Source organism: Neovison vison, chromosome 3, assembly GCF_020171115.1.
Source record: "Neovison vison isolate M4711 chromosome 3, ASM_NN_V1, whole genome shotgun sequence".
Classification (NCBI taxonomy): domain Eukaryota; kingdom Metazoa; phylum Chordata; class Mammalia; order Carnivora; family Mustelidae; genus Neogale; species Neogale vison.
Window position 1 is genome coordinate 147478704 of NC_058093.1, and position 72089 is coordinate 147550792.

General features: G+C 44.1%; 1 protein-coding gene across 2 annotated transcripts; it reads right to left on the reverse strand.

The window, feature by feature from the left end:
- Positions 1-42300: 42300 nt before the first annotated feature.
- On the reverse strand, positions 42301-57724 carry SKA1 (spindle and kinetochore associated complex subunit 1). Of its 2 annotated transcripts, none has more exons than XM_044242965.1 (7): positions 57649-57724; positions 56037-56135; positions 52327-52451; positions 50687-50784; positions 47455-47592; positions 43657-43826; positions 42301-42857 (listed from the first exon to the last, which is right to left on the reverse strand). In XM_044242965.1, the coding sequence occupies exons 2-7, from the start codon at positions 56122-56124 to the stop codon at positions 42709-42711; spliced, it is 768 nt and encodes a 255-aa protein (XP_044098900.1). In that variant the 5' UTR covers positions 56125-56135; positions 57649-57724; the 3' UTR covers positions 42301-42708. The 2 variants fall into 2 exon arrangements, with proteins under 2 accessions (XP_044098900.1, XP_044098899.1); XM_044242964.1 differs by lacking the exon at positions 57649-57724 and adding an exon at positions 56773-56930.
- Positions 57725-72089: the final 14365 nt, after the last annotated feature.

Here is a 72089-nt window from a genome sequence, read left to right on the forward strand (position 1 = left end):
TCATTACGGGCTTGACATTATGGTTGCAGGGCAACCCAGAGCTGATCATTCTTCCTTTTCTAAATTTTCTGATTAAAAGGGGATGAAAGAGTTGAATTTTTCTCAATCTTCTTTCCTTTCTCTTCTCTGTGTCTAACAGCATGTGTTCTCCCACCGGCTGGGATTGTCGGTGACTATGACAGGTACATTACAAGCACAGGAAGAGGAAGCATTGCCCTGGCAGTGAAAATTACACGTGACCAAGATCTGGAGACCTGCACGGGGATCCCAGCCTCATTTACATACTGTGTGACGTTGGGGAAGGCAACACATCGTCCCCGAGGATTTCAGGATGTGGAATCCTAGACCAGAGATGGCCAAAGTACATCCCACCCCAGGTTTTATAAATGAGTTTTACTGAGACATGGCCACACCCATTCATTTACATATTATTTCGTGCTACCGTGACAGAGTTGAATAGTTGCTACAGGGACTCTGTGGCCTGAAAAACAAGAAATATTGACTAGCTGGCCTGTTAAAGTTGTATCCAAAAAAGGTGTACCCTGTTCTAGACTCCAGCATGGACTCCTGTTAGCCTTGGAATTCCAGCGCCCCCGCAACCCGTTATACAGTTTTCTTATCAGCAGAGCCTAGGGTGCTACAGAGAATAACGACCGAATCATCAAATGCTTTTGAAATAGAACGCTGCAGAAGAACACCATCTCACCATGGAGAGCTAAGAGCTCCCTTCCACAGGAACCCTGTGCCCTGTCGCCCCGCAGAGCAGAGAGTGGGTACCTCCCTGCAGTGCTGAACGGGTTAGGGCTCTCGTTGGCACCCGAGGCTTCAGCAGCTTCGAGGACGGAGCCACACAAAGCAGCCGCAGCCAGCACTGACGCAGTCTCTTCTGCCGTCCTGCGTCTCTTCCTGTTTGACTTCTCTGGATTTGAAGAAATCAGCCGAGGTGATACTGTGGCAGCGGGGTGGGAAGCGTGCAACGCTCCCTCTTGGATTTATGGGAATTAGTTTGTCTCCAGGGCCCTAAATGGTTGGAAAAGACTTCTTCACTGGCTCATGCTGTGTTACTAAGGGGAGGGACATCTCCACGTTCAGTCTTCTCACCGCAGGGATGAGGAACTGTAGCCCAGGGAAACTGAGGGACCGGCTCAGGGTCACACATTTGGCTAAGAGCAGAGCCAGTTAGAGTCCAGAGGCCCCGCTCTCTGGGTTCATGCTCCTTCCACTCACTCACTCGCATTGTCAGCAACGGTTTGTGACCCGTCTGCCACGGACCAGGAATGGCGATGGCTACTGATTGTAGGGTCATGATTAGACAGATACACACCCTAAGAGCAGGGGACTTTCGGTTGCAGATCTGCCAGATCTTAGAGGAATAATACATCTATAATACTACATAGCACTAAAAATTGGGATAAGTGCTATGAGGAGAGTGAATAAGGCACAGTGATAGAGAATAACAGGGAAAATCTACTTGCCATATTCGTGGATTTCAGACACACATTTAAAAAAAAGATTTACAAACTTATTTTAGAGAGAGAGAGAGCACAAGTGGGAGGGGCAAAGGGAGAAGGAGAGAGAATCCCAAACAGACTCCACACTGACCTCAGAGCCCGACCAGGGTCTTGATCTCACGACCCTGAGATCACGACCCAAGTGGAAACCAAGAGTCAGGTCGCTCAACCGACTGTGCCACCCAGGTGCCACAGACATGCATTTTTTTTTTAATATTTCTGAAACCAAGATGCAATTTATCATAGATGAGGCCTTGGGTTATAAGGAGTGGCATTTTAACTTTCTGAGTGGTACAGAAAATAATGGTATGTCTTACAGTTGATGATATCTTGGGTTCGATGATATAGAGTGAATAAGGAAGTCAAAGAAGACCTTTGTTCATTTAAGCCAAGTCCTGAAGGCTGAGGAAGGGCTAGCTCTGTCGAGAATAATGGAAATAACATTCCAGACAATGGGATTAGCATGTGCAAAATCCCAAAGGCAGAAAGAAGTGGGAGGGGGGCTTGAGGAACTGAACAAAGGCCAGGGTGGCAGGAGTGAGGATGTTCCAGGAAGGCCTGGAAGGGCGCACCAGGCCATTCAGAGGTTTGAGGGTTGTGCTCAGGTGCGTTTCAACAGGAGAGTGTCACACACACAGTTCTGTATTTCTAATAGCTTTGCCTTTCCAGGAGGGAAAGGTAAAATCCAGACTATTTGTTTATGGGGCAAGCTTGAATCAGGAGCCTGGGGTAGGAGGCAGGCAAGAGAAGGCCACGGCCTCCATCAAGATGGGCCAAGAGAGGTGGAGAAGGGGTTGGTTTGCAGGATGTTTGGAAGGTGCCCCAGTCAGGGTCCCTCTCCTCGTTGGCCACAGGCTGTGAAGGTGAGTGCAATGGGGGAGGGAAGAGGGTGGAGAGCACAGGCCTTTCGTTCGGCTTGCTCCCATAGGTGAGCCTGGCTTTCTTGCCTTTCTGTAGTTACCCATCAGAACCCTCTGTACTCTCCTTGAGTCTTTCCCAAGCCCAGCACCCTGGAGCTGTCTTGGGTGGAGGAGAGGTAGGGGTGCCTCTTTCCACTTCTCAGCATGCCCTCCTCAGCCCATCTCTCCTTCTGCCCATATTTGCCCAATTAACCGCTAGATCGAAATGCTGTGGGTACATAGTGTAAGGTTTCGCAGGCGAGGTAAACACAACACAACACCAGGCAAGGTAGGCACAAGGCAAGATTTATTAAAGGCACTTTCCGGTGAAGTTTCAGGGCTCAGGAGAAGGGGAGCCAGGAAAGTTGCTCCGGGAGGAGGTGGGCACCCTCTGGCGAGGTTCCTCAACTCCGGAAAGGGGAGTGGGGGAAGTCGCACTGGGAGGGAGGTGTGTGGGGGTGTCTTTTATCGGCCAAGGCAGGGCATGGGCTCGCATCCATATATGGTAGGGTATTTGGTGATCTGAGGGTATGGGGTGGGGGGTCCTGATACTTCTGTTTCCTGCATAGGTATTGGGTTACCTATGGAGCCGTGACCTGGGCATACATCCTTTTGGCGGGAGAGTCAGGGGTTAAGGAAAGGTGGCGGGGAGGAGGCTGGAAGACGGCAGGACCCTGCGGTTATTTCTGTTGTTCCTCCTGCACTCTCGGAGCCCACTGACCCAACATACAGAACGGTTCACACTGTGACCCACCACAGGTTCTTTGCAGGGATCTCTTTCCCCACAAAATGGTCCTACCCAGACTAGTCAGTGGCAAATCCTTAGGGATCCTGGAGTTCTCGAATAGTCAGGGCTACTCCATCTTGAAACCCCACTGAGAGAGAGAGAGAGAGAAGAGAGAGAGAGAGAGAGAGAGCGAGCACAAGTGGGAGGAGCAGTTGTCAGGAAGGATAAGGCGAGGCTGTGTCTTTGCTCGGAAACCCAAGCCCCAGGCCACGGTAGGATGCTGGGCTCCCTGCTCCTGCTGCCACAGCCCCTCCCTGGCCTCCACTTCTCCAAGCCCACATGCCTCAGCTGCCTTGAAGCCATCCAGAAACCTCATAGAACACGCACCAGTCTCCCCCACCCAGAAGTGGCTCCTCTGTCTGCTACCTCCCTAGGGATCTAGGGGCTCTGTGGGTGTCGAGGAGTTTAAGTTCAGATAATGACAGGGAACTGCTTGATTGTTCTCGGTGACTGTCGCTCCTGCCGCTCGCCCACTCCTGCCTGCCTCCTGCAGCCTCAGCCACTACCAGGAGGCAACACCGAAGCCCTGTGGGCCCAGCCGGCCGGCAGGGCACCTCCTCCTCCCGCCTGCTCATTCCGCAGCACCTGGCTTTGCCTCCCCATCATCTGGCACTGGTGGGACCAGTGCCAGGGACTCGGTACTGAATCGGAGGTGGAACCCTGTTTGCTGTTTCCCAGAATATCTGCTCCTGTGTTTTGAATTCCTCTGGCATTTGGTATCCTCTTCTTGCTCATTTAGCATTTAGCTTCTGATGCCTGGAGTGTTCAGTTCATTTCACAGCACCGTGTCCTAGCTCTCCGACTGGATGATGAGCTCCTGGGGAAGCAAGCCTTTCTCTCCCAGGTCATTCTTCCCCCACAGGGCGCTGTATCCAGTGCTGTGAGGAGAGCAGCATGAGCAGGACGTGAGAGGAACACTTATTGGCTGACCAGAGTCTTGGCTGGGTCTCCAAAATGTCACATTCCTAGAAGACCAACGAGCGTCCCATTTCATAGCTTGGAATTGTTGCATATTGGGTGGGCTTGGTCTCAAGAGACCCCCAAATTGAAAAGAGAAGAGAGAAGCAAGGAGTAGACCAGATGAGGCTCCAGGCATGCCAGCAGGGCAAACTGGAAGACCAGGGGGTAAATGGAAACCCTCCTGGGGCGTATGGATATCCAGGGGGCAGAGCCCTCTAGGAAACGGTGACAGATGGCTTTCATCTTGACAGCCAGTGCTAATCCTTAAGGGTGGCTGCCTGGAGTCCTCTGTCAGAAAAGATTCTGAGGCCGTAGCCATGACCAGTGGGAAAGAGGGCCAGGCTCACTGGCACTGAGTTGCATGGGCCCAGGAGAGGGGAGAGAGAGCGTGCGTTAGCCATTGTCCTCTGGGCAGTGCTAGGACTTTGAATTGGGTGGATGGCAGAGTCCGTGGGTCCGGGAACTCTTTCTGTGAGGAGCAGAAACATGTCCAGAAATGAAGATGAGGAAGGATGATCTGGCCTTCGTGCCAGAGTGAGCCGGCCTGGTCTGGCAGCTGGTCACTCGGACAGCTCAGGACAGGTGTCCTTTGGGGCACCCGGAGCAAATAACATGAAATAGACACAGAGGAGCACACAATCATGGGTGCAAGATGTGCCCAGGAAAAGGCTCCAGCTCTCCGGGTTCATCTCACATGTCCCAGATACTGACCTCCTGGCAACCAGACCATTTCTAGATCCCACTTGTTAGCAGAGCTAAACATTTTAATATAATGGCAGCCAGGTCAGATTTGCACGTGAGGCTGGGCCTCAGTTGGGGAGCAGTGCTGCCAGGGACAGGAATTAACAAGCATTGGGACCCCATTTGCATCTTTAACCTAGATAAGTACAATGGTCTCCCAGACCCCAGGTTTATTCCACTCCAATTCATCATTACTAAGGATGCCAGAATGTTCTGTCGAAAGCACACATCTCTTCCTCATAGCCCTTGTTAAGACTCTTCAGTGAATCTTCACCACCTAAGAATAAAATTGAAGCACCCTAGAGCGGCTTGGTGGGACATCCATTATACACACCCTCTACCTCTCCAGTCACATAAGAGTGTCCCTGTTTACCTGGGGCCCCAGGGCCATGTTGGGTAGTCTTTGCAAACAATGTGATGTATGGCGGTGGGGCTTTAGTTTGCACACCATTCAGTTCGTCCTCTGGGGGAGCTGGAGACTAAAGTCAGCCATGCAGGTAGCCAGCCATGTCTATGGGACTAAGCCCCAATAAAGAAACTCTGGCTCCCAAGTTTCAGGTAAACTTTGCTGGTTGGCAATGCTTCATGCGTATTGTCACATATTGTTGCGGAGAGAAATTGGTGCTGTCTGCTGTGCCCTGAGGAGTCAGGGGAAACATCTGGAAACTGTATTTGGTGTCTCCTAGACCCTGCCCTGTGTGCCTCTCCCCTTGGCCGATTTTAATCTGCTGTGACAAATATAACTGTGACAAATAATCTGCTGTGACAAATATAACTGTGAGAATAATGACTTTGCTGAGCTCTGTGAGTCCTAGAAAATGCTTGAAACTAAAGGTGGTCTTGGGGCACCCTGAACCAGCAGTTGGTATCAGAATAGTGTGTGCACTTGGTGGCACTTGAATTTGCAATATTGCACTCTAATATTAAACATTGTAACAAGGAACATCCTTATTCATACATGTTTAGACCACAGTGTGTTTCTTTAGGGCAAATTCCTAAAGGTTAGTTGTCAAGTCAGTGTTGTTGAACATTTTCAATTATAATAGATACCCAATCAACACTTCCTCCTCTAGGTTGAGAAAGTCTGTTTTCTCATATTATTGATATTTTCCTCCCAATCTAACAGGGTTTTTTTTTCTTTTGGTTTTGTTTGTTTGCTTGCTTGCTTTTTAAAAGGTAATCCACAAAACAAAAGCTAGGGTTTTTATTTTTGTTTTAATGTTGTGGGTGAAGTTAAATATTTTTTCATTGATTGTTGATTCTTCCTTTCTCTGTTTTTCTACTGCATTTTCACTTTTAGCTTATAAAACTCTATGTATAGCAAGGAGCTTAACCTTTCTTCTTTGACCTGAAATGTTTAAAATCAGAAATCATACTTTCCTTTGGAGCATTTTTCCTTCCAGATGTCAAAGGTGTGTTTCTGCATGTGGGAAAATTACTAACACATTTCCTCAAAGGTAAAACTGCATTTCTCTTAAGTCTTGGAGCTCAAATCTACATTGCCTAATTGAATTTAAACATACTGACAAGAAAAGTCAACCGTTCAGTTTAGGGATGCATGATTTCATGCCAAATGATAACTTAAAAGCTGAATCATTACAACAAAAATGAGGTCAAATCAAAGAGCTCAGTTTAAAGCGTTACTGTGGCCCCATCTGAATTCATCATCCTGAACTCACAGGAAGTTGTCTTTAATAAAGGGACACTTCAAATCCTGTTATCAGTCATAGGGTTATGCAATTCCCAATGTTCCTTGTGGCCAGTACCACCCTTAGACCTGGGCAGGCAGTGCCCCAGCCCCAGGCCTGTGCTTACAAGGGCCCACAAGTCATACACACGGTCAAAACTGTGTACATCAGGATGCCTTCAGCTCAGATCATGATCTCAGGGTCCTGGGATGAAGCCCCACATCTGGCTCTCTGCTCAGCAGGAAGGCTGCTTCTCCCTCTCCCTCTGCCTGCTGCTCCCCCTGCTTGTGCCCTTTCTTTGTGTGACAAAAAAAAAATGAATAAAATCTTAAAATAAAAAGCCCCAAAACCTCTATGCCTCAGTCCCTCAACCTATAGTCTTTTAAAGGACATAGCTTTATGCATGTGGGGGACTTTCTGACAACAAATGTGTGTGCTGTTTTCCAACATCAACAACCGATCTTCCAATTCTCCAAGATCAACCAGGCATCCAACAATTCCGCTCAACTCTGACACTAACTATCCCGAGTTAATACAGACCCCACAGGTGAGGGCCTCCGTTCCACAAGACACCTCTACTTCCAACTCCAGCTACAAGTCCCAGAGGTCACCTTTATTGCTGGTTGACAGACTATTAATTCAGGGGTTCTCATAACCCCTTCCTCAGTTTCTATAATTAAGTAGAATGACTCATAGAACTCAGGAAAAAAAACACTTTCCCAAGTATTACGGGTTTATTTTAATTGATACAACTCAGAAACTGCCAAATGGGAGAGACACGCAGTGCGAAGGATGGAGGGTCGGTGTGTGCCCAGCTTCCATACCCCCCAGCTCCAGGCACAGTCCCCTTTCAGCATCTTCATGTGTTCCCCAGCCCAGAAGCTACTTGAACTTGTTACTCAGGGATTTTTATGGAAGTTTCATTACATAGATACAGTTGATTTTATCACTGAGCACTGGTGATTGAACTCAATGTCCAGCTCCCTTCCCTTCCCTGGAAATTGGTGGTTGGGGGGGTTGGAGTTGAAAGTTTCAGTCCTCTAACCTTGGTTTGGTCTTTCTGATGACCGGTCCCCATCTGGGAGCTCTCTAGCCCCTTCCCTACCTCTATTTCAAAAGCCATCTCATCAGCATACGAAGACAGTAATGTCCAAAAGTTTAAGGAGTTTGTGCCAGGAACTGGAGACAAAGAACAAGTATTTATTCTTTATTATACCACACACATATTAATCAGTTTCAGGGTGATCTGTCACGCAGAAACAGAATACATTTCGTTTTAATTGACAACGTATTAGCTGGATTTATAACTTTAAAATATTTAGGCATTTGGTCACAGGGACATGAAACCCTGTTGTTTCAGGCCTGCCTGAGGCCCTGGGTCTCAGCTCTTTGGCCATGTTAAGGGGAGGGAGAGTCTGTGTCTGTGGGTTTTTCCCATGTCTTCCAAGGATGGGGCTTGAACCTCTAAAATAGAAGTCCGAGGAGAAGGCAGTGACAGAGGGCACGTCGCTTCAGATTCAGACCACCTGACTTCTGTCCTAGCTTTGCCACTTGCATGCTGTGTGAGCTTGGGCAGTTATTCCACCTCTCTGAGTTTCAAGTACCTTACCTGTAAAATGCGGATAATATCCACTTCACTGGGTTATTACAAGAGTTAAGGGGCACCTGGGTGGCTCAGTCGGTTGAGCATTTGTCTCTTGATTTGGGCTCAGGTCATGATCTCAGGGTTGTAGGGTCAAACCCTGCATTGGGCTCCTGGCTCAGCCACAGAGTCTGCTTAAGATTCTCGCTCTCTGCCGCTCCCCCACCCATCACATGCTCTCTCTCTCCTTTCTCAAGAAAAAAAAAATTTCAAATAAGAATGACCATGTTGTGCTTAATACAATTCAAAGCACTTAGAAAGCACTTGATGCAAGACTTCTGTGGTATTGGTATTACTACTACGACTCACTCTGCTCTAACCAGCCCGCACCGCTTAGAGGGTCTTTGGGAGTGCTGGACACAAGGGGAAATAATCCCTCCAGTTCCAGCTGAACACAATCCTTGAAACCTACCACCACAGACCCATTCAGAAAGGTGGACTCCTGGAGTCCGTGCTCTACTCTCAGACCCTGGGGACTCTCCTCTCCACGCTGGAGAGTGATTTCGTGCCAGCTGGCTGGGAACAGGAAAATAGAGAATTCTGTGTGGATCTAGAGACCCTACCGCAGAATTCCCAGGAAGGGAGGCTAGCGTCTGGTGCAGGAGATGACAGGATTCTGAGAACGCAGAAGATGTTCTCAATCTCCGGTCTGACCTCACTGAGTATACACCGTTGTGCCCACTCTAGATGGTCAGGAAACCTTGGGGAGAGTAGTTAGAAGGTAACTAACTCCTTTGTAGGTTTCTTTCTTTCTTTCTGGGTTGTTTTTTTTTTTTTTTTTTTTGGCCAACAATCCATCTCATTGCCAGAAGTAGTTTGCCCTGCTACCACTCTGGCCTCAAACTCAAGAATAGCTTAAAAGCCCCGTGATGTCACCATCTTCTACTATGGTCTGAGTATTTGTCGCCCCTCTTAAATTTATATGCTGAACCTAAAGCCCACTGTGATAGTACTACGAGGTGGGGCCTTTTGAGGTGCTTAGATCACAAAGGTGGAACCCTCCAGAATGGGATTAGTATCTTATAAAAGAGACTCCACGATCTCCCTAGCCACCACCCCCGCCCCCGCCATGAGAGGATGCAATGGGTCCCCAAACAGGGGCTCCACCCTGATCTCAGACTTCCAGCCTCCAGGACCATAAGAAGTAAATTTCTGCTGTTTATAAGCTACCCAGACTGCAGTATTGTGCAACTAGAGCCCAAACAGACCAAGATACTATCCATGACTAGGAGGTGCAGAGATGGACCCTACATGATGATGATGAGGAGGAGGATGAGGATATTAATAATAATGCAGCTTGAAATTTGAAAAATGTTTGGAGGAAATTCAAACCATTACTACCATCCTCAATAATGTTACAATTATAGCATAATATATTACAATGTATTGTAATTTTCTGTCTTGAAGATGGAGCTTAATGTTGGGGATACAAAAGAATCTGGACCCTTTTGTCCAGCAAAGCTTCCTGACCATGCTCTTTCTTCTAACCTCAGTACATGAGTGTTATTTATGTTTTCTATTGCTGCACAGTAAGAAATAGTAGGCAACTGGTTGTTTGCGATCTATCTGTTTTAAGTTGTTCTCACTCTCATCTTCCTGGAAGAGTGAACTTGTCTCTTACTGAGTCCATATAGTTTCTTTCCAGCTTCATTTCTGACATATTTAACAGGCATAGAATAATCTCCACCAATAAAGTAATCAGCCTTCAGGGGAAAGATGACTGTGAGTCTTGTATAATTTATTAATGGGGGGAAAAGCCATCAGTTCCACATTTCATTCAGCTATACAATTATTTGACACCAGTTAGGTCAGTTTATAAGAGCAGAACCTGCCTTCTAGAAAAGTGAATGTGGGATGAGAGTTGTAAGACTGGCATGGACCTTGGCCTTCCAGCCTGCCCAACTCTGTCTTTAAAAGGGGGAAACTGAGGCCCAGAGGCATGACGTGAACTGCCCGGCAGATCAGAGCCAGTCTGATGCCATGACCTCCAGGCCAGTGTGTCCTCCAGGCCAGTGTGGCCCTGGCGGAGGGAGGAAGGGCACTCACAGACCAGAGATCCTGGCTTGGAGGCCCCAGCAGTTCTGACAGAACATGGAAACCTGGGGCGCCTGGGTGGCTCAGTGTGTTAAGCCGCTGCCTTCGGCTCAGGTCATGATCTCAGGGTCCTGGGATCGAGTCCCGCATCGGGCTCTCTGCTCGGCAGGGAGCCTGCTTCCCTTCCTCTCTCTCTGCCTACTTGTGATCTCTGTCAAATAAATAAATAAAAGCTTTAAAAAAAAAAAAAAGAACATGGAAACCTGAGGCGTCCTCAATGATGAGAACATCTACCTTCCTAAGTCAACATCTATCAAGAATGCCGCATAGAGAAGACTCTGGGAGAAAAAGAAAGGGTCATTATTTCCTATGATAGAAGATCATTTTATTATACAGGAATGTTCAAAGCACAAAAAAGCTCCGGAAATATAACAAGCATATCAAACATTCTCTGTATTTGAAAAACCTCTCCTTTTAAGACTGGAAATAGAAAGAAACAGAGATGGGAGGAAGCAATGGTGATTTAAACAAGGTTTCTTAAAATCGTGTAAGTGAGGGGAGGGCCGGGGTGGAGGCCGGCAGGGCTGAACTGTGTCACTAGCTCACTGTGTAGGATGTGGGCAAGTCATATCACCTCCCTAGACTTCAGTTTCTTTTCTTGTAAAATAATGGTTTTAAACGAAATCATGTCTAAGGACTCCTACAAGCGTGGAAAGTTCCATGCAAAGTTATTCCGACCACCTGCAAATCCTCAGCAGCTTCTCCAACCTTATGATTGCCTTGTTGATAATGATCACTTGAGATTGTGCGGTGAGTGTTTTTCCATTTTAATTAAAATCCTAGCCTGCCTGAAAATTATTTCCACCAAGCCAAGGACCCAGAGGCCCATGCAAATGAGCATGGGTTGGCACTGTCTCCATTCTCCATCAAATTATATTTTATTTTTCATCTTGGAGGCAAATATTTTTCAGTGTGTTATTTCTGAGTTGTTTTTTAAAGCTTGACGTACCTCTGGGTGCACATAATGGGCGGCTTACTCTTTTTCCAGACCATGTTAGTTAAAAACAGGTGGGCCAAAGAGTAACTCTTCCGGGACTCAGCCGGATGCCACCAGCCAAACCACCAAATGGTCTTTTGCCCTGAGTGTGGCCTTTTAGGCGGAGACATTCTGTTTGGCATGAACAGATTCTGGATGTCACATCTCAGTGTACTGACACTTGTATTTTCCTGACTGCTTTCCTGTTTTAATTAGAAACTATAATTTATATCTTTAATCTACATCCCAGGAAACCCGCCCGATCACAGGACAGTAGGCTTAACTCGGGAAGGTAGTGCTGTTGTTGGTGACAATGACAGCATTTACTGAGGGCTTATGACATACCAGGTACTATACTAAGGATCACTGTGGTGTATTAAGAAATATGTCTGGGCTTTATCATCAGTTCCTGGTATAGAGCTCCTAAAATTCTAGAATTTTCCAAGGGATATCAGTGTCTTTTATCATTTGTAATGAACCCCTTGCACTGCACCTAAGCTTATGCTGAGGAGGTTAACTTAGGGTGGGGGCCCCTAGGTAGCCTCCAGATGAGACTGGTCACCAGAAAGACTCAGTGACTGGAGAGTGGGAGCTTTCAGCCCCCCACGTTGCCCTGAGAAGTAGAGGCTGTCTGCGGGGAGGGGGTGGTTGGAGAGTGAGATACATACAAACTATTGAACGAGAAGACCCGGAGAGCTTCCAGTTTGGTGAACACATCAAGATGTTGGAAGGATGGTGCATCCCGAGAGAGCAAGGGAGCTCCACATCCCTTCCCCACAGCTGGCCCTATGCGCTCTTCCATTTGGCTGCTCATGGTTTGTATTCTTTTTTTTTTTTTTTTTAAGATTTTATTTATTTATGTGACAGAGAGGACAAGCAGGGGGAGTGGCAGGCGGGGGTGGGGGCAGAAGCAGGCTTGCTGTTGAGCAGAGAGCCCAATGCAGGGCTTGAACCTAGGATCCTAGGGTCATGAGCTGAGCAAAAGGCAGATATTTAACTGATTGAGCCACCCAGGTGCCCCATGTTGTGTCCTTTATAATAAACCAATAAACATAAGTAATTCGTTTGAAAGCAAGTGATTTAACTTGAGGTTGGAGTTGTGGGGTCCCCTGATTCATAGTTGTTTGGTCAGAAGGACAGGTGGCCTGGAACTTACAACTGGTGTGTGAAGCGAATGCCGTCTCCTAGGACCGAACCCCTACATCTGTGGTGGTTAGTGTCAGAAATGAATTAAATTGTTGTGTACCCATTTGATGATCCGGATAATCAGTTGTGTTGGAAATCATGTACTATCACACAGTGAATCCTCACAACCACCTCATGAGGTGAATATTAGTAGGAAGTTCATTGTACGGGTGTGGACCATGATGCTCAAAGAGGGTAAGTCCCTTCTTCAAGGTCACACTGGAAGGGGGGTGGGCAGGACTCCAACTCTAGCCATCTGAGCTCAGATTTATCTGTTACCCTAAAGAATGGAAAGAGAATGAAACGACCCCATGCCTGGGACTGACTCGGCATAACAGCAGCCCGGGAACAGACACTGCGTTGTCAGTCGGCCTGCACTCGCTTATCCAACAAGCTTTTATGAAAAATCTGCCGTGTGCTTCACGGGGTGAGCCACCGTGAGAGCCTTCGGGGACTAACAGAGTCCTTACACTCGAGGGGCTTGGATCATAGCAAGAGCAGCAAAATGCACATAAATTATCATGAAGGAGCAACAGAACGTGATTCAAGCTGTGGCAGGGGAGGGGCAGGACCAGCCAAGCATTTCAAGCAGGAGTGATCAACAAAAAATTGTAGGCTCGGGCACCTGGGCGGCTCAGTTGGTTAAGCGACTGCCTTCAGCTCAGGTCATGATCCTGGAGTCCCAGCACTGAGTCCCACATCAGGCTCCCAGCTCCGTGGGGAGTCTGCTTCTCCCTCTGACCTTCTCCCCTCTCATGCTCTCTCTCTCTCTCAAATAAATAAATAAAATCTTTTTTTAAAAAATTGTAGGCTCTGTAACTTTTCTTCTCCAGTTCATTTTAAAAACTGACATCATCCTGCCTCCACGTATCATTTCTGTTCTTGTCTCTTTGTGTTTTAATGAAAATGCACTTAAAAACTCAATTTTCTATTGTCTATTGGGAGTGAACCAGCTGGTTTACGCATTGTCCATTAGGACAGACACTTAGCAAGTTCTACCCCAAAGAGGCGTAGAAGGCTCTGCCTCTGGGGCACGTAGCCACCCTAGTACCCAGTCCAGATGACCTGAAGGGACAGCATCTCCTCCACCCGGTGAGGAAGGAGGCTCGCCATCACTAGCCCTGCTTACCAGGGCTCACCTCCACAGGTCAGACTCCTGAGGATGGACACCAGTTCAGTTTCAGGCCGACCTGGGAGGCTCCTTCCAGGGTAGTCCTGGTGTGGAGTATCATCCTGTTGTCCTATGGGTGCTCTCCCCCTTGTCTGACTTAGTCCTCATTTTGATTTTATGAAAAGGGGTCACTGGTCACTGGTCAACTTAATGAAGGATACTCTGGAGGAGGAGTCAGGAATCCGGGGGTTCTGGACCCAGCTCCAGGACTAACCTGGATAATCTTGGGCAAAAGCCTTCATATCATAGAGCCTCAGCTTTCTCATCTGTAAAATGTGGTGACTGGTCTAAATTCATGTTTTCCAAAGGGAATACTACTGACTTTTCAGTTGGGATGATTCTTCTTAGGTTGAAATACTCACGTCTGGCAGGATGTTTATTGCTCCTAAGTTCCCGAGATCTAACTGTCAATTAGAGCACCCCCCACCCCTAGTCATTATGAAAACCCAAACCACCTCCAAATATTTCCAAATTCCCCGTGGTTAGGGGGAGGAGGACAGGGCGGGGAGAAGGGAGCCTTGGGGACGATACCACTCCTGGTTGAGGGTCACTGAACTAAGTGATCTCTAAAAGGGCCATTCAGCCATATGATTCTAATTGATAAATATTAAGATAAAGGGATATCTCCGGGCTACTTCCTGCAAATATTAGAGGTATGCTGTCTCCACAAGGGATTGCAAGAGTCTTATCAATAAACACCTACCTTGGGCGCCTGGGTGGCTCAATCTGTTAAGCATCGGCCTTCGGCTCAGGTCACGATCCCAGGGTCCTGTGATCGAGCCCCACATAGGGCTCCCTGCTCAGCTGGAAGCTTGCTTCTCCCTCTCCCACTCCCCCTGCTTGTGTTCCCTCTCTCGCTGTGTCTCTCTCTGTCAAATAAATACAATCTTGAGAAATAAAATAAAATAAACTCCTGCCTTGTTGTCAGGTGTGCTGGAATTGTCTAGGTTTTAATGCGGGTGTGTTGTTCCATCTGAATCCTATGGCTGCTTGGAGCATTACACTGAAGCCATTTAGGCCCCAGTAAAAGGATATTGTTGACAGCCAGCTCTTGATGTTCCTCAGACAGGACAGCCACTGAGATAATAAACTTGCTACCTCTTCACCTTCCTTAACAGGTTTGCTATTTCCAATAGGTAGCTCTTCTTAGCTATCAAAGTAAAGGCCAGATACTAAGACTTTCTGGTTCATTACTAGGGCGCCTGGGTGGCTGAGTCGGTTGAGCTCCCGACTCTTGGTTTCAGCTCAGGTCATGATCTCAGGATCAAGAGATCAAGCCCCACCGGGCTACCTGCTCGGTGGGGAGTCTACTTGAAGATTTTCTCCCTCTGCTCCTCCTCCCACTTGTTTTTTCTCTCTCTCTCAAATAAATAAGAAAATCTAAAAAAAGAAGAGTTTCATTTATTACTAGAAGTTAAGAAGAACCCAGAAATGGTCAAAGTATCTTCCCCATGGCCCAGGAGGGCAGTGTTCCCCTCTATTCAAATCGGTCACTACGGCGGCGGCGGGCTGGACGGCTAGCTGCCCCCTGCAGGTGCTCCCTCTACCACCAGCAGCTGGCAGAATTCGGGCTGCAAATGGCACCTCTTTGCTGTTAATTGAAGTGAAGTGGCGTACTGTGTTTAAGGGACTTGAATGCCTGTGTGTGTTTATGAAGCATGAATAAGTTATGACTTTCTGTCTAAGAATCTCCTTTGAAAGCAGCTGCAACGTGCTCCCGGCCTGGCCCTCGCCTTTGCAGCTGCTCCTGGGCCCGCGGCTTGGCTCAGTCCACACCTGCGACGGGCCCGTAACTGTCTTGTCGTTGGAAATCTCTTCTTCCAGCGCAGCCTTCGGAAAGCAAGCTGTACAACGAAATGCTTGCCACATGGGGCTTTGCGGCCCTCCTTCCTGTGGCTGGAATTAACCTGTGTCCACGGGGACCTTGGCCAGTGTGAAGGGAGCGTGGGTGACCTCTGCTCAGGCCGGCGGCCCCCCGGGGGCTCCTCTCCCTCAACGGTACATGAGATGAGCCAACTCAGCAGGGAACACCTGGAACAGGAGCTGGGACCTCAAATGCTGTCCAGGCTGAAGGTGAAAGACTCCGCATATAGACACCCCCCCCAGCCATTGATTAACTAACTGCTTCTTGGCTTTTCTGTAATCGCTCGCCCTTCCCCTGTTAGACCCTTCCCCCAGTTAATTGTTTAACCACTCCCTTGCCTTTCTGTAACCACTTGGCTTTTAGGGGGTGATACTGGTCTCCTGTTTCAACAGGATACCTTATGTGCATAGTCACATAGGCAAGGGGGTCGCCTAGGTACGTGGGCCTAGTCACGTAGGCAGGATGTTTCTCTGCTGAGTAATAAGGTCCAACTCCCCCTCCTCACTCCCCCTCCCCACCTTTCTCTTCGCGCGCCGGGGTCCTTCAAAGCCAATCTACAAACACCGAGTATGCCTTACATTCAAACCAGCCAATAAGAACCTTGTAACTATGTTTCTGCTTCTGTACGTATGCTTTCGCTTCCCCAAACCCCATAAAAAGGCCCTGAACAAAGGGCTGGCGCGCGAGTCTTCCTAAGACTTGATCGCCCGCAGGTACCTGTGTCAACTCAATAAACCTCGTGCTGTTTGCATCTGATCAGTGGACTCGGCTTGGTTTTTGGGTCCGGGGGTCTCCTCCTGAGAAGGGGTCCATTCCGGGGTGCTTGGAGCCCCGGGGGATCTTTCAAAGGAGCCAGGCACCAAAGTGCTAACTGAGCGGGGGCCAGAGCTCCCCTTCATCAGGGCGGGCAGAAAAGCAGTGCAGCTTGTTTACGGCTCTGGATGGTATCACTGCTAAGTGGAAATGTGACATACTCCGCCTCTGGAGCATCCGTCTTACAACACGCCTCCCCTGAGAACGCCCACTGTGCCCAAATCGGTCACGGTTTTCGTGTCTTGTGACCTTGCAATGCCATTACGTTCTGCTCTTATTTTCTTCAGAAAGTTTCTTGTCTCACCTTTCTTTCCCCATTTCTTGCCAGCGCTTCCAAGGAGATCCTCGCTGTTGCACCCATCTGTTACTGGCCTAAGTTCTGGGATAGAAACGCAATCAAGAGGGCAGGAAGTGTTCCTCTTCCCGTAGATCAAAAATCTTACAAATGGGGTGCCTGGGTGGCTCAGTTGCTTAACTCTGCTTTCAGCTCGGGTGATGATCCCGGGGTCTTGGGATCGAGTCTTGCATCAAGCTCCGTGCTCAGCAGGGAGCCTGCTTCTCCCTCTCCCTCTGCTGCTCCCCCTGCTTGTGCTCTCTCTCTCTGTCAAATAAATAAATAAAATCTTAAAAAGAAAAACAAAAAACTTACAAGCTCTCCTAGAGCATTTAATTTGCCGATAATTGCTATAGATCAGGTGGAAAGTTCTCGTTGGAAAGTTCTTGTTGTCTGGGATTAGCTGAACAGCGTCTGGGGAAAAGACAGAGGAGGGATCCCCATTCCTAACCCCCCCCCCCACCGTCCTCTACTGGCAATAAATGCTCCTTGCTGGAAAGTATCTGTCAGCATCCTGACTTAGGGGATTGGGGAGGAAGCAGCAGAAGGAATCAGAGAAAAATACACCCTCATCTCCAGGAATCTGAGGCAGGCAATGCATCCAGTAAGCCTCCCCCTAGTTAGGCAGCCTCTGCAAATACCCTGGGGAGTGTGGTCATAGCCCTTTATATGCAAACCATTCTTAGTACTCAGAAATCAACTCCCCTGAAGCTGATCCAGAGGCTGCCCTTGAAGGATATAGGTAAAAACCTACAGAACAGAACCAAACGTAGGTAAAAACCTTTCCAGGGTGCCTGGGTGGCTCAGTGGGTTAAGCCGCTGCCTTCGGCTCAGGTCATCATCTCAGGGTCCTGGGATCGAGTCCCGCATCGGGCTTTCTGCTCAGCAGGGAGCCTGCTTCCTCCTCTCTCTCTCTCTGCCTGCCTCTTTGCCTACTTGTGCTCTCTCTCTGTCAAATAAATAAATAAAATCTTTAAAAAAAAAAAAAAAACCTTTCCAAAATGCAACACGAGCCTGGGCTCTGTGTTGAAATTTCACACTCTGTCCCTGACGCTTGAGTCAGACTCTCTCAATATTTCATATAAAGAAACTTGTAATTAAAACATGGGTTCTAATTCCATCATTTATTTTCTCAGTTTTTTATTCTAGAGCGGGAGTCAGCCAACTATAACCCACAGGCACATCCCGTGTTTGGGTAAATAAAGCTTTATTGGAGCACAGCTACACCCACTCATTTACATTTTCTCTAGGCTACTTTTGCTGCAATGGCAAAGTTGAGTCGTTGGGACAGAGACCTTAGAGCCCACAAAACATAAAATATTTGCTGTCAGGCTCTTGCTCCCTCCTGTCTAGAACTCCCGAGAGACCACTGATAAAACCTTAATGTTCCTTCTACAGGGAGGGGCACAGTCCTGGAACACGGGCTTTGCCTTCCCACAAACTTAAATCCTGGTCTCTTGCTTATCAGCTGTGGAATCTGGCATAAATGAACAGCCTTATCCTTCTCCACTCAGATGCCAACCATAAGTAACATAGATCCCAACTCCAACAGGCTAAAAAGGTGAAAAAAGATGTCATTTCACATTAAAAGGAAGTACAGAAGTGAAACAGCCTTCCAGGGTTAGCAGATTCAAAGACTTGGTAATGTCTCAGGGGCCCAGGTCCCTGGCATCTCCCCGTGGGTGGCTCTCCGTGATATCTGCATGCTGAAGCTGACAGCAGGATTGCTGCAAATAGTGCCAGGCAACAACCGAGACTGAAATTTCTGGAAGAAAAGAAGCCATCTTTCCCTCTGGTTCTCTCTTGGGAACGAGAACACACCCCCTAAAGCCAGTAGCTGGTCTGCCCTCATCTCTTCTCTCATAGGCAGGTATCAGGTGACATTGGCAGTGACTAAGGGTTGCTGAATTATAGTGTTAGTTCAATTCACAGCCTCCTTCATGCTTACGTAAAAGTTTGGGCATCCGTCTGGAAACAGTGGATCAGGATGGAATGGGATATTATAGGAAGATCCGGATGCTTCAGAAACATCTGAACCCAGCAGAAGGAGTCTTTCCTTTCCCTTCTGATGGGGTTATTCTTGCCTTGCCTGAGAACCCCTAAAGATGATGGCCGAGGGGAGTAGCTTGCCACGTGAGCCCATTCTCCTTCAGGCTCTGGCTCAACCACCCCTATTTCTTTCTAGGCTTTTGACTAGATTCCAGGTTCCATTATCAGCATAGCCTGAGATGGAATTACAAAGACAAACCCAGGGGGGAGAAGTACACAGCAGAAGATATGCAAGCTATTGCCAATGCTTACTTTAAAAAAAACTCGCAGAATATGGGTCTGGACCAAGGAAAGAGAAACTTAATTTTAGATCAGGCCAAACTGATTGCTGTTTGTGTGGACCGGAAACTCTGAATTCAATATTCCAGGTTGAGCATCTGGAAGTGATTTTGGTTGTGCTTTCAATGAGTTGACTGGTACCTGGGCTCAGGGGTGGTCTAACTGCAAGGTGTTGAGATGCCAGAAATTTGCTGGCATAATGTAGGTTAGTGCTTCTCAGGCTTTCGTGTGCATACGAATAGCATGGAGGTCTTGCTAAAATTCTAATTTAGTAAGGTCTGGGATCGAGTCCAAGATTCTGAATTTCTAACGAGATCCCAGGTAGGCGATGCCAGTGTTCCCGGCCTTCACACACTTTGAATAGTAATGATAGAGAGAAATGATCCAGTGCCTTGGGGGATAGAGGAACGTCAAAGTGGATTTATCCTGGGCATCCCACTCATCCATTTTCCTATGTGCTTTGAGAGAACCCAGAATACACTCTTTTAACCAAGCTCCTGAGAATTACATTGGTGGGGCATTGCCATCATCTTCAAAAGTAATGGTAGGGCCTGTTCTTTGCAGGTTGAGAATGCTGGGGGAGAACCTAAAGTGGAAAGGAGTTTCCTGATTTTCATGACCATGTTAGAATTCCAGGGTAGATACATTTAGGAGCAGTATCTCAGTCTGAGAGGGAAAGTGGAGGTAGTTGCTGAGTACGATAATGGGCCCAAAATAATAGAAGAGTCTCACTCCTGGAGATCTCTGGCAATGCTCACTGATTATGAGCACCCTAGAACTTGGCCAGTCTACTGAGTTTCTTATTGGTCAATTTAACAAACAAACAAGATTTCAGTCCTACGCCCAGAGACCTGAGCCACCACAATAGTTAAGACTCCTGTCTTAAGTCAAGTTCTTTGCAAGCAAATCCTGAAATGAAGATTTCTCTACAAGTTATTCACTAGGTAAGTGCTCCCAGGAGAAACTGGTAAGGAAAGAGGAAGGAAGCATGATAGGCAAAGGAAATAAGCCAAGCAAGGTGCCTGATCCCACAGGCAAGTCAGGGGGTTAAATTATCTTGGAGTTGGGATGCCTTGGTGGCTCAGTCGGTTGAGCGTCTGCCTTCAGCTCAGGTCATGATCCAGAGGTCCCGGGGCTGAGCCCCATGTGGGGCTCCTTGCTCAACAGGCAGTCTGCTTCTCCCTCTACCTCTTCCCCTTCCCCTGCTTGTGCGCTCGCTCTCTCTCTCTCTCTCTCTCTGTCAATATAAATGAATTCAATCTTTTAAAATAAATAAATAATCTCAGGGTTTGTTACTGCTTCAGGCAAGGAAACTGGGCTTTCACACTCTTGCTCCAATCAGTCATTGACTGGAAGCCCCATGAGGGAGGGTGTCATAAGCTCCCAGGCACCCCGGCTCTCTGTGCCTTTGGCTACAGAGGCTGCAGTAGCTGAAGGGCAGGTGTCTGAAGACAGCTGCAGTTACGGGACCTTAGAAACACAAGAACGCAGAAACCAGGGGAGGGGTGTACAAAAATTGTAAATGAGATCCAAGAGGATATGGCTGGATGCAGACTATCTGCTGTAGTACCTCACCCCAAACTTAGTTAATTCCTAGACTTAGGGTGGCCTGAATGAAGGAGCACTGCAAGGAAAAAAGTCCATAGACCAACCAAAGTATGCACTTCAAGTGTTCCTTTGAGTCTTGTCCAATGGCAACTGTGGCTACTTAGTAGGACAAATGGACTTTGGGGAATAGTAATTATCCAGCTTCCTGGGGATTATCAGACACAGGTTCTGACCTAACACTATTTCTAGGGTCCCAAAATACTACCGAGGGTCCTCGATCACAGAGGGGACTTGCAATGGTCAGGTGATGAGTGAACTTTGCCCTGGGTCCATCTCCTGGTAGCTCTAGTGAGACCCTCACACTAATCAAGGTTTCCCTGCTCCTGAGGGTAGGGTTGGCAGAAGATCCATGTGGGCTTCCTGATCTGAAGAAGAGGAGCTCTGATGGCAGAAAGAAGTGAGAGGAAGCCTTGGAGCTCTCTCTCCTCCCTACACTGGAAACCAAGACTGATTCTGCATCCCTGGAAGAACTGAAGAGCTACTGAAAGATGTGGAGGTGGTGATTCCTGCTCGATCACCTTTTTAGCCACATGTTTGGTTAATATAGAAGACGATTAAGTCTTAGAAAAAGATGCTAGCTTACTCAAGTGATACGGTAATTGTGGCTGGTGTTCCAAAAGCTGTTTCTACCAAAACAGATCAACACAGTCTCCGCAATCTGGTATGTAGCTCTAGGTCTGGTGCTTTGCAAAAATCTATCCTAGGAAAGAAAGAAACGAAAGAAGAAAGAAAGAAAGAAAATGCCAGAAGGAGACTGTTTATCTTGTCAGGGGCTGCAGTATACTTTCCCAGTTTTATAGAATGTCCCACATTTTGCATTTGTTTGACTGTTTTCTTGTGACTGTGTTGCTCTGATCCATTTATATGCTGCTGCTTTGAGGGGGTCCACACTGAGAGAAGCCTCATTGGCCTGTCCCGGATGCCACATAATAGCTCTGCCATTTGATCCTTTGGCCAAGGAGATCTAAGTGACTATGGCAGATCAGCAAGCTAGAAGGAGCCGATGGCAAACCCAAGGGGACATTTTCAGCCATAATCCTGAAGGGTGTTAAAATAAGATCATGCCCTCTTTAGAAAGTAACTATTCTCCTTTTGAGATATAGTTCCTGGATTACCACTAGACACTGGTAAATATCAAGTACCTGATTGCTGTGTGACATAGAATGTGAGTTTTTCTCACTAACTGAGTGTTTTCTGATACACCAAGCATTAGGGTCCATCCGCAAGAAGGAACGGTATAGGGTAGTAAGTCTCTAAGATGACCTCCAGTGATTCCACCTCTGGCATTCATGCCTTGTGCAGTCCTCTCCCACACTGCATCAAGGTGGGCCTGTGGGGCCAGTGGAATGCAGCAGAAGGGATGATATGTAACTTCTGAAGCTGGGTTACCAAGGACATTGCGGTGTGTGCCTCGCTTTCTCTCTTGCATCAATTGCTCTAGAACAAGCTACCTGTCACGTGATGAAGACACTCAAGCAGCCAATGCAGAGGCCCATGTGACAAGCACCTGAGGCCTCCTGTCAACAGTGAGGGAGGAGTGAGACCTCTTGCTCTCAGCCATCATGGAAGTGGGTCCTCCAGCCCCAGGGAAGTCTTCAGACGGCTGCAGCTCAGTGGACACCTCGATTGCAGCGTTGCAAGAAACCCTGAGCCAGAACCACCCACCTGAGCTGCTCCCACATTCCTGTTTGTGTTTGTCGTTGTAAGCTACATTTTGCTGTAGTTACGCAACAATAACTAACACTTGGCATAGTATATTAGAACAGGTCTTCAATCACACGTCATTGTCGCGAGGAAGCTCCCATTCACGTGGGCCTATACCTGTTGCAATGACACTCCTCCCTCAATGGAGGGAGAGCTTCCTAGAGAGTCTGAGTTTGCAGAACACTCTGCGTGTTATGTAGGTACCAGAGGAATGACATAATGGGGTTTAGGGTCAACGCAGAAGGGAATTCCTTGTACGGACAGCCCCCAAGGCTGTGCATCTCATTGTCTACTTTGCCTTCCAAGCCAGCCATGTAGCTGGGGCACAGACATGTCCGTGAAGCTCTGCCCTTTGGAACCCCACCACAGTGGGTATTACCCTGCAACTCGCCAGAGCAGCGGAGAATCGTCCTCCCACAGATGGCGGCAAGAGGAGGAGCTGTGGCCAGTTTCCAGCGGGTCCGACACTGTCCCATGCCCGGGAGTGATGGTGCCAGTGAGGCCAGGGTAAGGGAAATCCTTAGAACAAGCTCCATGGAATCATTTTGGACACTGTTACTGGACTTGCTTGTCTAGCACCCTGGGATATTCTATAAACTACTCAATCTTCCAGTAAATTCCTTTTCAGCAAAAATTGGGCAGAATTGGCCTCTCTTCTTTTTGTTTAAGAGCTGTATGTAATAGGGCGCCTGGGTGGCTCAGTGGGTTAAGCCACTGCCTTCGGCTCAGGTTATGATCCCGGAGTCTTGGGATCGAGTCCCGCATCGGGCGCTCTGCTCGGCAGGGAGCCTGCTTCCTCCTCTCTCTCTGCCTGCCTCTCTGCCTACTTGTGATCTCTGTCTGTCAAATAAATAAATAAAATCTTTAAAAAAAAAAAAAAGAGCTGTATGTAATAGATTGACTGTAATTTATTTCCTCACATCACTGCAATTGTTGCCACAGGACCTTTTGTCCATGCTTTCTTCCAGCTGCCTAGAACATGCCTTCTTCTCACATCATGGACTTCCTGTTCATTCTTGGGATCTCAGCCAAACTGTGCTTCTTAAGGAAGCCTTCTCTGGTCCACCATCAAATATTCTCAGAGAGCCATTCCTCTCCTTCCCACTATTTATCCCCCTTACATGGCTGTTTGACTACTGTGCGTATCCCCCTTAGCATATAAACTCCCTGGGAGTAAAGACCATATCTGTTTGGGTCAACATTTGATTGTCCAGGATGAGTCCTGGGCCAGGAGCATCATAAGTGCCCAACAAGCATGTGTTGACTGAATAAATGACAGAAAGAAATTGAAATCATTTCTCTAACTGTACAAAGGATTACCAAAAGGAATAAATGAACACATACATAAAACAAACATCAGAATTCGGGACACAGAGAAGTAGATAAGGAGATGTTCACTGCATTCTTTTGGACTCTTCTGCCTCCATTCCTTGCACTCACCTCCAATCCCGTCTTGGTCCCCAGCCACATTCTCTAAAGGAGTAAAGGAAGTTATATAAATCCTCAAAACACAGTTGAGAGCCGTGTGGAAGCAACTAAGTCATGAAAACTTCAGTTACTCCGAATCCTGTCATCAACCCTAAATCACTCCCTCAGAAACGACTTTTCAATTTTGTTCTACCTGCCGGAAGAATCCAAATTGCTCTCAAAAGTCCTGGCTTGTTAGAGCGATCACCGTTCTCAATCCCTCTGCCTAAATTATGTGCCCGTAGAGCTCTCGAAGCTAAGAAGTGCCTTTTGGTCCTTCGGTTCATTCATACGGGCGTAGGCTTGGCAGATGTTTCCCGGATAAATTTATTCAGTTTCCCTTCCTTGTGAAGTGACTTTGGGGTACTGCTGCTTTGGGTAGCTGGTAGAAACATGTGTGACTCAACAGACACAGTTACACGCGGATTTACAAGGAAGGCTGCTCCCTGCGAACCACAGGAGCACACAGTGTGAACTTGGGTGTTGGGGCCCTCCCTCCACCCACACACAGCTTCCCGGAGATGTTGCCATGGCATCCCTTCGACAATGAGAAGGACTCCCTGTCTGTGCACTGCTGCTCTTCCAGAGATTCTCCTGCACCTGCAAGTTCCGCTTCAATGTCAGATCCACCCCCCAACAAAGCCCGTAACTACTTTATGATTCACTTGTGCCCTAACTGAACACAAAGCCGCCAGTTAGAGTAGGAGCTCATCAAAGGCATCCATGTGGAGACATTTCCCATTCAGAGGATCCTAATGGCTGTTTTATTCATTCACTTAATCTGGTTAATTCAAACATGGCAAAAGAAGCTTTTTTGGTAATCTGCTCATTTCCAGTCCTCCATTCAGTTTCATTTTGAAGGCTAAGACGTGGCAGAAAGTCTGAGTTACCTTTGCAAGAAGGCAGCTCGGTCCAAATTGCATTTTATGTAACTCACCCTAATTAGACTGCAAAAGCTCTCAACAAGGAATCCAGCTGTTCTGCCAGAGCGAACGTTCTGAAGTCTTCTCTCCCTGGCCTGCTGAAATTAGAGCCGTCACCCATTTTTCTGTCACAAAAACCAAGACATGTAACGTTCTGTAAATTATTCTTCCTACCAGTGTAGGAGGAAAATATAATAAAAGGAAGTCGTTTGTGCAGCAAAGAACAATCTAGCAGCACTGAGAATAACACTCACCCAGACTAGTCCTAGTTCAGTTTCTTTATTCCAGAAAATCACGGGGCAACAGCAGAACCCCACCCCAGACCTTGACGGGCCCAGGGAGCTCTTGGCAATAGATCGACGGCCTGCCCCAATGATGGCATCGCAAAATTATTGGATATCAGCTTGTCTGAGATGCTGTACTGAACTTTGATGAGGTGTGTGGGTTTTTTCTTTTTATATCCACTTCGACTGTGAGATTTATTTGCTGCCGTAGGCCAAACCAGGACCTTCCTGAACTGAGACCTGAAAACAGCAATTTAATCAGCCTTGCTTCCAGGAACACAACACACTTTTCTTTTTTGAGGGGAAAAGAATTTATTTTTGTTAAAACAGAAGAGGGAATTGACTTTGAATTAGTTGACTTGAGTTCCAGTTCCAGCTGTGCCCACGTCTAGTTGGGAACAGAACCAGATTATTTTCCCCCTCATTGGCAAAGTCAGAGTTGGATTAGATAACCTTCAAATATTGGACATTGGAATGGAGGTCCATCCCTTCGGCTAAACTTGATAAACCTAACTGGTCCTAATAAAATAAGCATGGGGGCACCTGGGTGGCTCAGTGGGTTAAGCCTCTGCCTTCAGCTCAGGTCATGATCTCAGGGTCCTGGGATCAAGTCCCACATCAGGCTCTCTGCTCAGCAGGGGGTCTGCTTTCCTCTCTCTCTCTCTCTCCCTCTGCCTGCCTCTCTGCCTACTTGTGATCTCTATCAAAATAAATAGATAGAATCTTTAAATAAATAAATAAATAAAATAGGCATGAATCAGACATGTGACTTCAGAAAAAAAGTAAATGACAGAGATATCTGAACGCCCTATGCTCCGTAGTGGGTCAACAAACCTAGTGAAAAGCTATTTTGTGCTTAGTACTTTCATGAGTGGCTTTCTTGGGGGCCCCCAGAAAAGGACTCTGAGGACTCAAGTTTTGTCCATGGCCCTTATTACTGTTCATCTCTGCAGGCCTGGCCTCTCTAGGAAATCTTAGTTAGGAGGGGTTCTCAGTCCAGTGTACTTTACAGACATGACTTTCTGGGTTCCAGTGTCTTTCCTTTGGCCCTTGCTTTGAGTTGGGCTCAAGTGTGAAACAACCTAACTGTCTGAGGCTAGCTGCCCTTAAAGCACATTCAGTGGGGACATCAGAAAATACTTAGCAACTGGTCAAGTCCACACTGTCATCAGTCAGAATGAACACTGAGCATCTTGATGGTCTGAGCACAGTAAACGGCTGAATGCCAGCCCTGAGTTTATCTAATCTTGCATGATGCAGCACAATGTCACAGGGCCTTTGCACAAGCTGTTCACCCTGTCTGGAATTACTTCTCTCCCCTCTTCACCAAATTGTTGCCCATGGATTCACCCTAATGAGATGGGTCCAATCAATCCATGCAAGGTAGTGCCCCCAGAAACGATTCATTTCCCAAGCAGACCCAGTTATCCTTGATCTGGCTTTTCCAGAAACAGGACTGAACTGATTAAACACTAGCAGTAGGTATGTCATACTAACATTTATATTTGTAGTTCTCTATGTGCGCTGGGACTGAGGGAAGTAGTTTGGTAAAAATTTCCACAGTAATTCCTTGGTTCCCTCACCTTTGCCTCCCTCACCAGAAGAAAGTTATGTTTGGCTGGGCATGATCTCTCATGTCAATGAATTATATGCAGAGATCAATAGAGGCTATCGAATTCAGGTATGCCTCATGTAATAACATTGATATGCTCTTGAAAGTGCTTTGGAAGACAAGTGTTTCTAATAGCAACTATAGTTCCCTGTCGGTTTTCATCAGAATTTCAAAGTTAATGTTGCTGCTGAGAAAACAACTTGTCTCAAAAAGCAATTCAGGATACCGCTCAGCAATTATAAGGCCACAAAAGATATAATTCCATTTATATGATGTCATGGAAAAGACAAAACCTCAGGGACAGAACATGGATCAAAGGCATGCTGGGGTTGGGGATTGTCTGCAAAGGGACAAGAGGAAACTTTTTGGGGTGGTAGAAATGTTTTATGACTCGATTATGGTGGAGGTTACCTGGCTGTATGTGCTCATTAAAATTCAAAGAAATATGCACCTTAATTTACTAAGGTATTAAATTTATACCTCAGTCAACCCAACTTACAAAAATAGTACAATTAGAAGTGAAAGAAAACTCCACATCTTGGCACATAAGATTATTTCATGACTGGGCACCTGGGTGACTCAGTGGGTTACGCCTCTGCCTTGGGCTCAGGTCATGGTTTCAGGGTCCTGGGATAAAGTCCGCTCAGCAGGGAGCCTGCTTCTCCCCCCCCCACCCCCCGACTGTCTCTCTGCCTACTTGTGATCTCTGTCTCTCAAATAAATAAAAAAAATCTTTAAAAAAATATTATTTCATGACTTTCTAAAGAGAGCAGTATATGGTAAGGTTAAGGTTGCCCTTTTTTAATGGCACAAGTGTCCTAAAGTTTAAGAAGCAAGACATCTTATGTGACACCCCTTGCCAAGGCATTGTCTGGGAAGGCGGAGGAATCTGGGAAGGAGAGGGTTGCCTCCAAGGCCAAGTCAAAGGTTGCACTGTTTCATGGTCAGCCTGAATGAGCAAGACACCTATGTGGGAATAAATTCTGAGCTGAAGGGTGTGAAGCAAAATAGTGGGCCCCCTGGACTGAAGCGCAGAGAAATCCAGATGCTGCACTGGAAATTGGACAGAGCAAAAAGAACTGGACGGGAGTGCTAAGTAGTCGGTTTGGAACCATGGTTCTAAAGATGCAGAAGCCAGGTAATCCTGTTGCTCAAAACAAATCTGAGCCCCAGTGATTCTGTACTTCATTAGATTCACACAAACACACGTGAGAAGGCAGGCAGGACCTTCTTTATTCACTGCTGTCTCTTTGTCACTTAGAATAGTCTCTGGCATATGTTAGCAACTCAATATGTGTTTCTTAATGGAATGAGTCATCTATACCACGTGGTGGTTATTAAGAACAGGAGTTAAAACCAGGGGTTTGAGAGTTAGCAAGCGTGGGTTCAAATACCAGCTCTGTGACCTTGGGAGATTTGTGTAACTTCTCTGTATCTCTGTTACTGATCTGTGCAATGGGGCTAAGCCATCATCCCAGGGACTGAGCTGGGAACCTGTGTGTAAAGCTCTTCATGCAAGTGCCTCCCTGGCAGGAAGCACCAATAAGGTCATAAGTGATTAGTTAGGGCTGCCCCAATCTAGCTTACAGATATGGGGATAGCCCGCACAAAATTTTATTTTTTAAATTGTTCATTACCTACACTTCTAAATCAGTAACTTTTAAAAAAAGATCATTTATTTATGTATTTATTTGATGGAGAGAGAGAGACAGTGAGAGAGGGAACACTAGCAGGGGGAGCAAGAGAGGGAGAAGCAGGCTTCCTGCTCTGCGGGAAGCCCGGAGCAGGAAGCCTGGAGCAGGGAGCCCGAAGCGGGGCTCGATCCAAGGACCTGGGATCATGTCCTGAGCGGAAGGCAGACACTTAATGACTGAGCCACCCAGGCACCCCCTAAATCAGTAACTTTTATATAAATATCTGGATCTGGGGCTTCCCTTTAACAGTTGAGCCTGCCTTCCCCCAGGACAACCATGAACTAGAACTCTACTAGACATCACTTCCTTTAGATGGGCCATGGTTGTCGCCTTTCATGTTGTCCCAGCCACATTCTTGTGACCCCATCTACCTGGATGCTGTGGACATGTGTGTTTGCACACCAGCAGTAAATGGGAATAGCATGGTTCATGTCATGATCGCACTTAATACACAGCCTTTGTTCATTTGGGGCGGCTTGTCTTACATTTTCATGGCCACTAGAGGGCAATACAGATACAATTTATTTATTTATTCATTCATTTATTTTTAAAAAGCGTTTAATTTGTCAGAAAGAGAGAGAGACCACATGTGTGCGCGCACGCACGCACAAGCAGGGGGAGTGGCAGGCAGAGGGAGATGCAGACTCCCCGCTGAGCAGGGAGCTCCATGTGGGACTCAATCCCAGGGCCCTGGGATCATGACCTGAGCCAAAGGCTGACACCTAAAGACAGAGCCACCCAGGTGCCCCCAAAGACGGAGGTTTCACCAACTGAGCCATCCAGGCATCTGGATATAATTTAAAAAAAAAAAAAAAAAGTAAAAAAAATTACATGTTTTTTAAATATATGAATGATTTCCATAACTACCCAGTATGCGTTCATGTACACACATATACAGACAGAAAGTGTTTTAGTGAAGACAAGTGCTACCTGACAAGCCATTTTTATTGTGAACATCATGAACTACAGGAAGAGATGAGCTACCCACGGGATCCAGGAGAAACCTGACACCTGAGGAAATTAAGCTTATCACCTACACCTAATAGGGAGGAAAAGCACAAAGAAATGGCTTCTTGCCTGTAGTTCCAGCCTCCTAGAGTGATGAATTCTGTCTGGCCTTTACTCCACCCCACAGCAGGGTGGGCCAGCGTAAAAGGTTGAGAGCAGAGTCTTCCGGAGAGTCCTGCTCAAGTTCACATCCCCACTGTAGGATGTTTGGCGGGTTACTTAGCCTTGCAGGTCCGTGCCTTCTGCATCTGTGAAATGAGGATCACATGAATTCGTATATTCACAACCAGCTTTGTGGGTGAGTGTGCAGTTCTGAGTTCTGGACTGCACTCGGGGGAGGCTTAACATGACTGGCGGGGGCGGGGCGCATGGCGGGAATCGATCTGTTCTAGGCCAGCGATTACTGCCCAAAGAGTACCATTCACTCTGGCAAGAAAAACTGGATGTAGATGGAATTGTGAAATGTTTAGCACTTCACTTCCCCTCGAGACTAAGTACGTGTGTAGTATATGGCTTCTCCATGGACGCTTCTAGATGATCAAACAAGCTGTGCAAGAAATGGTCTTCAATCAAATGACTAATGATCTCAAGGCAGCATAAACCCTATCAGTTCTTGAGAAAATAGAGATTTAAGAGACATTCAAAATCAGATCAACATTATTAACAAGGCAATAATATTTCAGCTTTTTTTCATTATCGTTTCAAAGAATTCATAAAGTCTTAGGTCTCAGCTGAGAATCCTCTAGCATCTATAAACTTGCAGTATCATTGATAGTATTATGATAAGGAAAGCAGTAATGAGCTTATATAGCTTAAAATGTTTTAAATAACTAACCTGAACTGAGAAGAAATCTATCTCCCCCTGAAATTATATGAAGCACTAGCTTTCTACCAAATTCAATTACAAATTATTAAAGCTATTTCCTGTAATTACCCTCTTCCGTTTTGTGGTGGTAAACATTCTAAGAAAACATTAAGATTTTAATTGTATAGTTAAATCGAATACCATGACTTTTCATTTTATTTCTCAAAGTTCTACAGCGCCTTCAAGAAATGATAACATTATGAAAATATAAATTGAAAACCTTACCCAGATTTATAAAAAACAAGTTCATTATTCGTCTTCCCACTCAGGTTACCTTCGAAGCCCAGTTTTGCTCAAACTCTCTCTCTTTTGTTGTATAACGAAACCAATCTCCAATTGGCCTTAAGAAGAGGAGGAATCACTTAATAGATACTCCAAAACTAGGAAGATTTAGGTATATAGCTTACTGACTTTCTTGAGATAGAATATTGTTTATGAAAATTTGGAAGCACCCCAACTGCCTAACAATAAGGCACTAACGACATCATTTGAAAAAGTACGCAGTTATTGAAACGATGTTGTAGGATAGTGTGTAGTGGCAAGGGAAAATGTTTATGACCTAGTAAATAAAAAGAATCAGTGACACCTATATTGCGTAAGACTCTTTTTATACATTTAATAATACATAGCTGGAAAGAAACAAGACTGGAAGAATGCATCTCCACTCTGAAAGGTGGTGGCCTTTGGGGAGGGGATGCATTTTCTAATTACTTTTCTTATTTTCCTTATTAATTTCTATATATAAGGCACCACATCTGGTAATTAAAAAACTCTTTCAAAGTGCACTTCTCAGCGATGGATCATAACTGAACTCTAAGTTAACTATTTGCAAATAATTTATGATTTTTCCTTTTCAGAAGTTAGAGAAGATTCATATTTATCCCTCCAGTAATGTGACTGCTCGCCTTGCTTTCTGTGTGTTCTCTCTTTTTTAAAATCTTATTTTACTTATTTATTGGTCAGAGAGAGAGAGAATGAGCACAAGCAGGGGGAGCGGCAGGCAGAGGGAAAAGCAGACACCCCGCTGAGCAGGGAGCCCCATGTGGGACTTGATCCCTGGGCCCTGGGATCACGACCTGAGCCAAAGGCAGAAGCTCAAACAACTGAGCCAGTCAGGCATCTCACGCTGTATGTTCTTTTAAGCAGGACAGAAAAGGGTGAGTATAGGATAAACTTGGAGGTTGGACAAAACCTTGGATTCTCCCTGGGTGTGTATTTTATTTATTTATTTTTAAGATTTTTATTTATTTATCTGACAGAGAAAGATCACAAGTAGGCAGAGAAGCAGGCAGAGAGAGAGAGAGAAGCAGGTTCCCCACTGAGCAGAGAGCCCGATGTGGGGCTCTATCCTAGGACCCTGAGATCACGACCCAAGCTGAAGGTAGAGGCTTAACCCACTGAGCCACCCAGGCGCCCCTGGGTGTGTGTTTTAAATGGGGATATTAGAGACTGTCACTTCTGCTTGAATTCCCTCTTCTCCAGATCACCCTCAGGCCTTGGGCTGCATATCACTTCCTCCCAGATGCCTTCCTTGATCCCTGTCCAGTGCTTCTGAGTGTCCCTACGGTATCCAGTACACATGTCAAAGTATTTGTCATACTGCTATTTTTATATAAGCTTCATGAAAGCAAGAACTGAAAACTTTTTTATATCACCAATCTGCAGCCCCTAACGCATCTGAGTCAAAGTAGATGCTCAATAAATATTTGTCAAGTGGATAAGCAGCTCCATCTTTTTTATTAGAGTGGAAAACAGATGGGGGACCACTGTGGTGCAGTTTCTGCCACCGTCCTCCCTGGAAGCATAATGGCTGAAAGGGCCACAAGGGAGCACATCTTGGGACACTAGGGGTTCAGATCACATGAAGTCGGGAGAGGCTGAAAATAGGGTTGGATTTAGGAATAGATACAGGATGTGCCAAAGGAGAGAGAAAAAAAAGATGATCCCCGGACAGCCAAATGAGGAGGTCCAATCAGATTAGGAAAAGAAATTAGTCGCTAAAAAACTGGGCCAGTTTCTTTCCATCCTTATAAATGATCCACATGAGCCCTTACAGCAGAGGATAAACATTTCACAGTCTAAAACTGTAGCCACCTAGAAGCAGTTCTAACAACATAACACGAGATTTAACCCTTTGGGTGGCGCAGTTGGTTGAACGACTGCGTCCGGCTCAGGGCGTGATCCTGGAGTCCCGGGATCGAGTCCCACATCAGGCTCCCAGCTCCATGGGGAGTCTGCTTCGCTCTCTGACCTTCTCCTCGCTCATTCTCTCTCTCACTGTCTCTCTCTCTCTCAAATAAATAAAATAAAATCTTTAAAATTAACCGTTATACCTCGTTAAAGTTCTTGGGGCCCAGTCTCTTAATGTTGCCAAAAAAATACTTTAAAAACAAGAAGATTGTTCTGGTCATCGTGTCTCTGCCTCAGTGGTCTACACCAGCAGAAAAATATCACACCTAGCATGTGAATTCCCAGCCTGCGGGAATAGAACACTACCGTTCCCTAATCTCAAATGGGTGCCCCGGGCTCCAGAACCAGGAAATATGGTAGTTAGCGTGGCACGGAGTTTCTTCTGACTCAGAGCCCGTCAAGCAGGCATGAAGACCAAATGCCCTTCTCACTCCTCCCCCAAGGCAGAAGTCAGCCCAAACTCACAAATGCCAGCGGTGTTTGGGAATACTAGCTCCGAGTCCAAGCCCACCTCCAAGGAAAACCTCAGAATAGGAGAGAACCACCCACCTCCGTGGCCTGCCCACACGGAACAGCAGAGCCTTGGGTGTTTCAGTTTAGGGAAGCCAATGACTGTGTGATTTCTCATGGTCTCTAACTTGGAAAGGATTCCCAGAAGTGAATCATTATTTCTAGCTTATTAACACCAACAGCTGCTTCTGATAACATAAAGGACCAGAGAAGAAGAGAGATCTGGCAGAGGGACTTTCCTCAATTATTAGCTTCGATAATAAAAGTATAAACAGAAGCCCAATTCTCTAAATATTCTCCCAGGCTCCAGAAGCAGGCCAGAGTTTAAGTCTAGGTCTATAGGTGTCCTGCTTCAAGGAAATCCTAAACCCCAAATCCAGATGAATTAGAAAGAAAACTGTAGTTCTCGTTACCCTCTGCTCAGCGGGAAGACATCAGTGGATCCTACAGAACGTACAGCAGGCACGTGACATTTTTGAGGACTGGAGATCAGGGAGATAAGGGGTGCTCTCTATGTTCTAAAATGCTACCTTGGGGCGCCTGGCTGGCTCAGTCGTAGAGCAATGGGACTCTTCATCTCGGGGTTGTGACTTTGAGCTCCACTTTGAGTGTAGAGATTTCTTTAAAAGAAAAAATAAAAGTCTACCTTGTGGAGTGCCCGGGTGGCTCAGCTGTTAAGCGTCTGCCTTCAGCTCAGGTCATGATATCAGGGTTCTGGGATTGAGCCCCACATCGGGGTCCCTGCTCCGTGGAGAGCCTGCTTCTCCCTTTCCCACTCCCCGTGCTAGTGTTCCTCTCTCTCTCTGTCAAATAAATAAATAAAATCTTTAAAAAAAAAAAAAAAGGCTATCTTGCTGTTTTCATCAAAAAGATCCAGAGAGGGCTTCCTAGATTCTGTTCCTAGATTCTGGTTCCAATAATGGGAGGAGCAGGAAAATGGACCAGCTCTTCCACAGATGGCAACTGGAAACTCTATTCAAAATCTTTTAAAAAACCGATTATTCGAAAAGTCTGGAAAATGGCCCAAAGCAGGCAGGACTAGAGAGAACATGTCCCTCAAACAAAAGGGAATTGCACTGGGCAAGCTGTGCATTCAGACAGGTGTTTCTGTAGGGCATTCTCTAGCTCTGTGCAGGTAAACTAAAATCCAGGTAGGGAGCGGTGGTCTGAGGCATCAGACAAAGGACGAGGGAGTGCCGGAGCGGAGCGGGGGAGATCCTGGAAATGAAGGAAGCACAGAGGGAGACACAGGGACTTGGCATTCCATTCCCATGCTGGCTGCGCCCCGGGCAGGGTGGAGAGGTCTCCAAGGAGCCCAATGGAGAGCAACAGCTGGGAGGAGGACCCAGCTGAGGAAAGCCACCGGTGCCGCCCACAGAAGGGGAGATGACGTGTAGACATCGAATCCCGCTAAGTCAGGATCGGGGTTCATCAAACATTGTTGGCTTTCCCTTGGAACAGCAGAAGGGCCCGAGAGGTAAGTAGCCTGTGTCCCAAGACTGATGAGAGGGAAACGCACACAGAGTGGGAATACCAGAAGGAAAAGAAAGGAAGGAGCGTGAAGTAGCAACATGCACAGATTTTTCTTTCTAAGTACGGAAAAACCCATTTCTTCCCTACTGGGTGTTTCTCTCCCCTGTGTGTCTCCTTCCCCTTTACCGAGAGTGCTTCCCTTCTCTCACTCCTGCTTGCCAGGTGTGTGAAGGGTTTTCCCCACAGCAAGCCACTCTCTATGACACCAGCCGGGTGTCCTGCAATTTAACTAAATTCTGGCACCATCTGCCCAGAGAGGGCATCGGCTACCCTAGGTTAAGGGCTCAGTCCCACAAGACTGTCCTCCCCAGACCATACACACAGACACAGAGGCACACAGATACACAGATACACAGACACTTACATTCTGGACACCTGCAAGCTCAGGCTGTCATCTCAAAAGCATAATAACACCTATGGATTGGGTGATCATCGCTTATGCACAAAAGAATGAAATGAATGACGGCAATGTTACAAGAGACAGGAGGGGAAGATTGGGAATATTCTTTCATAAGGTACCTGCACTACCTGTGAACAGCTATTGTGTTATTTTAAAGTGACCTTCCATTCATTGTAAACATATATTACAAATTCTAGTGCAACCACTAAAATTATTTTTAAAGGAAGTATAATTTATATGCTAAGAGAGAAAACAGAATTATATAAAACACTCAGTTAAAGCTGGAGAAAGGCTTGAACACTAAGAAGTGAAGAACAAAATCAGCCAATAGAAAATGGTACAAGTAGCACAGATGTTAATCCAAATACCTCAGTAACCACCTTAAATGTGAACTGCCTAAACATGCCAGTTAAAAGGCAGCGTTGACAGGATTTAAAAAAATCCAACTATAACTTGTTTATAAAACACAGATAAAAGGTACAGGGATTAAGATCCACCTTGCTAACACAAGCGGGACAGATCTGGAGTAGCTATATTAATTTCAGACAAAGTCAACTTCAGAAGGAAAATAATCAGGGAAACAGAGAGGCATTCATGATAAAGAAGTCAATTCTCCAAGAAGACATAAACTATCTTTAATGTGTATGTGCCTAACAGAGTATCAAAATTCAGGAGGCAGAGACGAGAAATAGACAAGGTCTAGGGTGGTATCTGGATACCTGCGCCCCTATCAGTAACTGGTCTATGCAGCAGGTGGAAAAGCAGTAAGAACATAGTTGAATGAAACAGCACCAACGATCAACAGGATTTAATTCACACAGAATACCTCACCCAATGGTAGCGTATTACACATTCTTCTCCAACTCCCGAGGAATATTCACCAAGACAGACCACAACCGAGGCCATAAATCACACCTTCGCAAATATAAAATAGAAGTCACACCAAGTATGCTCTCAAGCCAACATGGAATTAAATTCAAGATCAATAACAGAAAGGGAGCTAGAAAATCCCCAAATATCTGGAATTAAACAGCACACTCCTAAACGGGGGGGGGGGGCCAAAAAAAAATGGAGTCTCAAGAGAAATTTTGAAATATTTTGAAGTGAGAAAAAGGAAAATAGAACTTATCAAAATTTGCGGCATGCCCGTGAAAGCAGTGTTCAGAGGAAAATGGGAAATGGTGCAGCTACTCCGGGCTGCAATCTGACAGGTTGGAAAAAAAGCAAGTAAATATGCCACTGCCATGGGATTCAACAATTGCCCTCCTGGGACTGGCACTCCCCAATAAATGAAGATTTATGTTCACGCACGAAAGCGTTCTTTCATGTGTCTAGCAGCTTGATTCATGATAGCCTCCCCTGGAGATCTATGCAGATAAGCAGGCGGGATGATTACAGTAAGGATGGTGTATCCTCACCCTCCATTCTGTGGAAAACTGTGCAACAATAAAAAGGAGCGAACTGTTGACAGGTGCAACCACTTGGGTGAATTTCCAGAGAATTATACTAAGTGGGCGGGGTGGGGGGAGCCAAGCTCAAAGGGGTTTTATCCTGTATCATTCTTTCATGTAACATTCTCGAGATGACAGCATTATAGAAATGTCCAATGGATGAGTGGGTGTCAGGGCAAAGGAGGGGGTGCTGCTAGGAGGGAAGCAGGTGTGGTCCCAAAGGACAGTATGAGGGATCTTTTTGGCGGTAGAAATGTTTGTATCTTGACTGTACAAAAGTCAATATTCTGGTTGTGATCTTGTGCTCTAGCTGTGCAAGATGTTACCATTGAGGCAGAGTGAAGGGAAAAGTTCTGTTGCTCCTTATAGCTGTGTCAACCTATAATTATCTCAAAAGAAAAGTTTAAGGAAAAAATGATAGGGGTGTGGGTTACACGGGTGTGTGCACTAGTCAATACCCATTGATCTATATTCTTAACGTCTGTGCATTAAACTGTTTGTAAATTTAATCTCACTTTTAAAACTGATGTTACCTCCTAGCCACCTAATTTATGGCTTTTCAAAACACCAGGGAAAAGCGTGTTTGTAATAAAGAATGTGATACAAATTTCTAATTATACCATAATTTCTCATAAATACTTTTTGTGTGTGTTCCTTCAAGACTTACTTTTTGTTTAAAATTTTTAATTCCATTGTAGTTAACACACAGTGGAGTAATAAATTGAGGCGTACAATATAGTGATTCAACACTTCTATACATCACCCAGGACTATCACAAGTGAAATATTAATCCCCATTCCCATGGGGATTAATATTTTTTTTGTTTTGTTTTCAAAATTTTATTTGTTTGAGAGAAAGAGAGCACAAGTGGAGGGGAGAGGCAGAGGCAGACTCCCCACTAAGGAGGGAGCCCAATGTGGGGCTTGATCTCAGGACCCCAGGATCATGACCTGAACCAGAGGCAGACATTTAACCAACTGAGCCACCCAGGCACCAATTGATCCCCATTCCTTTCTCACCCATCCCTTCACTTGCCTCCCCTCCAGTAACCCTCTGGTTGTTCTCTAGTTAAGAATCTATTTTCTTTGGCCTTAGGGACTTAGTTTGAGTCAGTCTAACTTTAAAAGGGTTCAACTGACATTATATTAAATTATTTCTACTTTCTAATCATATATATAGTCTTGGATCCAGTTTGAGTAACACTGTTTGAAACTTTTCTAGGGAGACTCCTTAATATATTTAGTAACGCTAACACTTTCTTTTTGGCACTTGTATTAATAGATGTATTTTGGAACAATGGCAATGGTTTATTAGGAGCCAGGCTGTTTCATAGAAGAAATATTTAATATTATAAAATAAAACTGCAGGCTATATAATTACACATAGTTCTATTCAATGCTCCACCATAATTTCAGTTACGATTAGTATAACATTTATAAATTCTGAAATCTTACAATTATTATCTAACAAGCAAAATAAATTAGAAACAAGATTTGGGTTAAAAAAAATGCATAAAGGTTTTTAGTCAGTGAAAACTTCTTTTGGGAACCCAGGTGGCTCAGTGGGTTAGGAGCCTGCCTTCAGCTCAGCTCATAATCCCAGGGTCCTGGTATGGAGCCCCACATCGGGCTCCCTGTTCGATGGGGAATCTGCTTCTCTCTCTACCCCTCCCCCCTACTTGTGCTCTCGCTCTCTCTCATGCTCTCTCTCTCTCAAGTAATTAAATAAAATATTTTTTAAAAACCTTTTTGTTACTCAACTAATAACTTAGAACTTCATTATTTCATGATGTTAATAGTTCCACAAATTCTTTCCTTAAAAGATGAGATTTCCATGTAATTATCAGCAAATTTTTTTTATAATTTTTTTTATCATCCACTCAGAATCGCCCCTCAGCTTCAACTGAGTATTTCCCAGAGGTAACTGAGGATATTAGAATCATAGACTATTAAAACTCGAAATTAAAACTCGAAATGAGAGAAATTTTTTTCAACTATGTTGCTATATTCAGGAAGAAATGGAGGCGGGAGAAGATGAAATCCCTTGCCCAGGCCACAGACTGGTGTCCTGAATGTGCATTCAGAAGTATTGCTTTAGCGCCCTCTACTGTTGAGGCCTGCTACATTGCCTGGGGGCTCAGCAGGAAATAAAACGGGACAAAAACTCCTGGCCTCAGGAGTTAATATTCTAGTAGGGAGAGAAAGACAAATAAATTGCTAACATACATAGACTGTCAGATACACATACGTGCTATGAAGGGGAATAAAGGAGGGAAGGGAAGGTGTTGCAGAGGGAGCTCTAATTATTTTATTTTATTTTATTTTGAGCTCTAATTTTAGATACATCGAGGTCTGAAAAGGCCTCAATAATCAAATGACATCAGAGCAGATGAAGGGAGGAAGGAGGGGGTTCATAGGGGTGAAGGATGAGGAGCTTTCTGGGCAGGGGCAACAGTCCATGCAGAGGCCTGAGGGAGACGCCTACTTGGCCTGTTCCAGAAACAGCATGGAGGTAGGAGCTGCCCCAGCCGAGGTGGGAAATAGAGCAGCAGGAGGAGGGAGACATGAAGAGCTTTCCAGGCCTTTATAAGGACTGGGCTCTTATTGTCTAAGAAATGCAGAGCTACTGAAGGTTTTTGAGCAGGAAAGTGACCTCCTTTAACTTTGGTTCATTGGAGAATAGACAGTAGGGAGGCAACAGCAAACACAGAGACCAGTTAGGAAACTGAATTAATCCAGGGTACAGAGGATGCTCTTTGGGACCAGGGTAGTTGATATGGAGCTTGGGAGAAGGGGTCAAAGTTTTGAAGGTAGAACCAAAAGGGAGTAAATGGCAGAGGGAGAACTAGAACCCAGATTTCTGATGCTCTGGTTTTTGATGCACCGTGTTGCTGGATTGTTCTTTTAGAGTAAAAGAAATTATTCCCAGGAAATAACTGGATTTCTGAGTCAAAATAAGGATTGGAGTTGTAAGTTTTCTCATGCAGCTGATGCACAACCCACAATCATTCTAGAAAGAAAATGTTTATAATTAGAAGTTGCTGGCATTTCTCATGTTGACCCATCAGAAAGAAGAACATTTTAATTACTTGCACTTTTTGAGTTGCTGCATTGACCCTAGACTTAAAGTATTAGTCTGAAATTGCACTACAGTTGTTAAAAAGAAAAGGCAGAGAGTGGGCTCATAATAATTAAGTTAAACCTGCTTTAGAAATGAGAATCCGGGGGTGCCTAGGTGGCTTAGTTAAGTGTCTGCCTTCAGCTCCAGCCATGATCCCAGTGTCCTGGGATCGAGCCCTCCGTCGGGCTCCTGGCTCAGCAAGGAGTTTGCTTCTCCCTCTGCCTCTTTCCCCTGCTCATGCTCACTCTCTTTCTTTGCCTCAATTAATAAATTAGAAAATCTTAAAAAAAAAAAAAAAAGAAAGAAAGAAATGAAAGTCTATCCCCATTGATCACCTGTACAGGGTGTTCCCTGCCCAATATTTGAAAACAGGGTTAATTAAAAGTAACACATTTTTCAGATACCAAGCTTACACACATATATAATTTCTCCACATTTAAGATGCCAAATACATTGCTTTGTGTGCAAACATAACAATATTTACATCCAGCATCATTCAAGAAACTCATGTCTCCAGACACATGAAAAAATGCTCATCACTAGTCATCAGGGAAATGCAAATCAAAACTACAATGAGTCCACTTCTCCCTCTCCCTCTGCCTGCTTCTCCCCCCAACCTTGTGTTCCCACTCTCTCTTAAATAAAAAATCGTTTTTAAGTTTTGAAGGTAGAACCAAAAGGGAGTAAATGGCAGAGGGAGAGAGCATGCACTAGTAGGGGGAGGGGTAGAAGAAGAGAGAGAATCTGAAGCAGACTCCCCACTGAGCAGGGAGCCCAAAGCAGGGCCTGATCCCATGACCCTGAGATCACGACCTGAGCCGAAATCAAGTCGGTTACTTGAAGAACTGAGCCATCCAGGTGCCTCAAGTTTCATGGTTTATATTTGGTTAGACTCTTAACCCTTTTTAAAGCTAGAACATGATTCCCCCCACCCCATTTTTTTTTTCCTGTTATCGAACCTTCAAAGAACAGATGAAAGACTTTACATAAAAAAAGTAGTATCTCAAGTCTGGAAGCCTGAGCAAGGCTCTGGGTGTCTGCACCCAGCCCTCTTCCTCCCAGGGCCCACAGGCTGGTAGGACAAGGTGTGAGGCCAGGCCTCAGGCTTAGTGGCACCCAGCTGGTGACAGCCAGCCAGAATCCATCCCTGCCAGGCTTCAGGACCTGCAGCAGAGAGCTGTGGCGTAAGGGCCAGTTCTCCCAAAGTTATGGAGAGAGCCATGCCGTGGCCACCATGGACTGCCGAGGAAGGGGGCTTAAGGCTGCCAGCTACTGTAGAGAAGCTGGAGAGCGAAGGGCGAGGGGTACACCTGAGGGCAGAACCCCAGGACCGTGAGATGCATCCAAACATAGATCTTTAAAGATGTCATTTACAAAAAGGAGGAAATAGAACAACACTGTTATTGGCTTGAGAATAAAGTTTATGTAACAGAAATTAGTTCTTTTTTTTTCCCTAAAGATTTTATTTATTTGACAGAGAGAGACAGCGAGAGCAGGAACACAAGCACGGGGAGTTGGAGAGGGAGAAGCAGACTCCCTGCTGAGCAGGGAGCCTGATTCGGGGCTTGATCCCAGAACCCTGGGATCATGACCTGAGCCGAAGGCAGACGTCCAATGACTGAGCCACCCAGGCGTCCCAAGAGATTAGTTCTTGTTTGAAAATTAACGTCTTTATTATTCTTTGATGAATACAAGTCCACCAATGTGTGCCCAAATTAATGTAACAAACTGATTATGTGCTAATGATTAAAATAGAGACTAATTGCTTTCCTCAGTATCCATTCTACAAGAGTTAGACACATCTATGGACAGTTGTTCACTATGAGTTTCAAGAATATTTCAAGCAGATAAAATGGTCTTTTATAGAAAATGACAATATATAGAGAGAAGTCAAGTAAGACTTAAAGGATAATGCCATTATTTTAAAGCAAGACATGAAAGATTAAACACATCTGCATTTAAATTAGGGAGGAAGATAGGATGACAGTAAGTAGTGCCTCTAATATACTCTGTGGTCCTCACAGGGAGTGTCTTCACCAGGCCACCAGGCCTAGATGAGTTTTCACTGGGCTACAAGGATCCATCTACCCAGCAGACGGCACAGAGACTGTGAGAGTTCACTTTATATGTCAACTGCACTGGCCACAGGGTGCCCACACTAAACCTTGTTTCTGGACGCCTCTGCGAGGGCGTTTCCAGAAGGGATGAGCATTTGAATCTGTGGACTCGGTAGACCACCTTCCCCAGTGTGTGTGGGCATCATCCCATCCGCGCACGACCCGAATACAAGAAAAGGTGGAAGGAGGAGGAATTCACTTCTTTTTCCGCCTCACTGCTGGAGCCACATCTCATTTTCTCTGCTTCTCAGGCCTTTGGACTTGGGACTGTTTGGCTTTCCTCGGTCTCCAGCTGGCAGACGGCAGATCCAGGGACTTCTCATCCGATTTGTCATCATCTCTCTCTCTCTCTCCATATATCTACCTCCTATTGGCTCTGTATCTCTGGAGAACACTGACTAAAACACACATAGCCAGTCTCCAGAAGTGCACAAGAGAAACATCCGCAATTCTTGCAATCCAACCACCCATTTTCCACGACAACTATCAAACCGCTTACGTGTTATTTTATCATCTTTTTCATCTCAGTATATTTTTATTACAATTTCATTATAGTTGATGTTTATGGATTGGTCCATACGAAATGCATTTCAGGTAAGCTGTTCTCTAACAACACATGGGAAAGCAGAATCATCCTAGGGAGGAGGGCTGCCTATAAATCCAACTTCTGCCTGTAGACTGAAATGCCATTGATAGAATTTTGACATTAACAACCTTTAATTCTAAAAAGCCTGTGTTTCACTGAAGCACCTGAGTGGCTTAGTTAAGTGTCTGACTCTTGGTCTCAGCTCAGGTCTTGATCTCAGAGTCGTGAGTTCAAGCCTTGCGCTGAGCTCCATGCTGGGTGTGGAGCCTACTTAAAAAAAAAAAAAAAAAAAAAGCTAGGGTATCTTTGACCTTATCTTCTTGAACTTTTTCTTCCATTATCACATATGCTTCTATCTTATTGAGGTCTACAGCACTGTCACTAAACACAAAAATTAACTATGAATATTTTTTAGTTCCATTATATACCTAGCACAGAGTTTCATCTGGTAGGGGGTTAAATACGTTCTGAAAGAAAATGAATTTTAAAATATATGTGCTTTACCTCCTAAAAAAATTGTTTTTATAGGAAGCTAGAAAAGAAAATGAAAAAGCCAAAGAAATCATTTATAAAGAAATCACATATAAGGAAACCACGGGAGTGGCCTACACCCCACTGGCCAGTTCAAAAGATCACATGGGCTTCAAGTTATGACGTATCGGGTAAGGCCTCCCCCTCGGACCTCTGAGAGCCTCCGGCAGTGTCGTAAGATATTCAGTATCACGTGAAACCGCTTGTCAGCTTTCAAAGCTGTGAACTCCTTTATGTCAGCTTCCACTATGAAATAGTGACCTGAAAATAAAGATATTAGTACTACTTTTCATAAGGACACCTTTCAGGATGAGATTTAAAGGGATTACATTGTGACCATGAATAACATGGATCATGTTTACTATCATTAGGCACCCAAAGTTGAGAACAGGTGTCCTCGGTGAAATTATCAGTATTCTCTCAACTGAAGTTGCGTGATGTTTAGCGAAGCATTCTAGAAATGTAGCCCTGCTTATTGTATTACTAGCTGTCTGCTGATATCTTCTGAATAACTGACTTTTCAAGAAGAAATACAGGATAGTGGTTAAGAGAATGAAATCACTGGCAACTCCATCCCTTTAACTGGCTGACCTCGAACAAGAACGGGACGCTCTCTCTGCCTCATCTGCAAAATGGGGGTAACTGCACATAGCTCGTATGATGTGAGGACTAGAGCTCTCGGTACACTATCTGGCATGTGGTAAGTGTTTTCATTACTACCCCAATTCTGAAAACACTGGGTAGAGCTTTATAATGGACTCTAAAGCAGTGTTTCTCTGCCTTGGAAGTAGAGACACCTGGAGCTAGGTATTTCTTTCCGTGGCAGCGGTCTTGTGCACTGTACTCAACTGTGCTTTTAGTCTCTGGACACCAGTGGCAGCCCAGCCCTAGCTGTAACAACCCGAATTATCTCCAGCCATGGAGAAAATGTGCCCTACTGGGAAAACCACTCCTGGTTGAGAACTACCTCTCTAGATTCAGAATTTTCTAGAATTCACCTTGTTTCTCACGATTCAGTTGCCCTCCAAACATGCACACATATATAAGCTATAATTTTTACCTTTGGTATCTTTTGTTTCTTCATCAATAAATCTGTGGTAGAGATTTCTGGCCACGGAACTCATGGACTTTTTTGGTTGATGTAGGATCTTGTATTTACTAACCACCGCCTTGTTGATTTCTTTAATAACATCATTAATTTGACAATAGGTTAAGCGAGATTTCATGTACCTGCAAATAAGTATGTGATTAATTTTTAAAGAATCATTATACAAAATTATTTTTTCTTTGAAAAGTGTTTATGTATGATGACTTTATACAGAAGCAAAGCTATTATAACTCTTTATAAAAATACATACACATGTATAGGCACTTGGGTGGCTCACTTGGTTGAACGTCCAACTCTTGGTTTCAGCTCAGGTCATTATCTCAGGGTCGTGAGATGGAGCCCAGTGTCCAGATCCACGTTTAGCATGGAGTCTGCTGGAGACTTTTTCTCTCCCTTTCCCCTTGCCCCCAGCCCCCACCAAAATAAATAAATAAATATTTTTTTAAAATGTATATCAACTTCCAAATAAACACATCTCAATAGCTGAAAAATTAAATAGAAACACAGAGTATCGGTTGCTTAACTTTTCTATTTATATCTGGAGGTATTCATCTCCATTCTCTGCCTTAATACTTAATACTGTCTTAATACTCAGACTTAATACTACAATTTAAAAAAGGGTCTCAAATACTACAATTTAAAACGGGGTCTCTTGTTGGTTAACCACAAGAGAGAAGTTTATTTAACATCTTTAAATGTTTGTGAGCAAGGAAAAGAAAAACTTAAATATTAAGTAAAGGGACACCTGGGTGGTTCAGTTGTTAAGTGTCTGCCTTTGGCTAGGGTCACGATCCCAGCGTCCTGGGATCGAGCCCTGCATCGGGCTCCCTGGTCAGCGGAAAGCCTGCTTCTCCCTCTCCCTCTGCCCTTGCTTGTGTTCCCTCTCTTTCTATCAAATAAATAAATAAAATATTTAAAAATATATATAAATAAGGGTGCCTGGTTGGCTCAGTGGATTAAAGTCTCTGGTTTCAGCTCAGGTCATGATCCCAGGGTCCTGGGATCGAGCCCCGCATCGTGCTCTTGGCTCAGCAGAGAGCTTGCTTCCCCGCCTCTCTATGCCTACCTCTCTGCCTACTTGTGATCTGTCAAATAAATTAATTAATTAAATATTTTAAAAAATATATATATACATATACATATATATATATATAAATACATATAATAAGTAGCTTACATAACTATACCACTCTGGTTTTCTGCTAACTAATCTGTTCTGAGAAAAGGGAGGAGGGGAAGGGAAGATGGACAACAAAGACCACAACAAAGATGGTGACGACAATCAGGACAGAGAGCCAATAGCGAAGCATGGCAGAGGAAAGGGTCTGGGGGCGAGTTGCAGGGAGAGGGGGGCCAGTGTGCAGCTAAATCCACTCTTCCAATCCCATCTCCCTCTTGCCATCCTCCCAGTCACCATACAGTCTTAGAATAAGGCTGAAACAGGAGACTCGATTTCTCTGCACACACCAAAAACAAAACCCAATCACTTGCCTCAATTTTTCCCTTCAACAAACTGTGGATTCAGTATGTGAAACGCTGCCCTTCACCTCTCCTCTTAATCAAAACTTCTATAATATGAAATAACATATATTATAATTATATATAATATATACTAATATAATATAAACAATATATTAATATGTAAATGATAAAATATAAATAATATAATACAAATAATATATTAATAATAATATATTGGCCAAAAAACATTCATTTTCACTACTCTCTTCTTTTCTTTTATTTAAGAATTTTATTTATTTGAGAGGGAGAGAGAGCTGAGCGCGCACCTACAAGCAGAGGGAATGGCAGGCAGAGGGAGAGGGAGAAGCAGACTCCCCCTGCACAGGGAGCCTGATGCGGAACTCGATCCCAGGACCCCAACAACATGACCTGAGCCAAAGGCAGAGCCTTAACCAACTGAGCTACCCATGAGCCCCTGTTCTCTTCTTTTCTAAATTCATTTTTGCTTCTGTTGTTTGTAACTATAATTCCTACAAACTGTTGATCCTATAGCTCCCCACAAAGCAATTCCTTTAAATCCTCTGAACTATTATCTTAATTTCCTCAGTGCTCACCCCCACCTCTGTCAATGTTCTCTATCTTATCTCTACCCTCAGTATTCATTTTTTAAAGATAAAATGAAGAAAAGCCCAATGCTTGGAATACGTTCTTCCTTATCCCAATCATCTAAGTTCTCTCAGTCAGTAAATAACCCCTTAGTTTAAAAATGAATAAATGAATACTCTACCATGACTATCCTCATTTCCTTCGTCTCTTCACAGAAGCATTTTATAAAAGCCCATCTACTCCCCTGTTCCTCACAGACATTTGCTTCTTTCTTTAGGTCAGCCAATGAGCAACAAAAATAACAGTTTAAAAAATTGAATAGCATCAAACAAAATTTTCATGAAAATAAAGCTATCATAAAATAAATGACTGACCAAAAAAAAAGATTAAAGAGAAAGGTCAGTCTCATCTTAAGGAAATCTAACATAACTAATAAATCCAAGTTTACAATAATAGTTAACAATGGCAAAATGCTCATAATAAAAAAAGCAAGTAAGCTCTAATAACAGTATAACTACATTGTTGTAATGACAATCAGAAACAACCTATTATACATGTGAAATTAAAATCTGAAAGGAAATACTCCACTTTATCTGGGTGGCAGAACGACAGTTAAGTTTTTTTCTGACAACATTTTCTAACAAGCTGTTATTTGTAAAATGAAAACATAATACGATAGGCAACAATGTAAAGCCAAGAAGTTAAGCAAAGCCCTGAAACGATGAGAGTTTAAAAACATGAGTTTCCAGGGGCACTTGGGTGGCTCAGTCGGTGAAGAGTCTGATTCTTGATTTCAGCTCAGGTCGTGATCTCAGGGTCATGAGATTAAGCCCCACGTGGAGACCTGCATGGGGCTCTGTGCTCAGTGGGGAGTCTGGATCTTTCTCTCTCCCCTGACCCCTCTAAAATAAATAAATAAATCTTTAAACAAACAAACAGGAGTTTCCATCATGGGCTCTCCATTACTGTCTTCTGTAAAGAGCAAAGCAGACCTCCTTCCAGGGAAGGAATCTTGTCTCACTCACCCATGCACTGTTCTCGTGACCCACAGCCCGGAACAGAACACACACTCAAACATATGTGGGCCATAAGTTGAAGAGCAAACGGAAACCAAACACACACAACATTTGCCATTCTAATTCTCAAACCTATACAGCACACGTTCCTTAAAATTCACCAAAACTGAAGCTACTTTTTTCTTTTTTAAGATTTCGTTTATTTATTTGAGAGAGGGAGCCCTAGAGAGCACAAGTGGGAAGAGGGGGAGGGACAAGCGGACTTGAAGCTGAGTGTGGAGCCCGATGCAGGGCTTGATCTCACAACCTGAGCCGAAAACAAGATATGGACACTTAACCAACTGAGCCACCCAGGCACCCCAAAACAGCTACTTTTAAAATGTAACTGGATAAATCTGGACCACGAAATGGTCCTGGAGAGGACTCAGCAATACCCTGACCCATCTCTAGATCTTGCTCTGAAGAGCTCTAGACCAAATAAAAACCATGATTTTAACCATCTTCAACTAAAGATTTCCTGCATTTTCATTGTCTGAGGTAAGACTAGTTGAGAAAAGATCAATATGTGAACACAGCACACTGTGAATATAATCAGGCTTTAGGATGTAAACAATCATGTATGTTGACCTAAAGAGTTGAACGTTAAAATTTTATCTTAAATACTTACGCTGGAATGCCATTAAATTCATCAGAAGTTATAAATGGCATTTCTTTTATACTTCTTTGTTCTTTTGGGGGCTTCTTTGTGGCTGCGGTTTCCTCAACTTTGACTGGTTCCTCAGGGTCAAGATCTGAGACATTAGCACTGCAGACAGAGATGCACAGAGGTACAAGTGATCATCAGAATTTCATAGCATACTAGGAAGTTTTCCCAACTGAAAACAATCTGTTAACAAATACAAGATTCACCTTATTATAATTGTATAGCCAAAAAAATTTTTTTAAAGATTTTACTCATTTATTTGACAGACAGAGATCACAAGTAGGCAGAGAGGCAAGCAGAGAGAAAAGAGGAAGCAGGCTCCCCACCCACCAGAGAGCCCAATGCGGGGCTTGATCCCAGGACCCTGAGATCATGACCTGAGCCGAAGGCAGAGGCCTCAACCCACTGAGCCACCCAGCCGCCCCTATCCAAAATTTTTTTGCTGCCCCTTCTCATATTGTTCATGAAGATCTGAATAGTGAAGAGAAAAAAGAAAGTCTGAAAAAAGAAGTCCCCAATTCTTTAGTAGTAGAATTATATTTACACACCCAAAACATGGGTGTATGCTGTACCTAGGCTAAACGTCTTCATCAGTTATCCCACTGGCTTCTCAAAGTCAATACGTGTCAAGTCGAATTTATCTTAACCTCTAAATAGCTTCTCTTCCTGACTCCATAATTCTGAACATAGAAACATTAATCTTCTTATAATTCTATTTTTCTAGTTTATCCCACTGGTTGCTAGTATCAGTCTCTGCCTGTTGCAGATTCATTTTAGTTGCCAGCAATGAACATGGAACTTTTGGCTTCAGTCCTACCCAATTTTTAGAGTCAGTGAGAAGCCTAATATAGTTCCTACCCCACTAGCTAAGAGTCTAGAAATAGGCTGTAGCTTCTGGGTTATTTAGCTGCCAGGGAAGGAACAGACCCTTGTTGGCAGCAGCAAGTGAAGCCGTGCTGGCTCGACTACTCCGAAACAGAAATGGGAGACAGGAGACAGAGCAGATCCAACCCAAGAGCAGGTGAAGGGAATCCCAGAAACACAGGAAGGTGAGACCCCAAGATGACACCTGAGCACCAGACATGAGGGAACCAGGCCCGACTGAGGCGGCATGACTGCAGATGGACATATTGTTAGGTTGTCGAGATGAAGATGGCCAATGCTATGGTACCATCAACCTTCCATGAGTGTTAACATGAGACTTCACGGTGAGCCTGGCTGACTCTTGGCTATACTTGCTTGTCTTCACCAGATGCTAAGGCAACTCCTAATTTTTTCCTTCATGCTCTGCTGCGACTGTCAGCTGAAAAGAACCATTTCAAGCTACAGAAAGGTTTTGCTATGACCTTGGCCGAAAGCTGAAACTAAGCCACAGTAAGGTCGGGAGAAGAAAATTCCTCCTATTCCCCAAGCCATATTCCTGCTGGATGTCTGATGTCCAGCCCACGGCACAATCCTGGCAGATGTCCTGTGATGACCTCGGCTCCGAGCTTTCATTCATGACCTCACCCACCATTTTCTCTTCTTGCAGGGACAATGCAAGGAAGCCTGACCATGCCAAGTACTCTGTGGAGCTTATCTTTTTCTAGAGAACCTCAACCACCCGCAGTAATGTGGCTCATCTCCCACACGGCAAGGCTCGTGCCTTCCTTTCAGTTTTTCAAATTTAAGCAGCATCATGTTTATAGAAACACATGTGCAAGAGTATGATTATCACAAACAGCAGGATGGCTACCTCTTTGATAAAGGAAAGGTCTGCAAGAGAAGAAGGGTTGTGAGGTACAGGTAATATCGTATTTCTTAATCTGAAAGTTAGATACACTGATGTTTAATTCTTCAATTTGCACAAATAATGGTTAGTCACTTTTCTGTATATATATGATACATTTCAGAAGTTAAAAATTTTTATATTACGCATGGAATGTTTTTACACCCTTGGAACCCCCTTTTAGAAATGTAACTTTGGTGGGAGATGCCTGGAGATGGGGAGCAGGGGAACCACGGAAGGACAAAGCACAGGAGCTCTCAAATCACAAAGACACGGGATGATGGGAGATCGCACTCAGAGCCAGCCGATGAGAACAGAAGGGAGGGCTGCGACAGACAAAACCCTACAGAGGCAGTGTGCATGGCTGAGGGCTACAGAGAGAAAGACAGGCGGAAGGTACCCAGCTCCTGTCCAGGGAAAGGGAGAAAGGCAGCAGGCATGATGGGTTGGTAACAAGGAACTGGTCGGTTTGGCCATGCAGAGCTGGAGGGAACAGCTCATGTGCTAGGCTCCTGGCAAGCAGCAGAGGTCACGTCAAGGCTGGAGTTGGGACATTTGAGAGCACTGACTATGGTGGAAGGGAAGCGTGAGCCAAACACAGCTTTAGGAGACGCCCGTAATTTAAAGGAGGGCAGAGAAACGGGAGGCAGCCAAGTCAGAGGTGCGGGATGACAACGGAGCACTGGGGCAGAGCAGAACACAGCGTTTCAGAAACAAAGAGACAGCGAAATACAACCTGGAAAGAAGGATCGGGGCTGCAGGGGAATTTCTGGGTCAGCTTCCGAAGTGTGGTGGTACTAGCAGCCCAGGGACAGGCAGAGGCGGGCTCTGGGGAAAAGGGGAGGCGCAAACACATACTGGTGGGGGACACACAGGGGACACTAGTTGTGGGGGAGGGAAGAAAAGCTAAGTGTTTTGTTCCTTTGGCTGTTTTTAAGATGGGAACTTCATTAAGCTTATTTTTGCCCTAAGACAGTGGTTCTCAAGGATCGGGGAGAGTCTGTCCCCCAGAGGACACATGGCAATGTGAGGAGACATTTTTTCATTGTCACAACTGGGCATGGGTGCAGCTGGGGGGATGGGGGGTGCCCCTGACATGTAGTTGGTAGACGGAGATCAGACATGCTACTGAACCTCCTCACTGTCCTCACAACAAGGAATCATCTGGCTGAAGATGGCCGAGGTTGACCAACTCTGGTCTGAGGTAAAGAAACGAGACAAAGTGGGAAAAGAGAGCCTTGCGGACACTCGCCCGTGGGAAAGACGCGCGACGATTTCTGCGGAGGCAACAGGGTAACTATTTCTAGGGTAAATGTCCAGAAAACTAACAAACACTAACAAAACCACAAGTCCATAAGAAAGCAAAGAGCTGAGGTGTTGAAGAGTTTGATAAATGCAGATAGCAAGAATAATTATAAATACACTTACAAGTTCTGGCTTACTGTTACTTGAGGCAAATGGGGAGGAATGTTTTCTTTGAGATGCTCCACGTCTTTATAATCCTCTTCAAGGGATTCACAGAGTTCCTAAAATTAAAAAAAAAAAAAAAAAAAAAGCTCCCAAGGAAGCATCTGTCCCACCAGTGTGTGTTTTAGGACATTGTAAAGAGCACAATCACAACCACAATGACAGTGACTGGGAGTGTTCAGAACACAGAGGAGGTGGGAAAGCACTGACTGTAGCAATATTTTTTTTACAAACCCTCTGGTTTCCAGAGCTGGTTTTGGATGGCAATACAGTAGCTTTCTCTACTGGTTTTCAGAGAACAACGGTTATAATCACATTACAGCAGGGAGGGTTGACATGTCACCTTGGAGAGCAACTAAAAAATGAATGAAGGATTTTCGTTTGTCATTCTGGTAAATTGCTTTCGTCGACTTAACAAACATTCCCCGGTGTTATCTGTACAGCAGCGCCAGGAGGATGGTGCGTGGCTGGAGCACACGTCCGAGACGCTCCTCAGAACCGCCAGCATCGCTGACACCCACATACCCTGGCTTAATGGAAATTTCCGCTGGATTCTGACTGCTTTGCTTTTGTTTTGTCTTTACCTTTCGCTAGAACTTGAGGCTATGAACTCATGCAAATTTAATAAGAAAAATACTCAACACCTTTGGATTGCTGACTTCTGATTCTCAATCCTAAGATGAACAAAAATTCTAAATAGCCTTCCATTCTGAACGTAATGTTCTTTAGGCCCACACTTAACTCTGGGCAATCCCGGATAGGTTAGAACTGAAACCAATATTAGTTTCTGTTTTGAATTTATAGGACATCTTTCTTTCTAAGAGCTGAATGACATCCATAGCCACGAATTTCATTTCAGCAGTAGTAGGATTCATGCCCATTCCTATAGTGGAAAAGCGGATTATTTTAAATGGAAAAAATTAAGGATTATAAGGCTGAAAGGGACCATAGAGGCCACCTCGTTCAATCTCCGGGAACCCACCAATAGCTCCAACAGCACGAGGTAACTATGTACAGGTTGTGTATTTTCCCAGAAGTACACAAGCACTTTCATTAGCTTAGTCACTTAGAAAGCTTATTTAAATCAAAATGGGGTGTGAATGAGACTCAAATTTTTCTGTACTTGAGAGTCCTTATATTACGCTTTATCGAACAGAGAAATGCAGAATAGAAGGGACCTAAGAAATCCTTCAGTATGACCCATTATTTTCCAAAGAATGACCACAAGACCCAAAGGGGTAAAAGGGCTTTCTCAGGGTGGCAGAGAGTGCTGAGGGCAGCCAGGGCGAGAATCTGCATCTCCTCACCCCAGGCTGGGTGTTCCTTCCACATCCCTCTATCAGATCATCCGTTTAAATTAATGCTACCAAGATTTATTTAGGAAATCTTCTTTTTCAGTACAGTTCAATTTCACTGGCTACCAACATAAAGAAACAAACACCTGAGAAGCTCTGGAGTCCTTTATACTAAGAAGATACAGTGTATACCATTAATAATAATTTACAGCTAAGAACATTTGGAATGTAAAGAATCCAGAATTCCCTGGCCATTAGGCGGTTTGTATTTATTGCCCTTTCGTTTCTTCATTGTAAAAACATTACCTTGAGTGAATGGTTGGTTTGTTCTTGATACTGAATCTCCAATTCCAATTTATTTAGAAGTTCATTTACTACAATGATCTCATCTCCTATTTTATCTAATTTAGTCCTCAAGGCAGGTTCCTGACCTATTAGTAAACAAAGAGATAATGAAAAATCAAATATACAGAAGAGTATTAGCACACCGTATTCTTCTCAATCTCAACCCAATTAAACTCTTGGGCCAGAGCTTTACCTTAGAGAGATACTTGGGGGAGGAGAAAGGACTACTGTTTCAGGTTCTAGAACTTGTCTCCATGGATAATCTTTTTTTTTTTTTTTAAGATTTTATTTATTTATTTATTTGACAGACAGAGATCACAAGTAGGCAGAGAGGCAGGCAGAGAGAGACGAAGGGAAGCAGGTTCCCTGCTGAGCAGAAAGCCAGATGCGGGGCTCGATCCCAGGACTCTGGGATCATGACCTGAGCTGAAGGCAGAGGCTTTAACCCACTGAGCCACCCAGGCGCCCTCCATGGATAATCTCAAGACCTCATTTCTAAGTAATATGGTAGTGAAGGAAGGGAGAGGTAAGTACAAAGTGTCCCCTGAGTCCCTTGATTTTGGCAAAGTCCTCCCCTATAATAAAACACCTAGAAATGTTGGATTAGGGGGGAGGGGGGTTGGGAGAAGGGGGGTAGGGTTATGGACATTGGGGAGGGTATGTGCTTTTGGGTAAATTGGAAGGGGAGATGAACCATGAGAGACTATGGACTCTGAAAAACAATCTGAGGGGTTTGCAGTGGCGGGGGGGTGGGAGGTTGGGGTACCAGGTGGTGGGTATTATAGAGGGCACAGCTTGCATGGAGCACTGGGTGTGGTGAAAAAATAATGAATACTGTTTTTCTGAAAATAAATAAATTGGAAAAAAAAAAAAAGAAATGTTGGATTAAAACACACACACACACACACACATAAAACACTTCTACCCTCAACCCTTCTACAGTTGAGCTTTCATGAGAATAATCTCCAATGGCTTCGGCATGAAGACAGACCCACAGACATGCAATATGGGGGAGCTGATGCTACAGCAGCCCCAACTGGGTGTGCAGAGGAAACCTGGAGAGAGGAGTTTACCAGTCTCAGCAACCCAACACATTCGGTTTTAATGGGGTCAAGAACCAAGGCTTTGGTAACTCAAAGCACAGGGTGTTGGAAGTGAGAATGCCAAGGGAGACCCATTCGTGGGGTAAACCTTCAGTGAAATTGCATTCCTCAAAATTCTGTCACTGGCCAGGGAGAGACGCTTTTGTTTTGGACTGGTTCTCAAGGCTATGTGGAAGATTGGGGAGAGTTTCTCTTTATAATCTGTAGTACTGGCTTGGGATGCACTTGGGTTTGAGATTCATATTAATCAGAAAAAGTAACATAAAATCACAGGCTAGTCATAAGCCTGGAGTTTTTGACAGAAACAAACATCAGGCGTTTATAAAGCAGCATGCTCTCATACTCCCAACGGCCCCCCCAGCACCCCTCTTTAGTTCCATAGATTTGAGAATGGGAAAACCAGAGTCTCCTCCTCCCTAGAAATAAAAGTAGGAATAAAAAAATTTTTTTATGAGATCAAAAGCACAAAAGAAAAACTATCCTCATAATCAAGTATTTCCGTCTTTACTTCTAATAATAAATGAAATGTACGTAAGTAAAGACACTATTAGGGAGATGGGGAGAAAAATAAAGAAAAGCACAATTCAACCATATCTGTAGATTCTGGAGGCTGTAATGTGAAATGGCCAGAAGGTCCATGACCTAAAGTCAGAGACACCGGCACCTACCTCAAGGTTACTGTGAAGATAAGCAACAACATATATATAAGATGGGTTGAACATTGTGCCTGGAAATCTAGTAAAACATTCAGTAAATGCTAACTACTATTCCTCATTAACATGACAAGCAATATATAATTCTTATCTAATATCATTATCATTATCTATATCATTATCATATCATAATCATATCATTATCTAATACCTAATAATTCTTATCTAATATCAATGTTAATCGCATTTGACAGTAGGTTCATAACGACTAAAAGAAATTAGTAAGGAAGTAAGAGTACAGATGTCTCTATCAAGATTAATTTCAGGGAGTTAAATAACTAGTATGGACACACCTTGCATTTCAAATAACTTTTAGTAACCTGATTTTAGGGCCCTGTCTACTGATTTAGTAACTACGGCAGCCAGAGTGGCAAACAGATAAGGGCAAACAGAGTGAGCTCTGTTAAATGAGCGATGGAGGGGCACCTGGGTGGCTCAGTGGGTTAAGCCTCTGCCTTCAGCTCAGGTCATGATCTCAGGGTCCTGGGATGGAGCCCCACATTGCGCTCTCTGCTTGGAGGGGAGTCTGCTCCCCCCCCATCTCTCTCTACCTGCCTCTCTGCCTACTTGTGATCTCTGTCAAATAGATAAAATCTTTAAAAATAAATAAATAAATAAATAAATAAGCAAGTTATGGAACCAAATAGACAAATCATTCTCTCCACATACAAATGATAGTGTGTAGTGATCTAATAGGTCACATTGCTTCGGCAAACCTCATGCTTTGGTAGGGTCATTTGAATTCAAGGTTTAGTTGTTTTAGAGGTCTCTAAATTTTATCTCTTTATCCTACAGTCATCATGCCCCCTAGAAAGAAAAGGCTAAACAAGACATTAAAAATCTAGATGTCCTTTTTGGGTTATTCAATAAAAGTGGCACAGAAGTAGGAAGAATACTAGACTGGGAATCAGGATCCAAAACGGTAGTTCCAACTGACCACCAAGAGCTAGGGAGCTCGGCAAGTGACCTGAATTCTGAGAGTCATGTGTGAAATGAGAGAGCTGGAGGAGAAGAACCCACAGTCCCCTCAGCTTGCACTTTCTACAGAGAAAGTAAGCCGTAAATTGTACAATGGGTGGTGTTCCTTTACTGAAGGTTCTCGACAAGAAATGAAGAATACGAAAGTCCCTAGAAGGACATGTATAATTCACACGGGCATTTCAACATTATAATTTCATATTTTTAAAAATGTCTTAAATTATCAATTGATAGTACAAACTACAGTGAAATTCACTACAATTTTCCCAGCAAATAGAATTCTGCCTATAAATGACTCTTAAGCTCTCCTAATATAGACTCGGGAGCTCACAATTTCTGTAAACAGTATTTTCCCAGACTTGACTAGTATCACACATTTCTTTGCACTGTCATTGCCTCATCCTCTTTCAGCCCTTCTGAATATTCTGGAAGATGGTTACAACCTCCAAGCTTCTGGACATTTTCAATCAGTTGTTTCCTAGTCATATATAATGATCAGCTTCCTGCAAAGCAAGCTGCTAGATGGAGAATGGGCTATTTTTACCCCTGAGGGTCTTTTTCACTTCTATTTTTATCCCTTACCTTTCAGTATCGCTAGCTTTACCACCACAAATGCCAGATAACCTTCAAATCTTCCTACCGTATCTTGTGTATCTCAGAAAAACACAAGCCATTAAGTCTAATATTCAGGTCATTGTTCAATATAACTTACATTTTAGTACTCTGCTATATTCAAACTATTAACGCTGGAGCGCTTCAAAAAACCACTGTTTGAAAGTTAAAATTACCTTTCACTTAACCAGGCTTGGGATATTCAAAGTGGAACAAGAATTAAAATGCATTTTACATCTATGTCAGTGGAATCTGTTCTACTTACCACAGTTTCTAAGTGACAGAGTTCTTTTAATATTGCTAATCTTTTCATTAATATGAGAGCACAATTGTTCCAGATCTGAGGAGGCCATCCTTTAATCCTCTGAAGAAAAAAATAAAGAAATAAACATTTACAAAACCTGAAAGGACAAGTTTCTGTTTATTTTCAAAATCCAATACCGGCATTTACCAGTATTGATCCAGTAAGTGAACCACAGATGTGATCCAGTAAATCATATCTTGAAAAGAAAGTGCAAAAACTCAATTTCTTCCAATTCTACAAAGTCGTTTTTAACTAGAGTCCAATACTGACTTGTCTTTGAACCTTCTGTAACCAATGCATCCCAAACCAAGGTACAGGGGACTTAGGGGGACAAATGCACGACTGATATATAAAGACAACTCTGAAATTTTCTTTAAAAATGTAAAGTACACATGAATTAAAAAGAAAGCACACAGTAAGGGCAAAGAAACGAGTCCAAGTGAGCATTTCTCCCAGGCTGCCGGGGACTGGAGCTTTACGGTTTGGAGCTGATACAGAGGCAGAGGGAGGGGAAGGGAAGGAATCAGTTATTCATTTCGAGGGTAGGACAGATCTAAATCAACCACTCCAGCCACCCGAGCGGTAGGGAGACGCAGCGCAGTCCCTCGGCTCGGCCTGGCGGCCCCGCGCCCCCATTCTGCCCAAACAATGCCTCCGCCGGCCTCCGAGGGCAGGAGCCCCAACTTCAGATTCCAACCTGCCGCGGGTCCGGGAGCAAAGCGCCACTCGCTACAGGATCGCCAGCCGCCGAGACCCCAGCCTCGGAAGTCCGGGATAAGAGACTCCGGGAGCGAAATTCAAAGTGCCCGCCAGGACCCCGTGCCGCGCAGGCGCACCTCGGCGCTCCCGGAACGCGGCTGCTTGAGTTCCGGCGCCCTAAAGGGCCATAGCGGGGCGGGGCCACAGCGAACCGGGGGAAAAAGGCGGGGCTGGGGGGGGTGGAATTGACGCGCAAGTCGGCTGGAGCCCAGAGCTCCTCCCAGTCCAGGCGGTCCCGGATGATCCCGGTCACTCGTCCACTCTCGGCTGCAGGCCGGCCGGGGCTCGCGCGCTCCGGGAATCAAATGGTGAGCTCCAACAGTAGGTGTCCAGGCTGGTGGCAACGTTAGAATCACCAGGGACAGCTTTTACAAATTCCAGTACCTACGCTGGACCCCAAGTCTTTGAAATCAGACACCCTGGAAGTGGGGTCCACGCCCTAATATTCTAAAAACCACCCCAGAAAATTCCAAAAATTCCTCTAGTTTGTGAGCTTAAAGACAGGGACCTTCTCTTCCTAGTTTACAGCCTCTGTAAGGGCAAATACAAATTTAAACTAAGAAAAAGGGTTAATTCTCCCTGTTGGGGGAAAAGAAAAAAGAAAAAAAGAAAGAAACAAAGCATCCCCAAGCTGGTGTGGCAACTCCACAGTCATCAACTATCCAGATTCCTTCTTTCTTTTGAAAAGACCATCCATAGCATCATGCATTCTGGCATTGGGATTTCCTGTGATGCAAGACGACCCCCAGTTCCTTCCTCAGATCTCGGTCTACAGTAGCAGAAAAGAAGAGGCAAGGGTATCAGGCTCACTTACCAGCTGAGCCACCATCTTTAAAAAGTTTTTTTGGAAGCCACACCCAATGGCTTTTCTCTGCTATCCGCAGGCCATTCACATCTGCAAAGTAGACTAAAAGAAAAAAATCATTAAAATTTTTTTTTTATTTAGACAGTTACATTGCATCCTCAACTATATAGGGGTTCTGTTTGTAAGGGAGAAGGAGAGGATAGATTCTGGGTAGGCAAATAGCATACTTGGCCATTTCTATTTACTACTTTTAAAAAATTTCTGGGAAATTTCAAACTTAAGTTAAAATAGGATCGTGAACCCCGTGCTCAACCCATCACCCCAGCTTCAACCATTATTAACTTATCTCAGATCATGTTTCATTTGTACCTCCTCTCCTCTCACCCTTTGCCTACTGGAATTTTTTTTTCCCTACTGGAATATTTTAAAGCAAATTTCAGATATTGTATCTTTCCATCCAAAAACATTTATATGCTTATATCCATAAGATAGAAACTCTTTAAAAATCACATTAGCATTATCACACACAAATATTTTAACAATTATTTCTCCATAACAAATATCCAGCCAATGTTCAGTTTCCCCTGATTGTATCATTGTTTATTTTAAAAACTATTGGTTTGATTTAGAATCCAAATAAGCTACACATTATTTGGCTGATACATTTTCAATGTTTCTTTTAATTTTGACACACCTACTTGTCTAAAGCTAAAGTCCTTTAACAGAACAAGCCTTTCATTGTAGGACTAAATGGGAGGCTTCAAATGTCAATATCTAAGAAAAATAACAAGGCAAATGCACCCTGTAGCATCAAACACAAACATTTTCAGATTCTTTCCCATGAGAAAATAAACAGGAAGACCAAAGCATAAAGGCAGTGAATACAAGGGGGGGTGTGTGGGGGGGGGAGTTTGAGCAATTAGATTGCACTGCCTGATTCATATTTCTTCCCAGTATAGGATTATTTATGAGGATTTCAAGTACAATGACAGAAACTCAATCCAAACTGACTTAAGCAAGGAAAAAAGACGTTCTTTGGCTTATAAAACTGTAAAGTATGCATACATATGTGTCTACAGTTTTAGCTGGACCCAGGAACTCAAACATCCTATTAAAGAACCGTCTCCTTCTCTCAGTTCTGCATTCCTCTGTGTCGATTCCATTTTCAGGCAGGCTTTTCCCTATGGTAACCTCTGGTACCTCTAGACTTATACTCTAATAGGTTAGCAGTTCTTGCTTTCCCAACAGATCTAGCAAAAGCCCCAGGATTTCACCTCATTGTCCTAATTTGGGTCATCTGCCCAGTCTTAAACTAATCAGCCTGTTTAGGGGGGGTGGAATAGTCTGACTGGCTAGACATTCAGGAGATGGAAGTTGGGATAATCCTACCCTAAACAGGGGATCCAAAAGTAGGACAGAAGTAGTCTCTGAAACATTATTTTATGGGAAAGGAGGAGGAAGTTGGGAAGGGTTGTTTTGACCAAAATTTTGCTGGGGAAGAGCAAGAGTTCAGAGTGATGATGATTTCTCATTTGCTGAGTTGCAGAGAGAGTTAATTTCTCCTAGGAGATACTATGTACATCTTTCTCTGCTGGGGCTTATAATTAATGGTTCTTTCTTGTTGGTGATTCTTCTGTTGGGGGCTATTATTGACAATTCTTCCTGTAACTGACACAGAATAGAAGGCTTCCCCTTCTAGCCACCTGATTCCACCTTAGAGAGGTTTCCCTTTATTAATACTTACAAGAGCAAGATATAAGAAATTGCTGGACTGATCCTTGCAAGAAATATAATCAAGAGTTAAAGCAATGTGAACTCTAGTCTCCAGGGAAAAATAATATCAGAAAACTTTTATTGGGTACTTCATCTAATTCAGGCATTTTACACATATTACCCTGTTTAGACTTTGTAATAAACTTATGAATACTTACAATTATGACCTATACTTTACTGGGGCTTATAATTAAGTAACTTCCCCAAGTCGGTATTTAGAGCCTGTCCTCTTTCCCATGATGCTCCGCGACCTCTCGGGTGCAAGGGGTCAGTCACTTGCTCCTATGCTTTATGTTTCTGAACCTAAAGACTTCCATCATCATTTAATTCCCTCATGTGAAGTATATTACCACATGAACAATTCTAGATTCTTTATGAATTCTAAGCTTTTGATACCCAATGGACTTTGATGAAATACTTTACTTCCTTTCTGTCTTTTTCTTGCAGCAAGGGGTCAAGTTTAATTTCTGGATGTCCCAAAGTCAGAACAATTAAGGTCCTCATTGTAGAACAAAGATCAAAAATCTCTTTAAGCCCTAGGACTCTGCATTCTGGGAAACTTAGGAAATATTTAATCCCCTGGTTTTGACAGTGGATAGTGACCAATAAGTTTGGGAACAGTTTTATAGCTGTCATTTCAGAAGAGGAAAGGTCTATTGTAATAGATGAGGTACAATCTGAGATGCATCACTGATCACAAATAGGTCTGACCCTTTGGGAAGTAATAACATTCAAGGCAAGCTTGTGTTTTTACATTTCCTACTAAACTATCTTCCTTTAATTTTTTTTCTGAAGTCATTTTCCAAGGGGCAACATTAAAATCCAAGTCATATACTCATAATACAATTCTCACAGAGACCATTTCTCAGTTCTCATTATGTCATGGCATCTGAGATGACACATCCCAGAAAATCAAACTCCTCACTTATGCAATGTTTCATACCCTAAAATGATTTATACCTCTGGTGGTATTTTTTTTTTTTTGGTTGGTTGGTTGTTTGGTTGGTTGAGGTTTTCTTTTTTGAATCTAGAGAGAAGAGGGAAAAGAAAACTTCTTAAACTTTTCCCCTAGTCTTTATCCAGTGTGTACTTTTTTTAGTGTTATTGTTACAGCCCCAATTTCTGGGCCAACAGGGTGCCTTTAACAAAGTCTCAGAGGCGTATTGTATGATTAGAGGTAGAGAAAGTAAGTCACAAGCTTGAAAACTACTCTGTGTGTGTGTGTCTCTCTCTCTCCCTCTCTGATATCTAGAATTCTACCCATTCGTGAGACAGAGGAAAATGGAAAAAAAAAAATACAGGGAAACCTTTAGTTAGTCCCAGCTCAGTTATTAACTGGCTCTGTGAACTTGAAAAGTAGATGACTTCTGAGATTTTGTCTAGCTCAAAGCATTTGGGTTTTTTCCTTCTGAAAATTATTTCCTCTTCCTGTGACCTGCTTTTAAAAATAAACATGACTAAGTGGAGAGTAATGGCCTTTAAAAAATTAACATATAATGTATTATTACTCCAGGGGTACAGGTCTGTGAATCGTCAGGTTTACACACTTCACAGCACTCACCATAGCACATTCCTTCTCCAATGTCCATACCTCAAGCACCCTCTCCCTACCCCCCTACCCCCGGTAACCCTCAGTTTATTTTGTGAGATTAAGAGAGTCTTTTATGGTTTGTCTGAGTAATGGCCTTTTAAGTTAAAAGGGGGGAATTAAGACCAGATTTTCCTTTCCCAACTTCTTAACAAAAGTCCCCCAAATAAGTTTTTATTTTTTTTAAATCCACTTCCAAAAAAATCACTAATATTTGGCAACAGAGATAATGTAAGGTGGTAAATTCAAAACCTGATGTTAAGGAGGGAAGCAGAAGTTTTAGAGCACAGAGGAGAAGTAGAGGATGGCTTGGCACCTAAGCACACCATCACCCTGAAATCTTATTGAAGAACCTACATATCTCTGAATTAAAGGAAATCTGAAGGTTACCGATTCTGGGATACTCTTTCTTTTCCCTCCTATTCTTGGTCATCACTTTCCCTCTGAGTCTAATTTCCCATTGGGAAAGGACCCAAAGTTGAGAGTATTCCTCAAAGGGGTGGACTATTACTTGAAATTGTGAAAAGCAGAACAATGGTTCAGTGCGTTTAACAATGAAAATGAAAAAATGGGGGAGAGTCAAGGAAGGAAGAAACCATGTAGAGATTGATAAAGAAAATGATCTACAAGAATACATATTTAAATGAATAGCAAGAGGGCGCCTGGGTGGCGAAGTCTGTTAGGGATATGACTTTTGGTTTTGGCTCAGGTCCTGATCTTAGTGTCCTAGGATCAGCCCCAGGTTGGGTGCCTTGCTGGGCCAAAGAGTCTGCAGAAGTTTCTCTCTCACTGTTTCTCTGTCCCTCTCCCCCACTCTCTCTTTCTCAAATAAATAAATCTTTTTTTTAAAAAGCAAGAAATTTTGTATCTATATGAACTGTATATATACTAATTAAAAATAAGACCTCATTAAGAACAGAGTAAACAGAAACAAAAGAAACAAAACAGAGAACATTAGACTTAAAAATATAAATTGAAGGTTCAAACACCACCATACACTAAATTACAAATAGCAAGGAATAGAAGAGACACCCCTGACAATTAAGTAAAGAGAAAAGCTTAAGATGATCACAGTACATGCAGTTAAAGAAAAGGAAATTAAAGAAACACAGAGAAGCCCACAGAAACAGAAGATAGAAAAGGTCCAACATGAGGATAATTTGTGTCCTACATGCAAAATGTCCCCAAAATGGGCAGAAGATTTTTTTTTTCTAAAGATTTTATTTATTTGAAAGAGAGAAAGCGAGCAAGCACAAATGGGGTGAGGGGCAGAGGGAGAAGCAGATTCCCAGATGAGCAGGGAGCCCGATGTAGGGCTCCTGGACTCCATCCTGGGACTCCAGAATCATGACCTGAGCCAAAGGCAGATGCTTACAGGTGCCCCAGGGCCATTTTAATAAAGATGGTTCCAAAAAAAAAAAAGTCTTTAGATGGAGAAGCACACTGCATTATTAAGGGACACTTGACAGCTGTAAGTATCCAAGTTAAGTTATCCAATTTAAGGATAAAAAAAGAATACTTTAAGCATTCAGGTAAAAAGCAAACTGACTACAAGAAGGCAAAAATAATCAGGCTGGCTGGCTCTGGCAATGGCACAGTAACATTTCCCCCCTTATTTTTGTTTTGAAAAATTTCAAACATAAATAAAAATGGAAAAAGTCTGGGGTGCCTCGGGTGGCTCAGTGGGTTAAGCCTCTGCCTTCAGCTCGGGTCTTGATCTCAGGGTCCTGGGATAGAGCCCCACATTGGGCTCTCTGCTCAGCGGGGAGCCTGCTTCCCCCTTTCTCTCTGCCTGCCTCTGCCTACTTGTGATCTCTCTGTCATATAAATAAAATCTTCTTAAAAAATGGAAAAAGTCGGGGCGCCTGGGTGGCTCAGTGGGTTAAGCTGCTGCCTTCGGCTCAGGTCATGATCTCAGGGTCCTGGGATCGAGTCCCGCATCGGGCTCTCTGCTCAGCAGGGAGCCTGCTTCCTCCTCTCTCTCTCTCTGCCTGCCTCTCTGCCTACTTGTGATCTCTCTCTGTCAAATAAATAAATAAAATCTTTAAAAAAAACTTTAAAAAAAAATGGAAAAAGTCAAACAGCAAAGACTCATACACGCTTCACTTAAATTCTTCAAATTTAAACATTTTGCAATTTTGTCCTTGCTATATATCTGTACATGTATAGTGGTGGTTTAAAAACTCCATAAATATTATAGTATATTGCAAATTCTAGGGAAACCATTTTTTTAAAAGATTGTATTTATTTACTTGACACAGAGCGAGAGAGAGCGAGAGAGCACATCTGTACGCAAGCACAAGCAGGCAGGGCAGCAGGCAGAGGGAGAAGGAGAAACAGGCTTCCCGCTGAGCAGAGCGCCCAGCTTGGGGGCTTGATCCCAGGATTTTGCAACACTGATCAAAAACAAAACAAAACAAAGCTAAAGTACTTATATTCATTTTGGATAAAGTTGATTTCAGAACAAGGAAAATTATCAAGGACTATTACACTTGGAGATCCCAACATCCCATCAATAACTAATAGACCAAGCAGGCAAAAAAAAAATCAGTAAGGATATAGTTTAATTGAACAACACTATCAATTTGATCTAGTTGATATTTATGGAATATTCTGTCAAACAAAAGCAGAATACACATTCTTTTCAAGCTTGAATAGATCTTTCACTGTAACAGACCACATTCTGGGCTAAAAAGTATACCTTAACAAATCTGAAAGACAAGAAATAATACATAGTATGTTTTTAGACTACAGTGGAATTGAACTCTTAAAAGTCGTATCTCCAAATACAGTCACATTGTTGGGTTAGGACTTCAACGTATGAATTTTAAAGGGACACAATTCACTATCATATACACACATTTTCTACTATAAGAGACTAACATGTCTCTGGCTTCTAAGGTCTAGCATTTTAATGAGACAGACTGTGTATATGCAATGAAAGAATAAGGTGAGAAGTCCAGTTGCCTATTGGAGGGGAGGGACAAGGACACAAATGATATTTTCAATAATAATAATATCTTTCTAGCTCACATATTCCATAGGATGACTGCCGCATTTGGGGGTATAAAATGTCCAGCCCACACAATAACAAGGTATGAATAACCCCTTGAATCCTGATAGGCTGTAGCTAAGCTGACCTCTAGAGAGACTCAGCTGACTGGAAATTGGAGCACTGATTTCTACTAAAAGAAAAGAGAGAAGAGATGAGTGACTAGAGCAGCTCTATGGCACAAAATCTCTCCAGTGTTTCACAGAGATGGTATGTTAGTATTTTCTGCCATATGCTTAGTTTACACAAAGGAAAGAGTAAACACATTATATTATTATATTATATTATATTATTCAAAATCTTGGCAAAAATAAGATTGGGGGGAACTGGATAATTTGAGGAGAATGTAATAAAAGGGACTACTTAAATATGTGGTAGAGTTTTCAGAAGGTAACATCTCATGGCGCAGTTCCCTGGGATTTATAACTTAGGAAAAGCTAATTCCTAAGCAGGAAGAAGGACAGTCCCATGAATTTGGGGGGCAGCTCTAAGGAAGTGACCACTTGTTAGGAGCCATGGTCTCTGGTTAGGTTCAGAGCACCCCTGTCGGGAATTCAGCAGGAAGGAAGCTAGGAGAATAAATATCTCCTTGTATTCTCTCCCACCGATGGGTCTTCTGCTGATAACCCCAACTTCCATTGGCTGGACCCATCCCGAGGCCAGGAAGCAAAGGAAAGTCTTGAAGCAGTCCATATGGGTCAGGCCCCCTCAGTCCAGGACTGGGTAGAAAATCGTGGAAAGTAGATCTGGAGAAGAAGACAACCAACTCATAAACTTGGATTACGGCATTCACATATTGGCATACTTTGTGAATTTAGTAAAATATGTTTTTGAGAACAGGCATCAGTATTTTACATATGAATATTTGAGATCAGGTTTTATACATTACAAAACTCTTTTGACAAAGACTTCTCCCAAAGCATTTTAAACATGTAAAGGATATTATTATGTTGGTATTTATAAATGGCGCAGTTTGCGATTCTTGAAGTAGAGAGGAGCAATGCTTGCTAAATTTTCAGAATCAATTAACTGCAGAAATACCTGCTAATCAGATCTCTAAGAACGGGTCACAGGAAAGCTAGAAAAGACCATTTGTATACCATTTATATAGATGTGTTCATTTTGCTGAATATGTTCTAATCTTTTAGAACCAAGGTGTTTTTCTTGTTTTCCTTCTGCAAGTTCTTCTCCTTAATGGAAACTCAGCAACAAAATGAAAACTCAATTAGAATTTTTATTTTATTAACTGTCATTATGATGTACAAATCTATAAAATGAGTTGATTTCCATGTTTTGGAAAATCTCTATCTGCCTAGATACGACCAAACAGGATATGTTTATAAATCTTGTGTAAGCTTTATGTAAAGCTAAATCGATAACAATTTATGTATTTCAAAGATGCTTATAAGATTTTAGAGGTTTACATCAAAGATTTATCGACCTCATTAGAACACTCCCAGCCCTCCAAACCCTCCAAATTAACTTCCCAGATAACCTAGGAAATGATTGAATTACATCAGAAATCTCTCACATGATGTTAAGTTACTATCATAGCAGAGGAGACAAACCCAAGAGCAGTAGATTGATCCTCCCAGGTTGCTATTGATGGTTGAGAGAAACTGAGGCTGCCCAGAAGGAGTCTGAGTTGCTGAGGAACTCCCCAGAGCCTAGTGCGCTTATAGGGAACAGCACAATCATGCCAGGCCAGGTGTGTCCATACCAGAGTGGCGCCTAAAGCAGCAAAGCTCAATCCTGCCCGAGTCCACAGCTTAGGGATTACACGCACATTCTGCAGGTGAGTGGTTCAGCTCTTCCCTCATCACACCCCGGTGAAGCTGCTCCCAGGACCTTCACTGGCTCAAGATCCCTCTCTGCCTTTTCTCTTATACCCAGCATGGGTCCCCCATACCCTGCTGCCAGACCATGTACTTCCCCTTCATGCCTTGGCCCAGCTGTTCGCTTCCCCTCCCCACTCCACATTATGGGTTTCCACACTACCCACCCTATTGCCTGTCAGGTCAACAGTCCCCACCTCCATCATGCTCCACGGGTCTTTCCAAGCTCTTGGTCATGCCCCTTCCATTCTCGCCTGACCCACTGCCACCCAAGGCACCTATGAAATAGTAATGGCACCCTTCTTTTGTATCACTCCCCTCACGCTTGTTTATTGAAACAATTGTGATTCAGCTGATGGGAAGCCAAATGAGGGTTGAATTGTGCACCAGCCCCTCACCCCCATTCATATGTTGAAGTCTAACCACAGAACGTGACCTTATTGGGAGCTAAGGCCTTTAAAGGGGTAATCAAGTTCAGCTGAGATCATTACATGGGCACTAATCCAGTATACGACCGGTGTTTTTATTAAAAGGGGATATTCGGACACAGAGACAAATAGGAAGGAAGATAAAGTGAAGAGGCACAGGGAGAACATGGCCAGCCATAAGCCAGAGAGAGAGAAGCGTGGAACACAGATCCTTCCCTCACAGCCGTCGGAAGGTACCAATGCCGCCAACACCTTGGTCTTGGACTTCTAGCCTCCAGAACGGTGAGACAACAAACTTCTGTTGTTCAGAAGTTGTTAAAAGTGCCGAGCTTGTAGCGCGTTATTACAGCAGCCCTAGCAAACCATTTAACTTGTAACCGTAAGAAACCGCTACTCCAGGCCACTGATTTACTGATTAACTATGACTAAACTGGGCTCTTCCTGGTGGTATAGATTTTCTTTAAACCATAAGCTCTAAAGGTTGTTTTGTTCAATATATTCTTTTTTAAGAAACAGTGAGAGTGTTCATCTAATTTTTAATGTAGATCCTTAAGAGTTAAACCTCAAGTGGAGTTCATAAGTGGAGTTCCTTGATGATGCCAAAAGGATGAGATTTTACCATAAAACAGAATACCTGATCTGTGTTTGGTATCAATAAGTCTTCAACCAAGTCAAAGTTTTACCCAGAACAATGTACATTTGTTGCCTTCTTCCGAAGTCGGTAAAACAAATTTTGGCTTTATTGAAATGCCGTTTGGAAGGCACCTTTGCCATTCGACCACTAGATGGCAGGGCAGCACCATTCTTCTTGAGGCCACCTACTAAATAAAATGCAAATTCAGGATACCTGCTCGGAAAGTTTATGAAGATAAACTTCACTAGCTTCCTTTTTAGCATTAGCTTTTTCTTTTATGAAGTAGCGCATATTTTTAACGGCAAATCAAAACAACACAGAAACGTATAGGGAATAAAATTAAAACTCTCATTATTCCACCTGTCAGAAGCAAACACACGGAAGGTCCTACTCCTGATATAAAATGGCTAAAGCGTGGACCATTCCCAGCATTCTCTGTAAACACCCCTGCTCAAGGTTCCCTCCCCTCTCACTGACTATGAATTACACTCAAACTTAACAGAATCCGAACTCCAATCTAACCCTAACCCCAAACCACAATTCTCCTTAGGTTATTTTTAGAAATTTGTTAGCACTCGGGGTGAACACCCAGTGTTCACAGTGCTCAACATAAATACCAAATCTTATGTCAGCTGCGGCATCAGGTATTAATTTTGGTAAGACTGATAAACTCTGCCTTTGTTTTTTCCTTTGGCCATTTTTAATTATAGGTAAAACACTAACTTCTGAAGAGACATCACAGAGATATCAGATCAGTTAAAGAAACAAAACATATGTCACCTTAGGTGGTCAGACATAGGAAGTTTACTTATTTTGGGGTTAAGTTGGAAATTTCTTTTTTTAAGTTAAAATACAGTAAAACTGCCTTCTTATTTAGCACACGTAGAGATTTGTGTAAATTCCATGATGATCAGAATCCAGAGAAGTTCCATCGCCCCAAAACAACTCCTCTGTCCCTTTGCCATCACACCCTAATGGCCTCTAAAATCTATAAATTCTCACATGGATTCGTCACTTCCCTGTCTAACTGTCATGGGACCAGTTCCCTGGTGTGTAACTTCTGCCTCCTCACCACCCCAGCCCTCCCCTACCTAATTCAACCCAAATCTAGGCATGTGTTTAGCTCCTTGAACCCTGAATCCTTCACCAAGTTTCTATATTGGTTTTTAAACTATAATAACGTAAGTAGATGTATTTAATCCTCAATATGATAAAAGATCCTCAGATTTTTAAAAAACACAATCCAACTATACACAGTTTGAGACACAACAAAACTAAACAGGTCGAAATATATAAAAAGAAAAAGGACAGGCTGTATGTGGACAGCATTATCCTTTCAATCTCACCTCCACAGGAAATCTAACATCTTCAAGCCCATAAACTGTTCTGAATTTAGATTTCAAAGATACTATAGATCTACACAGGAACAGCCATCTTCAGACTTCCAGGGGCAAGTGCGGAAATGCCAAGTCACCTTTCCTCCTCCCACCTATGCTCAGGGAAGAGGCCACGGTCCTCCCCTTAAAGACAGATCTTCCTACTTTGTACAGGACTTTGTCCATTAAATTCTACCCTGTGCAGACTGTGTAATTAACATCCTCTTCCGCAGGATTTTTTTTTTTAAGATTTATTATTTATTTATTTATTTGAGAGGCAGAGAGAGAGAGGTGGAAGCAGGCTCCCTGCCGAGCAGAGAGCCTGATGCGGGGCTCAGACATAGGACGCTGGGATCGTGACCTGAGCCGAAGGCGGAGGCTTTAGCCCACTGAGCCACCCAGGCGCCCCAGGATTTATTTTTAAATAAATCCTCCAGCTCTGGTCAATTAATCAGCGAATCAATAAATATCATTCAGTACAACTAAATGTCCCTGGCTTTAATCCTTCTGCCTTTCGCACTGTTTTTCACTGTTTGTTTCCTTTGGTGTCTGCTTAAGATTCTCATTAAAGCCTCTTGGTGAATTTCCTAGCAACATCACCTGCAGCTGGTCCGTCTCTCAGTGGTAACAGGTTAGTGCAATACAGCATCTGATACACCTGGACATTCCATTGCTAAACTGTCTCACCCCTAGAAGGAAGATCCGGATTATGTGGCCCATTAGCCTTCCTGGTCCTGCCCTTTCACCTGGACTGCCCCACATATGTTCAGGACGGATTTGGAATCCACAACATCCTCTTATGAACCATCACGGTCAGATTTATTATTGCTTAGAAAAAATAGGATCAGAATTAAGAGTTCGGCCCTCAGGAGGGGAACCGGGATCAGGAATGGTTTGAGGCGGACGGTCAGGGGTGATTGTGGCAGGACTTAATGCTTCCCTGACAAAAGAGCCTTCGTGGCTGTCATCTTCAAAGGAAAGCCCAGGTTCCTGGGCCTGGCATACAGTTCTACTGTTGACCTGGCCCCTGACTACCTCATTAGCCTCAGCGACCGCCCCTCTTGCCCAGCACTTGATACCACAGGGAATCGATGTTCGTGGTAGTTGCCACGTTGTGCCTCCCAACCCCATCTTGCCAGTCCGTACATGCTGTGTGATACCTCTGTGTCTCTGTTCGTAATGTTCTTCTGTCTGGACTGTCCTTCAGCCCACGAACCCTTTCGGTCCTCTGAATAATTCCGAATCATCTTTCAAAATTTAGCTCAATACTTGCCTCTGCGGGTAATCTTCCTTGATCTCCCCTCAGAGCGAGTCCAATTTTTCCGAACTTTGCATTCCTTTATTATTGATGGTAGTTTAAAAAAATACATATTGAAATTGTTTGATATCGTATCGTCTTTCCAACTACATCGTGAGTTTCTCACGGGAAAGGATGCCGTAGTAGGAGGCGTCACAATCGATTTCCCGAGTCTCCACCCACCCGTCCGAACGCGAGAGCGAAGGAGCAGGGGAGGCTGGGGGCGTGGCCAATGAGGAGGCCAGGACTGCGCAGACTCAAATTCAACTCCACGGGAAGTCTTGCGTCTTCGGTTCCCATGGTGACAGAGCCCACTTCCGGTCTCTTACCTCACTCATACCTTGGTGAGAAGGGGCGCAGATATGTAAAGCTCCCTGATGAGACACCTTATAGCGTGAGGAGAAAAGCCACACTCCCACCATGGTGACCAAGGAAAAACAGGGGAGTTGGGGGAAGGTGCCAGATCCTGAGATTCTCTGGCTTTCCCCGCCCCAGGCCCAACCCAGCCCAACAGGACTGCGTTCAGGTCTCCCATTAGGAAGGGAGAATGCTCTGGTATAGGAAGATTTGACAGATGAGTTCGCCACTTAACCCACCGGCAAGAAGAATGCCCCATGAAGCAGCTTTGAAATATAAATTATGTCTCTGGAAAATCATCTTTTGGGTCTTGAAGGCCCTTCAGTCTCCATGACACCCAACACCCAGGAGCGCCGTCGCCTTGTGATGGGGTGTCTAGGTCCCAAGGAAGACACAGGGCTGGGAAACAGACATCTAGGCTCGGATCTTAATGACCAGATATGGCTTGAGATAGGGAACTAGTTATGCATCTCGTGGTGCGTGGCCTGTGGGATCTGATGGAGCTATGGGAGTCATGCCTTTGTGTCTCAGTCTTCTCTCCCAATCTTTTACCACTGTTTTATGTGACCAGTTCGACCTGACTAGCTGCCTGGCTGAACCGACCCCTCCGACCTGGAGACTGGAGGATGGATGGATCAAGGAGATGGAGGACGTGGTTGTGTAGGAGACCAAGGGAATGCTGCTGACCTGAGAATATTGCTAGGCTCTGCATTCCACTGTAGACTGTTGCTGTAAGCACCCTTATTCCTTTGTTTCTGCCTAGCCAGTACAGTCTCCAGACACTATTCCGACCACACTTCTGCAATCACAGAAATATTGGTTTAGGCCCTGCTCTGTGTACAGCTTGATGGAAGACCCAGGTGGTCACAATTATTCCAAGCGTTACTGGTGGGAATGTAAAATTGTGCAGCCATGTTGGAGAACAGCCTTGTAGTTCATCAGATGATTAAATATAGAATTACCATATGATCGAGCAATTCCATTCCCAGGTAGTAATTCCCAATAGCAATGAAAACCCATGTCGAGGGGCGCCTGGGTGGCTCAGTGGGTTAAAGCCTCTGCCTTCGGCTCAGGTCATGATCCCACGGTCCTGGGATCGAGCCCCGTATCGGGCTCCCTGCTCAGCAGGGAGCCTGCTTCCCCCTCTCTCTGTCTGCCTCTCTGCCTACTTGTGATCTCTGTCAAATAAAGAAATAAAATCTTAAGGAAAAAAAAAAAAAGAAAACGCATGTCCATGCAAAGACTTGTCCATAAATTTCATAGCAGCATTATTCATAATTGCCAAAGAAAGTGGAAACATCCCAAATATCTATCAACAAGTGGATAGATGAAATGTATTATATCCACACACCGGAATATTATTTGGCTATAAAAAAGAATGAAATACTGATATATGCACCCGCATGAATGTATCTTGAAATTATGCTAAGAAACCAGTCACAAAATACTAGATACTGTATGATTCTATCAATGTGAAATACCCAGTCTAACCAAATCTATAGAAATAAAAACTAGATTTTGACTGCCTGTGGTTGGAGAAGTCGAGGGAAAGTGAGGAGTGTCTGCTAATGGGTTCAGAGTTTCTTTTTTGAGGTGAGGGAAATGTCCTAAATTGACTGTGGTAATCTTTGTACAATTCTCTGAATATACTAAAAACCTTTGAATTATACATTTTAAAAAAGATTTCATTTATTTGAGGGGTGCCTGGGTGGCCCAGTCTTTAAGCATCTGACTTCGGCTCAGGTCATGATTCCAGGGTCCTAGGATCGAGCCCCACATCAGGTTCCCTGCTTGGTGGGAAGCCTGCTTCTCCCTCTCCCACTCCCCCTGCTAGTGTTCCCTCTCTCTCTGTGTATCTCTCTGTCAAATAAATAAATACAATCTTTTTTAAAAGATTGTATTCATTTGTGAGAAAGAGAGAAAGAATGAGCAGGGGGAGGAGCAGATGGAGAGAGAGAGAGAAGCAGGCTCACCACTGAGCAGAGAGCCCAATGTGGGCCTCCATCCCAGGACCTGGAGATCATGACCTGAGATTAAGATCAATACCTTGCTAAAGAAGAGTTTAAGTACAGTCAACCCTTGAACGAGACAGTGACTAGCAGCACTGATC

Excerpts from the sequence above, each read along its gene's own strand:
- SKA1 (XM_044242965.1), bottom strand. The coding sequence starts at position 56,124 with ATGGCCTCCTCAGATCTGGAACAATTGTGCTCTCATATTAATGAAAAG. Across the intron at positions 50,785-52,326 it reads AAACCAACCATTCACTCAAG|GAACTCTGTGAATCCCTTGA; the intron begins GTAATGTTTTTA and ends TTTTAATTTTAG. Across the intron at positions 42,858-43,656 it reads AGAAACAAAAGATACCAAAG|GTCACTATTTCATAGTGGAA; the intron begins GTAAAAATTATA and ends CTTTATTTTCAG.